This window comes from Cyphomyrmex costatus, unplaced genomic scaffold (assembly GCF_001594065.2).
Source record: "Cyphomyrmex costatus isolate MS0001 unplaced genomic scaffold, Ccosl1.0 scaffold181, whole genome shotgun sequence".
Classification (NCBI taxonomy): Eukaryota; Metazoa; Arthropoda; class Insecta; order Hymenoptera; family Formicidae; genus Cyphomyrmex; species Cyphomyrmex costatus.
In genome coordinates this window covers 215193-287281 of record NW_017275836.1, presented here as the reverse complement: position 1 = coordinate 287281, position 72089 = coordinate 215193, and the positions used below count along the sequence as shown (strand labels likewise).

The window sequence follows — 72089 nt, the reverse complement described above, 5'->3', positions numbered from 1 at the left end:
TAGATATTTCAGCAAAATCATTCTTTCCGTGTAACAATCATGATTGTATAATAATATATAAAATAGCTGTCTCATGAAAATTTCGTAAAACTTTATTAGCGCACGGAATCTGATGGCTGATAATTGAACAACTATCATATAAAATTTCCTATCTAACAAAAGTTGCTTCATCCTATCCCATGTATTTTGCAAAAAAAAATCCAATAAGCTCGACAAGTTAACGGACTTTCATACACGATTACCTTTCTCGGGTTACCTTCGCGCATGTCATACCTTAAGAAAGCACATATCGAGAACATGCAACATGGACGAGAATGAGCGCATCTGTTGCCGGAACAGTAATTGCGACCGCGAGCTGGAAGTACAACGCACGTGTAAGGCGGACTACACGTGAACTAGCACGCTTCTTCTCTCTCATTCCCGTATTATACAACGTACGCAAGAGGCTCGGAGTGGTGGCACGCCTAGGCCAGAGGTGCACAACATATGATATAAAAGGTTCAGAATATTTCCCAAATCGGAATTATATATGTATACATGCCGTAATAAATCATTAAGTTTCATTTTGATAGAATTCTGAACAAGATCATATCGCCAAACTCGCTTCCCTTCTCTCGTTGTAAATAAATCGCTGAGCGATAATTTGATTCCATTAATTACATGAGCTTTCGTTCCTATCGAATTGCATTAACCATCACACGTTTATTCTTCCTTTTCATCAATCAATCAATTTATATTGTGATGTTGTTATACAAATACGTGCATAGAAAGAACAATTTTTCTGAAGGATCTAAAATTTCAGCTATAATTATTTACAAATTTAATAATAATTTTTTCAAACATCAAATAATTATATAGGAATCTCAGTATATGATCAGCTACGCTACAAAAAAAATTTAACATTCTATAGCAACTAATTTGAGCCACCATACTTAATTGTTTTGATGGTTCAATAAATTATTTTCCGATCTGTATTTAGCTAAATTTTTTAATACTTCAAACCACCTTTTCGGTAAATACAATACAATGGATATAAAAATAGCAAAATCGAACAGTCTAATAAAGTTGAGCAAGCGTATTACCTCCGTTGCCTGTTCTTTAGCAGACTCAGATCTACTAGGACCTCAAGGGGCACCGTTACGACTACATGGGTTAATATCCGAGTTGTGCACCCCTGGACCTAGGCAAACGGTACGAGAAAGACCCTCGCCCTCGAACGGCGAGCCACGCAGTAATTACGTAGGGGAGACGCGCGCTCCATTGTTCTACGTTAGTTCTGTAGCACGTAATGGGTACTTATACGTTGGTAGCTTCCGCGACGCGCGAAGGCTTTACGTCGTCGCGGGAATTCACGTCGAGTATTGCTCTGGTCGATATTATTGTGTGGCAATTCTGCTGCTACCAATATATTTCAGCAGCAATATTTCTCTTTTATACATCTTCCGCGATACGGCAATATCGATTACCTTCTGCGTGCCCGGAAGAGCAGAAGATAAGATACGGTAATTTAGTGATATTTCAAATCGACTTCTTATCCACGGAATCGAATATAACCATCAGGACCGAGAACAACAGAAATCGCAGTCTCGGAATGGCAGCTAATTTAATTAGACGAAGCCTCCCTATTCATGTCGACTCATCGCGTAATGGAGATGAGCACAGTTGTTTGAATAAGGAACTTTATTCCTGAAATACGTTATCGCCTACGTACAAAAATCCTATAATATGGTACATTATATATACGAAAAGAACAATTTTTCCGATATTTAAAAATCTAGTTAGATACAGATCTAAAAATATTTTTGTAGATTGTTAAAATATTATAATTATGTAGAAACTCAGAACAATGAGAAATAAAAAAAAGTTTTGATATTTAAGCAACCAGCTTGGGCCTTATATAATTATTCTAATGATCTAATAAAAATATTTTTAGATCTGTATCTACGTATAGAAAGATTTTGCTAAAAATATCTAAAAATTTAGCTATGCAGAGAAAAATGTTGGAATGAATAACTATTACTTTGTCGATATGTAAATTAAAAAGCTTTCTTATTTTTTAATCAAAAAATTGCATTACTCTAATTAAAAATTAAAACACAATTTTTTAACTAAAAATAAAAAAATTGTAATTTATATATGTACCATATATTACATACATATTGTAAGTTATTTATTTCTCTCATAAGTAAATATTACTCTTTGCCCCACTCGGATTTTAATTAAACTTGGCACCAATATGTTTATTATCATCAAAGATGGAATATGTAAAATTTTGTTGAGAATCTCATGGATTAAGAAGATACAGAGGTTAAAAAGATACAAAAGTTTTTTCATAAAAAATAATGAAAATAATACAAACGCACAAAATGTGACTGTGTCATAATTTATTATTTAAAAAAGTAACAATTGAATTAAGTATAATTATGAAGATTGACTATGTGATGGTCAAAACAAAATACATAGGTATATGCAATAAGCGCAGCGGAAAAAAACAAATATTTAATTTGAATGTAAAACAAATATTCTAGTGGTTTTATATAATGATCTAAATAAAAAAATTGAAAGAAAAAAAAAAGATTGTGAACTGCACCACTTGTAATGTACATTAAATTAAAAAATATTATCCATTAAAGTTATTCAATCCTATTGATATCATGTGAGATTTGATATAGATATAATAATGTATATGTTAAAAGAATAGTCAAAATTCTAAGAAAAAATGGTTTATTATAAATTATTTATTAAAGTGCACATGAAGTGAATTCAATAAAAAAATTTTTAATGTAATTCTAGTAAAATCGGGTCTGAAGAGGTTAAAATCCGAATGGGACAAAAAGCAATATTTCCTTGACAGTATAAATACAAATCTAAAAATAATTTTATTGAACCATCAAAATAATTATATAAAAAAAACTAGTGAGAATATCAAAATTTGGTGCAACATTGCTTAGCATGCTTGAAATTCCTAATCATTTTGATGGTCCAACAAAATTCTTTCAGATTTGTATCTAGCTGAATTTTTAGATACATCAAAAAAATCGTTCTTTCCATGTAGTTAAATTTTTAAATACTTTAGCAAAACTATTTTTTAATAATGGTTTTGAGGCTTTCACGGTTATCTTCAAAGATACCAGAGGGTTTGCGGGTTATCGCTGTATTTCTAATCTTGCCGTTCACGAAATGTTGGTATTAGCAATGGATAGAAACACGACGATAACTCACAAACCTTCTGGTATCTTTGAAAACTATTTCATTGTTACAGACTTTTGTATGCGATATGAATTCAAAAATAGATTTTTAGATCCCGAACTTTTTCTCGTGCAGACTTTATAATTTAGCATCGTCAAATAACTAAGACAATCGTCTGGTAAAACCGGTATAACGTACGTGCGTTCAGCTTTCGTCTCGACGACTCGCAAAATCTCGTTATATGAATTACTCGATGACTTGGACGCGTTAATGCTCGCGCACGAACAACGAACGCTGATTCGCGACGAGGCTCATCGATCAATGTCAGGCCGAGTCCTTCGAGCGGAATATACACGCGCGTGTGATTTATATTATACGCGTATAGCCGCACGTATATCGCTCTCAGCACTAAAAATCGCTTGATAAGCGCCGCTAATTCATTGCACGAGATCAATCTCGAGCTTTGCCTATAATGTCAATGGATGTTCAGATGCAGTGAGCTGTATAGTGGCAGCATCCGAGTATACTCGGATATAATCGATATATATACGGTGTAACATCAGCAGAATTGTAATTTGATAGTCGGAGAACTTGGTGTGTTCGTGATACACGAGAAACGACGTGACTATATGTTTCAATCATCGGCCACGGAATTTCGTGTATGAACAGAGTTTCGTCAAGTTGTTGCAAGACAGCATACTCTACGATGCTTGTTGTACAGCTAAGTCTGTTGGCAAGATGCCTGTTAACGAAGCAACAGCATGTACGCCTTGTTTTACATTGTTTTGTCTCTTTTGCAGATTTACAAATTGTTCCCCTTTCAAAAATCTAATTTAATACTGAAAGATGATAATTAAGTACTTATTTTTAGTATTAAAAGCTGAGTATTAAAATACTGTGAACAATACACGAAAAAAACAATTTTGTTAAGGTATCTAAAAATTTAACTAGATGCAAATCTGAAAATAATTTTTTTTAAGCATAAAAATAATTATGTAGGAAATTCAAACATGATGCTGCAAAAAAATTTGGATATTTTAGCAACCAGCTTCAGCGTCCTACATAATTATTTTGATAGTCTAATGAAATGTTCAGATATCTGTATTTAGTTAATTTTTTAGATACTTCAGCGAAATCGTTCTTTCTGTATAATGCTTTTAACATCCTGTCTATAAAATATAATATTCTTCACTCTTATTTTTACTCAAATTTCAATTTTTATTAAATAAAAGTTTTAAATTTAAAAACTATTTCGTAATGTAATACAAATATTAAAAAGTAACACTGAATTTTCTTGAAGCTTAGAACAGTAAAAAAAAAACTTGGATTGAATAAAAAATCCAGATTGCAGACTGAAGAAATAAAAATATGATTGCAGAGACGCACCAGGGTTAATACTCAAAATAAATAGTTAATTACTATCTTCCAGTATTAAATTTCTGTAAGAGTTTTTCTATGCTCTTCAATATTATCTGTGTAAATACTGTAACGTTAATTTAAATCGTGATCAAATTTTAGAACAACCAACATTTGTAATCCACTTGAAATGCAGAATCGCGTAAACTGCAAACACGTCGTCATGTGTGATGGTTCCCAAAACATAATATAATAGAAATATAGTGCGTTTGTGATTTCCAGGATTCCAGAACACGTCGTGAAATCCAACGTGAAAACGTCATCCACAAAATATATCATCAATCGAGACACGGTTCAAGCGCGAAATTCTGTTGGCGAAGAAAGAGAAACGAGAACGTTGAACAGAACGAGGGGTGAGAACATACAACGCCCGCATGCGAAAGCCGCCGCCCTGCATGAAGGCGGAACTTACGTGCATATGTACCTAAGCTCGTAGATACGTGAGCGCGTGATGCAAACGTTTCGCAGCTGGAAATGTTTCCAACGATTCTCTCTAGCTCCAGGAATTTATACGCCCTACGGAATCCCGCAGGAAAGCCTGCGAATTATCCAGGCCTCCTCGTTCTACGCCGATCTATTTAATTCGCAAAGCCATAATTGCTGATGAAGTGAGATTAACGCTCGCGAGACCTTCATCCTTGACATGATAGCGAAAAGATACACGCAGTACTATACATCATGAATCACCGATTCACGCAACATACCTACTTACAGTGTAGCGGAAAGATCGACAACGGATACACACGCAAAATGACTTAAAAGAAATACACTTTTCGCGTTTATTAAAAGAGAAAATAATTGTTTAATCTTTAAGAGCATAAATGAAGTAAGCTACAGCACCTCATAATTCTCTTTAAAATCTTAATTTGCAATAAACAAGTTATTGTTCAGATGCTTAAAAATTTTAAGGTTCATTATATACTTTTATTATATATTTCTCTATCTCGTAAGGTAATTTCAAACTTAACAATAATATTTAGTAAAAAAAATAGAACTATAAAATTAAAATTTTTATTAGATGTTCTGAGTATCTCGCTTACTGATTTACAATATTTTTAAGTTCTATCTATTTTTTCATTTTCAGTTTCAATTTTCAGACTTAATGATAATGTAAAAAATGTTTTTCCAGCTATAGTTAATCACTACACTTTTAAACTGTTACTGTCACAAAACCACCAATTTAGTAATAGGAAAATACAATTTTTTATTATATCATTAGATTAAGTAAGATTAAGTCTAAACCACAAACATGTACATATCGCGATCCTATAAGCATTCGTATACAAATGTCATTAACTTGATCTCTTTAAAACATTCACAACTTTTTCTTATTTGCACAAGCAAATGTCGTATTCCTCTCTCCTTAAAAGTGGTCTCCATTTTGAAGGCGAAGAACGGAAAGTTTCTTGAAAGTTCTCAATATCGCGCCTTCTGTCTTTATTAAACTCCCTGGAAACCCTGTTTAATTCTTAATGAAGCTACGACTATGATTTTCCACTGAGAATACGAACAAGAGGAACAGCAGCCGTTGTAAGCCGAAAAGTTTTAATCGTCAACATTAACGCGTCTTGCAAAAGGCGCTCCGGCAAAATATGACATTCATAAAAGTTTTATAGAAAAATAAAAATAGAAATAAATAAACGTGGAGGCAGTCTCTCGAAATGTCGCTCGCGCTTTCCACACAGTTCGACAATATCAGAGCTCTGGGAAATGTAGAAAAGAGCAGCGGAGATTTGCATTTATCCTCGAAGGGAACGAACATCGAGCGCGTACGCCCGTGTGAGAAAGTTAAAATTGCATTAATGCATTCAATCCACACACAAACTGCGAAAACCGTTTGCAAACTGTGCAAGGTAATTTGCATGATTGTATATCCGCAGGCAATTCTGCTTTCTATAAAAAACTAGCATATACGATATTGCTAAAAAAAAAGAAAACTTGCAAATCTAAAATATTGTATATTTCATAGTCGTCTCTTTGCACATTCTCCGCGGCAATAAGCGTTCTCGATTATGTACTTATAATTGAATTAAATTTAAATTGAAAAATTACCTCGCAAATACGAACAAAATATTATATTTGAAACAACAATATTATATTCCATTAGTCAAAATCGCTTTCATCGCTTTCATCAAATGCATTTCAAATATAACTGGCGATTAATTCGTTTCGACTTATCGATTTTGACTTAGAGCTTTACCTTGAATAATCAAACAAATAACTGTAGTTAACTTCTTTGTTCATTGATTTAAATTTATAAATGTTTCATGCTTTTTCTTGACAGTAAAACTCGTCTTTAACTTTCCGTTAATAATAATCTAGGTTTTTTGTATAAGTAAAATTTCACTTTCCGCGAAAAACAATATAATAGATAACACTGTTAAATTTATAACGTCAAGTTATACTTAATTTAAATTATTTTTAAGTCATTTCTATAGTACAGGTCGCCACTATTCCTATTCAATATATTGTTAATTTAACTGAAATAATATGGAATTGAAGAATTTAATTTAAGAAAATTGAATTTAATATTAAAAAGTTGATTAAAAAATTTAGTTTATTATTTATTAAAAGTATATAGATGATTTACTTTGAAAGAAATAGATTGATTTATACATATGACTGACGCACATGGAAGTTAAAAATAACAAAATGTTACTTAACTCAAGGGAGTTGTTCTTTTGATATCTAACAGTGTAACAGTGTGGAAAGTCCCAATGTACGCGAATGATAATTCTGTAAACTCTACGACAGTAATGAAATACATATCAACCTACGTATGTATTTTCTCTTTATCAAGTTGCAACGATGACGCACGCAAACGTAGTAAATCTCCGCTGAAATAATCACTCATACCATGTAGCGAACGCTCATCGCAGAGTATACTCTTACCGTGTAACGCCATGCGTTTGCAACCGCAGAATTACTCGCGTGTTAACCTCTTCCGTCGCTATCCTTTAATACTGATGATATTTCAAGTCCCGTTAGTTTCCATTTATACTTAAATTCTATGTTATCTTATTTCTTGTAAAATGAGAAAAGCCGGAAACTTCTAAACTAAAGAAACGATAGGAGATATAACTTTTGCTGTTCTATCATTACAATTCTCAGTTAGAACGATCACGAAGAGCGGACTGTTGCAAATTCAACCCGAAACTTCATCGTGTGCATTAACGTATGCGCGTGCATTAACCTACTTAATTAAAATCCAAATTATGGAAAATTCAAACTATTACATGTATGACCGATGTTTCAAGAAGATATAAAATAGTAATATGTGAGAGATGGTAATGTGGGGATTTTCATTAATTGTACTCTGGCCAATGTAGTTATTATTAAACGATAACATGTCGCGACAACAAAAGTATACTTTAATCATTTTCATACAAAGAGGAGTACCGTTATCCTGCAACAATAATTTCTTTATATGTATATGTTAAAGTACATAATCCATATTTTATAGAGTATTGTACACTGAGAAAAAAATTTGTTAAATTTTAGTAAATATTTCTTTAAATAGTTCTAGCAGAATATTTACTAAATAAAAACCCATTTATTTAGATACAAGAACTGTTAGATTAATTCAAATATAATTTTTTTCATTTATCTGAATATTCATTTACTGCGAAAGTAAATATTCTGCTAAGATTTATTAAAATTTAATCAATTTCTTTTTAGTATATAAAACTACATAGAATAATTTTCTGTACAGTGCCTAATTTTCTGAAATAAAAAGAATATCAGAAATTAAGATAAATATAAATATATATATATATACATTAAAAAAAATATATTAAACTTAATAAATATTTATTTAAATAGTACTAAATATTTGCGTGTAATAAATAAATATTTATTGAATAAAAAATGATAGTTGAATCAAATTTAATAAATATACAACTAGTGCTATTAAAAAAATATTTTTAAATTAAAATTTAATACATTTTTTCTCAGTGTATAAATACTATATAAAATGAAAATATTAAAATTGTATATCCTACATGTAAATATGGTTTCCATATAATGTTGTTTTTCATTTACATAACATAATTTGCATATTTATACATATTAAATGCCAGAAATAATAAATTATCCAGAAGGATTTGAAGCAACGAAAAAATATATATTCGCTTTCTATCGCGACGCGTACAACCGTTACAATGAGAAAGTGGATTCAAATACTTTCACTGCAACGTGTCGATCTCATTGCATTGATTCGTTCCTAAATAAACTTGATGTGCAATATAAAAACATTGTAATAAGAAGGATCCGTAAAGTTACATGAAACCAAAAGATTAAAAGATTAGAGAGTTTATCTACATAGATATAAAATTGTGTGTGATAAAAATGCCCGATATATCTAAATCTAGTTCCGAGCTTATCCACGAGGGACGCACTCGCATCCATCAGGATTATATCTGTCAATGTAAATCGTGCAACGTGCAACGAAATCTCGAAACAGAATCGGGTGACTGTGCACTCCAACGAGAGCGAGCAATAGCTTTCGTTTACTCTCTCCCTCGCGTACTCTTTCTCGTTTCGGTTTTGGTCTTATTCTCGGCCTTGATCGTTCCAGCATGGAGCGAGGACCGAGGAGAAAAAGAAAACAGAAGTCAATCGCGTTTACGAGCACAGAAGACGAAACTCGCTTCCTTTTCCCGACCGTTGTATACAGCAATTTATATCGATTGCTTTTAAAAGTAAAAAAGCGTATTACAATAATCCGATAATCCTGTTTAATAAAAACTTAATAAAAACTGTAAATTAAATAATTCAATAAAATTAACTAATTAATTATGATAACTAAAATCAGTTTAAATTTAAAATTTATTTTGTTTCGAAAATATGGCAAATCTCTTCCAACGATAAATTGTAGGTACTATACATACATCAGTATATGTATATCAGTAGATATATGTTTCTAATATCTAACTGAGATAGGATTCTGTGGATTAATCACCCGCAACGCAGCTTACCTTCGCAGGATTTCTTAGATAATCCAAATGCTGGTGGAAGTCGTCTCCATCCTCGCCAATTATTACAGAGCGATTCAGGCTCGCTGCTGAAACTACATAGCGAATCTTCCTCGAAGCGGTCGGAATCGTCGAAAGAAAAGCGATCATTTTCTTCCCATTCGATTAGGTGTCCACCAGCAGGTCCGGCAGCCTCATCTGCAACGATTCCGGGTTCGGCAGCGGCCGCGGCCGCCCCCGCGTTTCTTGAACCCGCACCACCGCCACCGCCGCCGCCGCCGCCACCACCTCCACCGCCGCTGCCACCACTTCCACCGCCGTTACCACTATTGCCAGTTCTACCACCGGCTCGACCGCCGCCACCGCCGCCGCCGCCACCGCTGCCGGAGGACCGAGCCAGGTTGCCCGCCAGTTTTAATTACCGTGCGAATCAGCACACGCGAAAATACGAGCGCGTCCTCGACGGTTACCTGTCACCGTGCCCGCCACGCCGAATCTCGTCTGCACGATCGTGTAACGACGTAGACTTCACCGGTTCCTGAAGACCTGCATCAGAGAAAAGACCACATTTCATATTGCGACTTTTCGCTCTCAATATATAACTTGTACAAGACTTGTTCTTTTTAGCTGAGCATCTTGCATTTCATCTTTTTCACGTTAAAGAAAATGGGAGAACAGATGAAGTGTGCAAGAAATTCATCTAGAAAGAGCAGACTTATAGTCACATATACATTCATAATATTTTCAAGACTATATTGAGAAAAATGTACTGATCAAACCAACAAAAAAGTCCAACAAGAATGGCATTTTAATAATATGTATATGTAATGTACATTAAAAAACAATTTTGATAAAATTAAAACAATTTAACTATTATAATACAAACTTATACCTAAAGTTAAAAATTGAAATATATAGATCTGAAATAATTTTATTATATTAAATCGTTAAAACAATTATGTAGATTCTACATAATTATTTTAACGGTTAAACAAAATTATTTTCAGATTTATATTTAAATTATTAACTTTAATTAAATTTATATAAATATATTATTAGTTCTTTTTTAATTTTAACAAATTCGTTCTTTTTAAGTATTCATACATTATACATATTACAGATTTCCGTATGTGGAATATATGATATAAATACAATAAGAAATACTGCAAAAAGTTTTGACATTCAAGTAACCAACTTGAGCATCACATACAATTATATAATGATAATGTAATAAAATTATTCATTATCTAATAAAGTTATCTTTTACTATCTCTATATAATAAAAAAAAAAAAAAAAAAAAAATTGTATGCTGGAATTCTAAAAACGTAGGAACACATGAAAAAAATGTTACGGTTGCTACAACTGTAAATAATAATAATTTTCGTCAATACACTCGGTTGTGATCAGGGTTTAAAAAAATCCGGGTTTTTTTAAGGTTTTAATGGATTTTTTCGGGTTTTATGCATTTTTATTCTTTATAATAATATTAATGGTTAGCAAAACTCGCTATTCAATATAATATAAATAGATAATTATATTATCAATTAATTTCAACTTAATTTAATCTATTAATTAATGTAATATACATGCACATATATCTGTATAAGAAGCATTCTATTTTTATGCCAAATCAACCTGATCAGACTTGGAGCTCAATCATCTTTTATTCAATTTAGTTTTTGACCAAATATAATTCCATCACGTAATGTTCGTTACGTATACCTATAGCTTTTTTATAAATTGCTCAAAAAAAAATAAAAGTACAATTTTTAATACAATTTATATTTATTACAATTAATATTTGTAAATTAAAAAAAAATAGCATTCATGAAAAATCAAATTTTGTAATTTGTATGAAAAATTTGTAAAATTATAATTTAATAAATAAAGGAAAAGTAATACATAGTTTTTAATAATTTCGTGTAAGTGTTTCTCTCTCAAGGCAAAAATTTCTTATTTTATTTATAATTTATTTATAATATTAAATTATTTTTATTCATATTAATTTATATTAAACAATATATACTATATATTATTAAATTTTAATTAGACTTTATGGGTTTTAAAATGGGTTTTTTTAAGTGAATTTTATTGGATTGGACCCTTGTCAAACCCTGGTTGTGATAACCGTAAGATAAACAGACATACTTTAATAGCCATAACTGTTAATGCATTAATGGACGACTTTTGGTCGTGGCAATCATCGACATTTTTTCAGATACAGATCTGAAAATAATTTTGTTCAACCATAAAAATAATTATGTAGGATGCTCAAATTGGTTGATGGAATGTCAAAACTTTTTGCAGCATTCCTCATCACGCTTGAATTCCAACACGTAATTGAATGGTCCAATAAAATTATTTTATATCTGCATCCATAGTTAAAAAAATTTTTTAATATTTCAACAAAATCGTTCTTTTTATATGTATAATATGCAATGGTATTTTCACACATTGTCATATGCAATATATTCGAAGAATACAGCCATTGTTCCATAATACATGGTCAGCTTGTGTTTCGCAAAGCAATTCCATCTGGATGAGACAGAAAATGCAAAAGACCTCGGCAAAGACTGTTCGTTATGCTCAATAAGAGGCTGTGCACTCAGAATAACATGATAAATACATAGAAATCAACAAGTTTTTCGGGAGAAACCTTCGGCCATGATCGCGCGCGCGTAGGAGAAACACGCGCGGCCGGAGCTTCGTCACCTCGCGGGTTGCCCCGAGGAGTAAAACAGGAACAGCTGATTCGCGTTACCTCACAGAGAGACGCGGTATTGATTTTTCAAGCCGCGACACGCGGCGGGGCGCCTCGTTTCGTCGCGTGGAATCGAACACACGCTCGTCTCGCCGAGAATCGGCGCGAATCGTAAAGGACGCGCGCCGATCGTGCGCGACTACCGTCCGCTCGTATTATTATCGCTCGGCTCGGTTCGGTGCACGTATCATCGCGTGCGCGTGAGTCAAGCGACGTGTCGTTGGACTAGGTTAAGGCGATTGACGCCTGTATATATGCGATCTGGGGATGTGGGAGACGCGAGAGGAATCTCGCGCGTAGACACAACGACGATGTAGCCATGAACCGCGGGGGACCTTGGCCAGGGTCAACAGACCCCAGCGTCAAGAACGTACAACGACCCCGATCCCATACACGACCGTAACCCCCCCTTCCTCCCCCCCCGCCGCCCCACCGTCGCTCTTTCTCTTCCTTTCTTACACTTCACAAACTCACCGAAATTCTCGCGGCATTCCCGCACACGAATACGCGTGCGTTCCGTAGAGGAACAGATGTATGTGATTCGAATACCAATTCGCGCGCGTGTATCATATATACAAAAACACATACATAAACACGCGCGCGCGCGCACACGCAAATGCCGCGGTCGCGCGCCATCACGGGGCACCGACGAAATTTCTTCTCGCTTACCTCCGACCCCGTAAAAAATCTGCGTCCGGAGATCCGGGATGGCTCTCCTCGCCCGTCTTCCCTGGCGTCAATCCCCCTTTCGGTGTCTCGCGTTCCGTTCGCTGGTACAGGATAGGAAACGTCGCGACGCTAACGGGGCACCGTGGAGCGGAGCATCGTGCGTAAGCAGCGTGACTGTGACGCGAGTAGCGGCGGTAGTATACAAACGCGCGTGCACACGCGCACACGCACGGAGGCGCCCTCGGCACGGAGCAGGACAGCTGAGCCGTCAAGGTGCCCCATCGATGTTTCTCTCGTCCCGCGGCTTAAGGGACGTCGCCGGAAAGTGCGCGCGCGCTGAGCGCGCGCGCGCGCACACACACACACACACGCCCGCCGCACGCACGCACGCACGCACGTACGCGCGAGTACCCCTTCCGCGCGCGCGCGCGCACACACACACACGCACGCACCCCGCACGCGCCCGCGCGCAAAGCAACAATCCGTACCCGTGATTTTCAAGACTCCGCACGTCGCGTCACGCACAGGCAACCACCACTGAACGTCCCCGAAATCGACGCGGACTGTTATCCCAGGAACCGTCAACGAACCGAATCCGAGAAAACTAAGGACTGGCCTACCCCCATGGATGACAACAACAAATATGGCGTACAATAGACCACCTCCTGCGCGCTCCCTGCTGCGACTGCCAATGAGGCGTCAGATGGCGCAGCGCGCGCCGTTTTTCACCCCACTCTTTCGCTATGGTCGGGTTGCCCTCGGGCTTCACTCGGCCCTCTCCGTTTTCGTGTCGGCGGAACCGGCGCGAATTACGTCTGCAGGTAGATTATGGTTGCCGTTTTGTCTCCGTTCACTTTATGGAGGCAGAAGCCATTAATTAATAAGAAGAAGATAGATTATGGTTCGATTAGGCCTGTTTTATAGCTTAACTTTTTGTATGGTTTACGTCTTTCTTTCTTTCTCTTTTCACATTGGAAAGGGCGAGAGAAAAAAGACGGACTGTACGAGAAATTTAGAAGAAAAGAACAGAAAAAAATTGTTAGATTGCTTGTGTCAATTTAACTAAAGTGATATTACTACCGGTAGTTGATTAGAGTTGCGTTGTAAGTCTGAAAAAATTTCGGAACGCGATTAAGGATTAAGGGACTACATCATCGATGTATAGAATGGACCGCTGATGGTAGTGGTGGGGGTAGAAAGACGGATAAAGTGAGAGGCAGAAATAACATGATCGTTCTTTCTCTGTTTACTGATAACTACTGATTACTATTGGTCGCTATTAATCCAACAACCAATCAGGCTTTAGTAAACAGAGAAAGAACGATCATGTCATGTTACTCTGCCTCTCACTTTGTCCGTTTTTCTACCCCCACGATTGCCATCAGCGGTCCATTCTATATGTCGATGGACTACATATGTGGTAAATAAAATTCACACATTATATTAGCAATCTGCTCTTGACCGTCATTTGGCCGATTATATATCATATTTACTCGTTTATAAATACAATATTTTGTTGTCCTAGAAGGTTTGCGGGTTGTCGCTGCGTCTTTTTTCATTATTGATGCCAACGTTTCATGAACTATGCCATTCACTTCATCAGGGCGAGGGGTGAACATACGGTGATACACTATCAATATCGCTGGACCGATAAGCATCTTATGTTAATCAATATGGCAACTTTAAGCGGGAAGCACAGCTTTTGCATAACGCATAAAGCATGTGCATAAGGAATTTCATTGGTCCATTTTCTTATGCATGAGTCAATGGACCAATCAAATTCTTTATGTATATGGTTTATGCATTATGCAAAAGTCTGTGCTCCCCGCTTTATGCTGGATGCTTATTGGTCCAACAGTTTTATGTTATGCTCTTGCTCTATTAAGCGGGGAGCACAGACTTTTGCATAACGCATAAACCATATACATAAAGAATTTGATTGGTCCATTGACTCATGCATAAGAAAATGGACCAATGAAATTCCTTATGCACATGCTTTATGCGTCATGCAAAAGTCTGTGCTCCCCGCTTTATGCATTTCATGTGCGATAGCTAGAGCCCAGACACAAGCTTTTGCATAATGCATAACGCATAGTGCATAAAAGAATCAGCCAATTAAAGTTCTTCTTTTCTGTGAAGTGGGAGGAAAAGAAGGACTCTGATTGGTTAATTCTCTTATGCGTCATGCAAAAGTGTGTGCTGCGGCCTTTAAACAACTATCGTATTCCCCTTCTACATTTTTGTTGTACCCTGTGCCTTATAAACGTGTACATTCGCGCCATTTCGACACATTCCAATTCTCAGTTGTTTCATTATTGCGTATAACTACATGTTAAAATATTAAACAATTATCAAATATTTGACACATGAACACATAAGAAATGTCGGAACCATCTAATACGCACGTAGATCCAGAAGATACTATTAGTATTCTAGTAGCCACAGATATTCATCTTGGCTTTGATTACTGTAAAAAGAGAGGTTTGTTTTTGTAACAGTATTTTTCAATAAGATTGTGATAAATATAAAAATAGACATGAGATGACATATGTATAAAATTGAAGATCAGTATAACTTTAAAGTTATCGTTTCTGTTTGTAGGAGGACAATCTGATGAGAGCTTTGTTACGTTCGAAGAAATATTGAAATATGGCAAAGATAACGAGGTTGATTTTATTTTGTTGGGTGGTGATCTATTTCACGAAACTAAGCCTTCACAGACCACGTTGCTTAAGTGTGTAGAGTTACTACGAAAATATTGTTTGGGCCCAAGGTAAGTAATATTTAAATAGATGGGTTAAATAAAATTTATAATATATTTTTAAATTATATAGTATATCTTTAACGTGATAGTGCACTTTAGTGTTAATGTATTTTTAGAGAATGCAAGATAGAGTTTCTGAGTGATTCGGAACAGGTGTTCCAACACTGTGCACAGAAACATGTGAATTATGAAGATCCAAATTTGAATGTCTCAATGCCAGTATTTACTATCCATGGAAATCATGATGATCCAAGTATATAATTTTTTTTCTTTTGAGTCTTTTATCATAAATTCTAACTTATTTGTTATCTATTATAGGTTTTGGTACTGTTGGTTCAATGGATATATTGTCAGCTACTGGACTTGTGAATTACTTTGGAAAATGGACAGATCTGAAACGCATAGTTGTATCTCCTTTAATTTTGAAAAAACGTAATACCCATATTGCACTGTATGGTCTGAGTTATATCAATGATCAAAGATTGTGGAGATTATATAGAGATGATAAGGTATAATCTATATTAAAGCATATTTTTTCATCTTATCATGGAGAATAATATAACTTTTGGAAACAGGTAGATTTGTTACGTCCAACTGATGTAGAGACTTTTAATATATTTGTTTTACATCAAAATCGTATCAAAAACCGTGATGCTTATATATCTGAAGATAAACTGCATAAATTTCTCAATTTAGTTATTTGGGGACATGAACATGAATGTCGCATTAAGCCTGAATTTAATCAACAAGGCGAATATTATATTTGTCAACCAGGTAAAACTATATATTCTTTTATGATATATATAGACACATACATAAGTGGAGGTTATTTTAGAATTCATTTTTCTAAAATTATGTATTAAACTAATTTTAGGAAGCTCCATTGTTACTTCTTTATGCGAAAGTGAATCAAAACCTAAACATGTGGGCCTTCTTAAAATAAATAAAAGTAATTTTAAAATAAAATCTTTAAAATTACAAAGTGTTCGTCCATTTATTTTTGATAACATGGTTCTTTATGATCATGATATCAAAGTAAGAGATTGCATCTCATTAGCAGATTCTATCAGTCAATATGTAGATCAATATATTGAAAATAAGCTTATTCCTAAAGTTACCGAACAACTCACAGGTATATCAATCAAAATAATTTAGTATTATTCTTTCTGATAAATGTCAATATTTTATTTAATATATAAAATCAAACTCATTCTAGGATATCCTGGTCAACCACTACAACCTTTAATTCGATTAAGAATATTTTATGACGATGAGAATGAACAATTCGATACATTAAGGTTTGAAAATATTGTATTATTCTAACATTACATAACTTGAAATTACTACATATATATGTCATGTTTTACTCTTATTTCTAAAAAAAAAATGCTTTTAGTTTGGCACAAAAATATTGTGATGAAGTTGCTAATCCTATGGACATGATTATATTTCGTAAAAGAAAGAGCGGAGACAAAGGAAAACATATTCAAGATGAAATTGATGATCCAGATGATATTGCAGAATTATTCGAAGGAGATGTAAAAAAAAACATAGTTTTATATCGAATTGATTTTGTTTTATATCATTTTAGCATTGCCTAGTTTTTTTTTATAGAAAGGGGAAAATTGGACTAGCACAGTACAAGGAGGAATTAAAAAGTATTTTGATATGGAAGAAAATAAAGATAAATTAACAGTATTAACAGTAACAGCAATGAATGAAGCCTTAAATCGATATGTTGAGAAATGCGACTTGGATGCCTTTAGAAGCGTCATAAGGTAGTAATTAGTGATAATTTCTCTTCTCTGAATTAATACTCAAGAGCAACTCACATTTTTGTTAAAAGTATTATTTTATGGATTTACTTGTTAGAAATCAAATGAAAAAAACCATCGAATATTTAAAAACGCAAAATGTTGAAACCCCAGAAGATATTCGTGAAGAAATTAAAAATTTCCGCGACAAGAGGCTTTCAGAAGAACTGGAGGAACAGAATAATGTAATAATACTTATGTATACATACACATGCACAATATGTATAGTGTATCATATTTTTACTGATACATACAAGTATACCGATGTATACTTTTTTCTTTTTCAGGTTTTAGAAGTATTAAACAGATCACCGCAAACGAGTTTTAGAGACCTTAAGCAATCATGCTTACAGATAGGCAATACCGACAAATCAAATAGTGATGACAGTGATGAAGATTTAAATGTAACTTTGAGTAAGACTAGAGGAAGGGGAAGAGGAAGAGGTTCAAGAGGCGGTAGAGGATCCAGAGGCCCCAGAGGAAGTCGTGGTAGAGGAACATCTAATGAAATTAATGTTTCTATTGTAAAAATGCTGGTATGAGTTAATAGTTTAAAAATACTTATTATTAAAATATATTAATTTAAATATTTAATGAGTACATCTATTTTTAAACAGAATACCAGAAGTGCACAGTCGAAGAAAGTGGATGCAATTATTATAAGTGATTCTGATTAGTTGTCGAGTACTGCGTGAGAAGATGTGTACATGCTTTAAAAAATATGTTTTTTATTTAATTTATATATTTAATAAGTATACTCATTGTTAAACAGAATTCCGAAAGTACACAGTTAACGGAAGCAACAGTTATTATGAGTGATTACGATTAACAAAAGAAATAAATCCAGTTGAGATGATAAACATTTGTTTTCTATTTATATTGAAAGAATTTTGTAAAGCGATCTTTGAAAAAATCATTTATATTATTTAAGAGTAATCTTTTTTTTTTCACTATGATAAGTTTAATACAAGTGTGAAAATGATCAGTTCATTCGCTATCACTACCGCCACTTCCAGATACTGATTTTCTAGATACCGGGGATGTAGAACTGTGAAAAAAATAACACGCGTAATGTAACATATATAAAAAAACTTTTATATATTATAATTGTGGTATTGTGTATAAAAAAATAAACTCTCTCGTACCGTGCCGATCAGTTCGGACTCCGGCTATGAGAACCGCTTTTTGATCTAGAGTGCGATCGCAACCTGCTACCACTCCTTGATCTTGATTTGGACCTTGAAATAGATTTTGATTTAGATCGCGATCGACCTTTGCTTCTTGATTTGTGTTTTTCCGAGCCTGAACGCGAGCCACTTTTGGATCGGGACCTTGACGGTGATACGCCTTTTCTTGATCCGCTTGGTGACCTCGACCTAGAACCACTCTTTCTCGAACTCGATCTTTCTCGAATTCGATCTTGATCTTCGCGAGCCGCTCTTGAGCGAACCAGACGATCTGCTTTTGGTTGACCCTGATCTTGACCTGGATACCAATCGGATTGTTGATCTCGAAGCAGATCGAGATTGAGAGCGCGATCGTGATGGATATCGCCAACGAGAAACTGAACGCGAACTGCTTGAACGGCTACCGGATTTCGATCTTGAACATATCTCGAACGTGAGGCGCGAAAGCCTTCGGAATCAGAGACGATTTGTTTGCTGCCATGCAGTTGATTCTCATTACCGCTTTCGACACTATAACAATAAAATTATAATTTAACATTAATTAATTAACATTTTATTGAGTGTAATAAACTAAGAAATTAGTGTATTTATTAAGATGTTTTAGTATTTATAATATAATTTAAAAATAGTAAATGTGATATAAATCCGCAAGAAAAATCAAATCAACTGCGATTTATTGAATTCTAACATTAGAGATAATCGTATAATATTAAGATAGCATCTCTCTCTCTCTCTCCCCCCTCCCTCCCTCTCTCTCCCTCTCTCGCTCTCTCTCGTACTTACCCACTAGTAATTTTAAGGCCATCCATATCACTGTCTGACTCGCTCGTTGAAATAGTTTCCTTCGATTTAACCACCTTATCCTTAAGGGCCTCAACCGTGCCCGTACGCATTTTCTCTTTCTTAGTCCTTACGTTCTTATTGCAACGTTTCTGTTTTGGCTGATCACTATCAGATCTTGCAAGATATATATCTTCAAAATTGTTTCTTTCATTTTATAAGAGTATTAAAAGCTTGATAATTAAAACAAGTGATTTTATATGCTACGAAAAGAGAAAATAAAATTTAATTTTCTTACCGCTATTATCACTTCCAACATCCTTCCTGCGTCTTTCTTTACCTTTACTCTCCCTCTCTTCAGTTTCACTGCTAGGTTTCCTCTTACGCTTTCTTTCTTTCGGTATTTCTTCTCTGCCTTCATCTCTATCAGATCCTCCACTATCACTAACATACTGGTCGTCAGTTCGTTGCCTTTTACCCTTTTTACAAGGTTTTTCTGACGGCATTTCACCGAATACCAATGCGTTCTTAGTTTTCTCAACATATTCTTGTTGCTTCTGCAACATCTCTTCTTTCTGGCGACGCATCTCTTCCAGTTTATATTGCTCTTCCGTCTGACGCATTTTGAAGGCTTGTCTATAAATTTAGATGATTTAGCGATAAACGTATAAAAAAATATTCCCGATGAGAGTGACGTACCTTTCTTCTTCTTGCTTCCGTTTTAACACTTCCTCATCCAACCTTCTAGCTCTAGCGACACGATACTGTGCTTGTGATAACAAATCTTGACTTCTCTTGGCTTCAGTTTTCGCCATCCAACTAGGATGTTCCATCCTGTCGCCAGGCGCTGACAAATACTGAAAATATTTGAGTGAAATACGTAATTCATGAACTGCCTGCTGTACGGTCGTCAAAGTTGATTTTTCATCTTTAAGAATTTGCGTGGCCAATCGTTGAAGTACAAGAGCAATATTATACAATAAGACGGTATCCTGCGGAGCTACTCTGCGTGCCTAAGAATATATTGACAAATTATATATCAAAATAAAAAAATTTCAATCAAAATAAACTAAAATAAAACTATCAAAGTAAAATATTAAAATAAAATTAAAAAATTCACATGTATGGTATGTCTAATTACTTTTAATAACGTCAGTTTTGCTTCTTTTAACTTGCCAGCTTTAAAATAAGCTCGTCCAAGATATTGTAAAACTTCAACGTGATGGTATTCATAGAATTTGCACAAACAATTTTCGTACTACAATGTAAAATATTAAATTATTTAAGTTGAAATTAATTACTTCTAACTGTATCAACTGTGTATAATATATTAATATATATATCGACCATTTGAATAGCGCTGACGAATTGTTTCTGCTCCACATAGATATGCGCAATATTTAACCAAACATCACAGAATTCTGCCGTTGCTTCGCGCACTTGAGCAAATATATCTCTAGCTTCATTTACACAACCTTTATGCGCGAGTACTGCACCGATACCATTTGCAGCCCAAATGTTCTTCGGGTCATTTCTCAAAACCTAACAAATCATATTAATCATAACCACAAGTATGTCTAGATAATATTTACTTTAGATACATTGAATTAGATAATATAGTTACCTGCTCATACATAGCTAATGCTCGATCATGATGCTTCTCCCTTTTTTTGTCTTTTTCACTCTGATGTAATGTTTGCAGCCAAATATTTCCCATCGTTATTAAAGAGTACGCATCGGTGCTCGTGGTCGGATTTTTCAAAATTCTCTCGAATTTCTTCTGGCTAGGATCCCATTCCATCTTGGCCAGATGCAAATTACCCAGCAATGACCATGCGTCCGGATGTTCGTTATCCATACTCAAAGCATCCTTGAACCAATCGGACGCTTCGTATATCTGTCCCATATCTCTCGCCATGCAGCCGAGTCTCAAATAACAGTCCACATAATTTGGACGTACCAATAAAATGCTTTTGTACAATTCCTCTGCTCGATCGAAAACACGTAACGCTTCGTTAAGTCGAGCTAAGTTATACGTCGTAGTCACTATCGAATAGCAATATTTAGAATCACGTAAAGCATCTGCTTTTGAACGCGCCAGAGATTCCTCTAGATTTTTCGTGGCTTCCTCCAAGTTACCGAGTCTGAGAAGTAAAAAATAAATTAGTATACTATTGTATACAAAATATATGTAATATAAAAATATACACGTACCTGTAATGTAACGCTCCCACATTGTTCAAAATCTCGGGCGGTATGTCTGCTTGAACTTTTTCCTTCAAGATCTTGGTCGCGGTACCATAAGCATTCAAGGCTGCATTTAAATCACTTTGCTCCAATATCTGCGCTAATTCGATCCAAGCTTCGACATCATCAGGAAACTGTTCCGTTACTTTTCGCAAATGATTTTTTGCAATATCGCGTTTCGATTGAGAACTCGAATTAGCGTAGAGAGAACCGAGAATCTTCATCGTTTCATAATTTCCTGGTTGTGCTTTCAAAACCTTCTCGAAGCATTGGGCTGCCTTTTGTCAGGGGAATAAATTATTACTTTACATACATTAATACGAATAATTATTTTAAGTAACATATATTGCACAATCTTACATTTTCTACATCACCACGATAAACATACATTTGTCCTAAGCCAAAATGTGGCAGTACAAATACAGGCGGAGCAAACTGTGTCGCCTGATAATAATATCGAAACGCTTGATCGTAATCACTCTGAAATATTTTTACTTAACAAAAAAGCAGTATTGACATAATAGCATTAATGGCTACTGTATGCTTACTCGGACGTGAAATACTCTGGCTAACTGATAGCAACTTTCTGCTCGCATGGCTTCGTTTTCCGTGTTATGAAATGCATGCGACGCTAAATCTCGAACTTTATTGTAATTTTTTTTGAAAAAAAAATGGTTCGCTAAATGGTTTAGGACCATCGGATTTGTCGAATCGATTGTATATGCCTTTGATAACATTTGCACGCCGGTTCTTATGCTGTCAGGTTGTTGCTGATTTAATTTCAAGACTGAAAGGCCAACTAGCGCGTCGACGCATTGTCCATCCAATTGCAAAACTCTCTCAAATGCAAGTCGCGCTTTCTCATGATTATTCAACTTCATAAAACAATGCCCCATTCCTAATCTAACAGCGGCTGGACAGTTTGGATTAGTTCTAAGGGCTTTCTTATAAAATGCAAGTGCACCTTTGTAATCTTTTTTGTTAAAAGCAATGCAAGCTTTGCCGAGCAGAGACGGTATGTTATTTGGCAACTGATTCAGTACAAAATTAAATTGTGCATCAGCTTGCTCCATTTTATCACCTTCGAGCAGGCAGAAATAAGCTCGACCAAGCAAATGATTCTGCAATAAAAAAAACGAATATAAAAATTAATACTATGGTTATTATTATAACATATTACTATGGTTATTATTGTTCAAACGTATATGACAATACATACTTGATCATACATGATGATCTTGTCAGCTATTGTATACAATAATGTGGCTTTTGTAAAGAGATCTCTTTTTTTATCTTTATTTTTTTCTTTGTTGGCTTCTTGGACATAATAGGCAGCCAACATATCAATGGCCCGCATCTGATCTTTTTCATAGTCGCAATAATCAATATTTGCATGAATACGAGAAGATTCAAGTATTTTAATGAAGTCGTCAATTTTTTGTTGCTTGTAATACTCGAGCTGAAAGAAGAAATAAACTTAGATAGATACTAACATATATCCTTTTTCTATTAAAATTATCTATTCTGTACATACAGCCAAATTGACCCAGATATTAAGTTGAGCATGTTGCTGTCGCAGAATCCCTATAACTTCATTTCCATCTGGATCTAAATAAACTTCTATGACCTATGAGATTAAAAAGAACCATTACAATCTTAGCAAAAGGTACATATGAATATACCTTTTATTTCTATTATTTTCTGATTTAATAGTCATATTGATAATATAAAGATTAATATTACATGTTATCTACATATTATCATATATTAAAATATAAACTAATCTCTCGATGTTGAAACAATAGAGGATAATAACAAGGGCAAATCTGAGAGTAAACGAAACTTACAATTTAAATTTTCCTGTATATTAAAAAATTCTGAATATAATTAAATTTTTTAATATACAGGGAAATTTAAATTGTAAGTTTTGTTGACTCTCAGATTTGCCCTTGTTATTATCCTCTATTATCATATAACTGTATTTGAAATATAACATATTGACATACAAATAATAAGAAAAAATAAGAAAGTTATATGTAAATATTTTATACTTCTACCATTTTCAGATGTTAATGTTCATATTGTTTATATTATATGAAGACTATTTTAACATTTTACCTATTATCATATAATGATACTTAATATCAAAGTATACATGAGATGAGCAAATATTAAATCATAACATGAGAATAAAGATATAAGTAGGTAATTTAAATATTTTTTAATTATGTTTTGCATAAGATCATAATCTACTTATCAGACAATTATCACAGGAAATAATTATTTAAAAAAATATAGGATTACATTTATACTTTAAATATACAGCTATACAATTATTATATTAACTATTACAGGTGGAAAAGATAATTAATAATATTTTAAAGGATGCAAGTGAATATACTGCACTATTTCTAGATGGAAAATTGTAGCTATATACTCATACAAATGTACTGTTATAATATGATATAACTTACAAACAGGATTATTAACGTTACTTGAGAATATAATTAATATTAGATTATATTTTAGCTGGAAAATTATAAACTTAAAATTCACATTTGTACAATTATTACAAGTAGAAAGAATTAAAAACCCTTATTATTAACAATATATGCAGACAGAATTAAATTTATATTTTAAAATCGTAGATTTGTGATCCTACAGATTATGACATTCAATTATTACAAAGAAAAATTTAACGATACATGCGAACATTCGCCTAATGGCGAATAAGAGAGTTTAAAGTAAACAAAAAAGGAATAATTCATAAACGTCGAGCTGTTGAATCAACATATTGCTATCCGAATATATGCACGTACGTGACATGTAATATTTATTCGACCAGGAGAAGCGTATCCGTTTTTTTAAGATTAGGTTTGTATTAACGATGCTGAGCATTGCAAAAGTGTCTATTATCCAATTCCATTGGACTTATTGTTAGGATCTAGTTATGGATATTGTCAATTAACAATATAATTAGTAAAAAAAAAAATTGCATATTCACCTCATCTGTATCGCGGAGTATCTCTATCTCTATAGATCCCGCTATTTGCCGCCATTGTAACATGTTTTCACAGTGCACGTTGCACGCACTCAGTATAATCAGGGACAGTCGAACTAAACTGAACACCATACAACACCATGGTCACCATGAACTGATGAACAAGACGCTCTTCAACCTGCTTCAACCTTCAATGTATATCAACTTACTTGCTCAAAGCTGAAACTTGAATAACTCAAGCAGCCAATCCGCACTTGCTACGTCACACCGCGCAGACACACTTGCGCCGATTGTAACGACGACTCTATCGCTGTAAATGCTGTTAATATTTATGTTAATAATTATTAATTTGTTTTAATTCGTGATAGTACCGTGGTATAGTTTATATGTAAGCGATTAAAGATCCAAGCTAGATTGTTATAATAGTAGGCTTCGTATTTGTATTAATTATGTTTTTACATTAAAGGTCTTTATTTTATCTTATTGAATGTCGCCTAAAAATATGTATACTAAGATAAATTTTTGCATTTGAAATCCATTTAAACTATACGTATTTATCTATTTTACATTTAAAATGAATTTGAAAAATCTATTTTACATTTTGCATTTTAAGTATACTTTTTAAAAGTATTTTATATTTATAGTATTTTAAATGGAATTCAAAAGGCATTTATTGCCTAGTCCTGAATATTTCGATGCATATATATGTCGTCCTCTTGAAATAATGACAAAAAATGTGTTTAACCCTTTTTCCTGGTTCAGGAAGTGTACGAAATTAAAATATTTGATCATCAGATCTGCATCAGAAAAATGCTTTCCTTTTAAAATGCTTTTTTAGTCTTCCTATGACTATTTTATCGAGATTATGATCATTTTCGTACTTGGATAGATCTACATTTTTGCTCATTTTCGTTTTACACTACTAAACCCAATAGAACGAACACGCACCTCAAACAACGCATTTTTCGAGCGAATCGTTTCTTTTTCAAAAAAGTGAATACAACCTTTTTTGTGCAGAATTTCGTCCTCTAATTTTATACTCTACATTTTTTTCCCGAAATTGGATATTTTCCGAGTTATTCACGTGAAAATTTTAATTTCTCAACATTTTGGTCATTTTTTTAACTTTGCAACCACATTACTCTTGCAAACTTTTTTCCTTTTTTTTAATACTCAATAAAACGTTTCTCCTAGAAAACGCGCATAAAACCATTTTTTACTACTTTATATCCCTAAACACTGTACTATTGGTAAAGCGTGTAACGTCAAATAGCAAAGCGTTTTTCAACCGAAGTTGTTAGTGCAAAGCTTTAGTCGGGTCGAAAACGCTATTAATAAAATCTTTCCCGTAAGATTCGATATTCGATAAAAGTAATTTAGTACTATTTCTTATGAAACGAATTTTTACTGGATAGGTTTGATCAGAGAAAGAAACCGATTTGATTTTCATTTGACGACACAGCTAAATTCCCTAAAGGTGCTTTTTCATGCGCAGCACGCTGTAACAGCAATTCGTTACTATTGGTTAAGAATTTTATGTAAGCTAGATGACGCACTTCCGGCGCAAAATACATTTTGCCGCAGTTCGTTGAAGTTGAACCGAACAGAACAGCAAGCAGCAAACGGCAAAATCGAGGCAATATTATTTATTGCAATAAATATTAGGAAAATAAACGAAGAATGGCTTCGGATAAGGTACGAATGTTTGTAAATTAGATCATTTTATACTTTACACCTTACTTTTTCAAATTTGTGATAAAGTATAAAATGATCTAATTTACGAACATTTATCCGTACCTTATCCGAAGCCATTTTTCGCTTATTTTCCTAATATTTATTGCAATAAATAATATTTTCATAATGAAACGACGGACATATTGTACGCTTTCTCGATTTTGCCGCTTGCTGTTTGCTGTTCGTTCGGTTCAACTTCAACGAACTGCGGCAAAATGTATTTTGCGCCGGAAGTGCGTCGTCTAGCTTACATAAAATTCTTAACCAATAGTAACGAATTGCTGCTGCAGCGTGCTGCGCATGAAAAAGCATAATATGCGCAGAACAATTGTATTTTGGTTACAGCGGTTAACAGAAGCTGCGCCACCGGAGCGTCCTTCTTTTTATGGTTAAAATCTAGAAGAGAAAGGTTATAGTCGTAACAATACGCAGGTATTTTGGCCACGAATATCATTTTATCTATCAAAAATATTAAGTTAGATACATTAATTGAATATTTATAAGTAGGTTCCAATTGCGAAATCGCTTTGTACTTAGCAGAATATGTGGATGTAGTTGGATGAATTTTCACATTGTCTTAACCTTAAAGTTTGTCTCGATATACGGATATTGTAATAAGTATAATAGCAAATAAATCGAGTTACATAGAATAACAAACGAAGATACCACTGTGTTTTTAGAAATGCCACCGAAAAGAGGTAAAGTACAAAAGGAAGAAGTGCAGGTCTCTCTTGGGCCTCAACTTCGTGAAGGAGAAGTCGTATTCGGAGTAGCTCACATCTTCGCCAGCTTCAATGACACATTTGTACATGTTACCGATTTGTCGGGCAGGTTTGTGCTAGATTTGTTAGATTATAATCAAGAGGATTAATTATGTAACTAAGGTGGAAACGTGAAAAATAAAAATGTTTAGTATTTTTATGTGTGTATATATATATATATATATATAAAACATTTATTTTTTACATTTTATGTTTTAAAATTAGTGATGTGATATCCACAGTGAGTTCTATAGCATGTTAGAAAGCTTATCACATCAAAACAGCTGATAAAAAATATCTATAAATTATTTCTCAGGAGTCTCTAAAGGCTGTATTATATTGTGTTACATTCTATTGTCTCTATTTTCTTAACACAAATAGTAGATATGAGGCTGAAAGAACAATCTCTATATATCAATTACTTATCTTGATTCTTTATTGAGCAAAATCCTTCCTTCTTATATAAAATTTGTAGTACATTCTAGAGTTCCCTAATTATACTACATGACTCTAAATAATAATTCAACATTGAAATAAAATTGTCTGCATTTTTAGGGAAACAATTGCTAGAGTTACTGGTGGCATGAAGGTAAAAGCAGATCGTGATGAAGCCTCACCCTACGCAGCTATGCTTGCAGCTCAGGTTGTTTAACTTTATTATTATATTTGAATTAGTTTGAGAAAATGTATTATTATTATCCACATCCAGGCAGCACCTAGATAGATTATTATAATCTTAGGAGTGTTCATATGTTTGTGGAAAAGCAAGTTCTTTTTAACAATTGAGAACATGTACTTGCATCATGTACTTTTTCTCTGTAAAGAAAGAAGATATTCAAGCATGTCCTTTATCTACATTATAACTTTAATATATTAAAATATCAATGTAATTTAAATTATAATTTTTTGCTTTGCAGGATGTTGCAGAAAAATGTAAATCGTTGGGCATTACAGCACTGCACATCAAATTGAGAGCTACGGGAGGCAATAAAACAAAGACTCCTGGCCCAGGTGCACAATCTGCTCTGCGCGCTTTAGCTCGATCGAGCATGAAAATTGGTCGCATTGAAGATGTTACTCCTATTCCATCAGATTCTACTCGTAGGAAGGGAGGTCGTCGTGGACGTAGGCTGTAAACTGTTCTTATGGCCTTCTGTATGGGGTTTATTATCTTACAATAAATGTATTTAAAAAACAAGAAACATTGCATTTCTGTAAAGCATCTTTTTTCTTTTTTTTTTAATATATAGATGAAATCTTAAAAACTACAGTTTATGTTCCTTTTTTTGCTACAATATCCCTAAAACAAGCAGTTTTTATGATACATCAAATATATAAACATATATCTATATACTATAATAATAAGCATTCTTAACATAATACTTATAATTTTCCTTTTTTTAATTACAATATAAAAATTCAATAAATGATTATAAGATCATTCTTACATTTTGTATTTATACATGGTATATACTCTCTCTATCATACTATGAATATATTATGAATATCAAGCTTAAAATAATACATTTAGGTATAAATTAATGCTCGCTATTATATGTTTAAACAAAAACATGTTTACATGAATAATTAGTATATCCGTTTATTAGAAACGTTTTTCTACATATATATGTAATAAGTAGGGCTGGCTATTATACATTTAAACAAATACATGTTTACACGTATAATTAGCATATCCGTTTATTATAAATGTTTGGAAAACGGAGGATCCAAATGTTAAAGAGTTTTATTAGCTATTCTCTTTCTACCATTTGCAAAGATTGAGTGGAAAATAGAAAAATTAATTATTAAATTATGTTTTATTTTTGAGTTAATTCAATATGAGATGAATATGTTACAAGGTTACATAAATAAGTTCGTAAACAAACCGTGGAAGCATATTTTTTTAGTAGAATTAACATTACGATATGTTAAATTTTAACCCACATTTTATTCAATCACCTTAGAATTTACGTTTTAAAATATTTTATTTTTATGTTATTTGTTCACTGTAGTAAAACTGAACTAACTGAACAATTTAAGTGAACGGGTTGAACTATAAGAAAATGAAACAAAAAATTTTAATTTAATAAAAAAAATGTTAAAATATTCGAAAAGATGTTTTTCATAGATGGATATGCTAAATATACATGTAAACGTATTTTCGTTCAAACATATAATAAAACATGTATATTCAGAAAAACGTTTCTAATAAATGGATAAGCTAATTAAACGTGTAAACTTTTACCTACAAGTAAACGATTTTCTGAAAGCGAATATACGGATAAACGTTTTACGTTTATATGTATCTTCGAAAAACGGAATAAAATTAGAGCCCTAGTATAAATATTTAGGTATTTTTAATATTTAATTTATAATCGACTACTGAATTATAAAGCATTTATGTATAGAGTATTCTCTTTTGCAATTATTGTAATGAAAATTTGAGAAAGACTATGTTTCGCCAACTATTTGACCAACAGTAAGATATAATTTAACCTTTACATCTACCTTTTGTGGAGATTTATGTTCTAGCGCTGCAATAGTATTTACATATCCATGCTGCATGACAAATCCAACTATAACTGGATCTTCATTATCTTTATTTGTATCATGTGGAGTTACATGCAAACGTATAACTGCCTTGTTTCCTTTTCGCCATACTACAAGTCTAAAAAAATTATATAATAAAATTCATATTATCTTTTTATATTAACTTTACATAATTTTTATATTCCACGTACTTTGGATCATCTTGAAAATTATGATTATCATTTGTATCATCATATTCAGCAGCATCATCTCTTGGTGGAAGAATCAACGAACTATGAGGCAACATCAAATCTGCATTTGATATAACTTTTATTGCTTTAGGATCTTCTGTTACAGGTACTTGTCGTACAGTAGATGACAATAAATTTGAAGATTCACTCGACTGCAATTATAACCATTTAATGATAAATTATTAAAATATATTACAGTTTATGATAAAATTTCAATTTAATATTACTTGTGTATCCTCTTTAACGTCTTTTTCTTCGATGAATGAAGTAGATAACGAGGTATCTAAGGGCAATATGGTTATCTGCGTTTGATGCTGTGTTGGATTACAGAATTTTAGAAGCAATTCACTTGATTTCCCTGGTCGAAGAGGTTCACAAGTAACGATCTTGACTTCTGGGATATGATAACTAAAAAAAATACAACTCTGATTATCATATGTCCAAGAGTATGATAAAAGTTAAAATTATTTTATATATTATTTTATGTATTAGTGTATCATGACTAATGTTAGTAATTAATCCCTTATAATGCAATACTTAATGTAATACGTACAATGCAGCTAGTAAAATCTTGAATTTTGTTGATTGAGGACAAAGATCCGATTTGCTAACATTATGTTCACATACTCTGCAACGTTGCGATCTTTTAACTAAAAACTGTCTGTGCTGAGGACGCAATTCGTTAATTTTCTCAGCTTGTACTTCCGGATGCTGTAATCTTTGTTCCAACGTAGTAACTGTAAAATTATGTATGTTTAAAATAAAATCTATAAAATACTGCCACTCATATTACTGAAAATTTTCTTACTTTTAGTTATATCTACAGATTCTGCAAATATATCGCTTGGTAATTCATCAACTTCCTCACTTGCAACGGATGGTACTGGCTGAGCGGATAATTGAGATTGCATTGGTGGTTTCATAGGACGCCCAATACGCTTGCGAACTAGGGCTGATGTAAAACTGTACATTGTCTGCTATTGGCAAACAAATATAGTTAGGAAAACATGTTTAAATTAATAAATAATTAGTTCTTATTAAACTTACAGCTGGCATAAAGGAGCGTTTTGGATGAATTTTTTTCCGTTCACATTGCTGTTTCTCTATAGAGGCTAATACCTTGTGATAATCAATAAGAGCGTTAATGCGTGTTACATGTGGATTTTCCTGTTCGGGCCATCCTCCAGTTGCTACAGACAAAAATTGAAAATATAGTAAAATTTATACAAAGATTCTGCAATCATTGCAATAAATAAAGAGTTAATAAGCCAAGATAGATAATTGTGCTTATTTATCTAATTATAAATAAATATACAAGAATGTAATTAAATCAGTATAATTAAAAAAATAACTACAGCTATCCAGGCTCATTAATCTTTTCTTTATTTATTATAACAATTCAAAATATAAGTTAGGAAAATGTTCTCTACTCAGCTTTTATTTATAAAATTATTTATTAATGAAATTTCTTACCTACAGATTGATCAGGTATTCCTGCATCTCGAGAACTCCATCGGCACAATGAACAGAATAGATAATATACTTTTTTAGGAGTGGCTTTAACATCCTTGTTTTCTTCTCCCTCAGGTGCTGCTGCTCTCACAGGTGCTAATCCTGCTCTTGTAGATAACGTTTGAAAACAGCAAGGACAGTCAAAGCAATTGGAACATCTATCAATAAAAATTATTCCATATATTAAATGAATTCAATCCTATCTTTAATATGTGAAGCTTGATGTATATGAACATACTTGTTCTTTTTAAGTCGTACTTCCGATGAGGGCAAATTTTCCATACAATTGGGACAATAATGGGAGTCAACCTAAATATAAGAGACATTTTTTTTTATAAATAAGAGCTTTATATATGTTATAATACATTTCAAATACATTCAGGTATAAAATAAATTTTCTTCTTTTTAATTTACTTATAAAAAATTTTAAAAAATCGCACCTCCTGACAGACACAGTAGCCGCATCTTATCATCAAACAATGTCGGCAGAAATATATCTTTGATATAGGTTTTAAGGAGCCACAGTTGCACAAGTAACGCACGTAATCCGGTTGATTTAAGTAAGTCATACTGAATGGAAAGGATTGAAAATTTACGAGATGAACTGGTATCACTAAGCGTTCTCAACCATTCTCAACACGATAACCTGAAAATGAAGTAATCATCTTCTACTTAAAAGTCGTTGCCAACTTGCAGTATGTTGAGTTGGTGTCCGTGGAAATCTGATAGTAATAACGCGCAAACATTTAAATTTGTGAAAAAGAAAGGCAGCAATAACGAAATGTTTTAATATCACATAAATATAACTGCAATTCATATTTTATTAAATAAATATTGATTATGTTCTAAAATTAACTGTCAAATACTGACGAGTCTAGTAGTAGGGATGAAACCGGGACGAAACGCCCGCGATAAGCGAAATCTCTCACGTTGGCCCTCGCTGAAATAAGAGGTCACACTAGCTGTTGTTACTAGTGCCATCATGTGCACAAAGCGTGCACATTGAACTATGTAGTCACAAATTTCAGTGGGTAACAGCAATTTTTCATTCAATTTTGTTATACAATTGTATAAAAATAATTACTTAAAATTAAAAAATAATTTAAGTTTAAAAAAGATAATACAATGAAAAATGTAAAGTATTTTAACAATGTTTCCACTAATTTGATAATTAATGAATTAATTGATATAAAAAACATGTTGTTTATTATACAAAAAATTATGTACTTTACATTCTTTACAATATACAATTCCAATATACAATTTCAATATTTTATTAAAAATAATTATACATTTTCTTTATATCAATTGATTCATTGATTATTAAAAAAAATTAATGTATTTTAATAAAATAATTCAGAAAACTAATGGCGAATTCGATTGGGATGCACCAGTGCAGAGTGATTGCACCAGTTCATCTTTTTTCCTTTTCCCTTCTCCTGAAGAGAAAAGGAAAACAAATGAACTCAGGTGTACTCAGTGCGCACTAGTGCGCACTAGTGCATCCAATCGAATTCGCCATAATTTTTCGAGATCTGTATGTGATCAATATTTTTGTTATAGGTAAAATTATTAGAGGAATCATATAAAAAGAATCTTATAATTTCCTATTTAAAAAATGGCGATAATCTTCTTAATATAACTTTCACAAATAGAATTTTTTTAAAAATTAATTTTATCAATATATTTGCACTTTCTCAAGCCATTCAAATTTTATATGAAATATTTTTCCATATCTCCATATTGTTCGAAATATTTGTCTGAGCGCGATAATTATAATGGGACATTCTATATACATATATATAATTATATGTACGATTTCTAAAATACTTCATTATTTCAAACTTTCAAAAAATTTGTGATTTAAAATGATTAGAAAAGACTTTTAACATTCTTTACAATTATTACACGTAACGTATTAAAAAATTTTTATTCCATATATAAATTAAGGTAGATTATCTAAATTATTTTGATAGTTCTGCAAGTTACTAAATATTCTAATTTAATTAAAAAAACCTACTACAAAAGCAGATTCAATAAATTAACCGTGTTTTTAATTTACAATCTTTTTTGATGTGACAGAATTAATATCTGTTGATCACAAAAATCTGATTAATATTAATGTTCATAATTCTCTGAAAATTGTAGATTCTAACAAGATATTTACTTTTAATAGAATATATAAATAAAATACATAAATCTTTTCAACATTACATGTATCATAGCTGTGTATGCCTATAACTGCATTAAAATTAAAATGATCTTTAACTGTAACTCTCAACTAAAATTGTTTTAAATTATGGTATAATAATAAAATATTTTCGAAATCAAAAATTATTTTGAGGATAAATTATAAGATATAATTATTCTTGAATTTTCTTCTTGAATTATGTTATTCCTGAGCACGTAAGATGCGGAAATTTGTCTTTGCAAATTATACTTACCTACATCGATTTGCTTGTCGCAATGCTCACAGAGCATGCAAAGATATTGCTACCTAATATTTTTTCTAATTTCAAGATTATGTACGACTCTTGTTACGCGTCAATCTTTTTACAGGATTACTATTCCCATCTCGCTTTTCTATCTATTTTTGTCTTAATACGCCGGAAACATGGATGTACATGGATGAAAGTAGAAGGATTCGTGAGCGTGTGTCATGAAGTACCATCACGCGATGGTATGCTGGATACGCATAAACTCAGCCAAGCGTATAGAGCAGTTGATTAATTACCACGAATGCTTTTATGAAGGCGCAGAGAATAGAAAATCTTATAAGCAAGAAACATCAATGACAAGCACGAAATATTTCGTTATTATTTTTCCAAGCGCTCCGATCGATAGAATCGCAGGAATCTAGTTTGCGGCAAGGACTTCCTGTGCGTTATGCAGCTGCCGTCGACACGGTAATTGCAGCCGCAAAGAATTTCTCTGCACGGCCGCAGATCGTTCTCGCAGAAAGAGAGAAGGGTGGACTATCACGTGAGTAAGAGTGAAAGTTTGGCGAGGTATGCCCCGCAAATTATCAGCGTGATCCGTCTCCTTCATATAATAAAGGATGATCAGTTTCCAACTAACATCTAAGATTAATCTAAGGAGAGGCTACACTTTGCTGTTTTGCTAATCAACTGTGTTCATCGTGGCGAAAACAATTATTTAAATTTTCGCAAAAGCTTCTTAGATTCTGTTATGTGTTAGCAACAGCTCTCAACCTCGTCTGTTATTTCGATATTAGAAGATACCTTTTAGTATTAGAATCACTATAGTGATCATGTGGGATATGAATTAGAATTGCTTAGGTAATCCCATACTGCGCAACCTCATCGTACCTACTAATGACGCTTGACCGCAAGGTTAATAACTGGAGAACACGTAAATCTATCTTCGTTTCCCTAAGATCGGCCTAACTGTACGTGGAACAGTAATCAAGAAGGGGGTTCAAGAAGCTAATGTTTTATTCATGAATCTTACAGTCTTGGACTATAAAGCATAGTCTACAATACGGTCGCAAATTCATTTTATAATAAAGCAAGAGCAGTAGTAACATACTCATTTTCCGATCGTATAGGACACAATCGTATAAGCATAGTCACTCTACTCCAAATCTAGCGACTATGACCACAACACGCTGCGACGGAGAAAAGATCGAACGTTCTATCTATATAACTAATTGTATATAACTGATTGGTTATTATGTTACAGCCTAGCAATTTGAGACTGAATAAAGTATGTAGATAGGCATCATAATAAAACTCAACTTATAAAAAGAACGTTTTGCTGAAATATCTGAAAATTTAGCTAGATACAAATCTGAAAATAATTTTATTAAATTATCAAAATAATTATAGAACGTCCAAGATGGTTGTCAAAATATCTAAATTTTTGACAGTATTGTTCATTATGCTTAAGTTTTCTAAATAATTATTTTGGTCTAACGAAATTATCTTTAGATCTGTATTTAGCTAAATTTTCAGATATTTCAGCAAAATTATTTTTTCCGTATCAACACTGCGATTTTAAGACTGTGACTTAATTGCAATCGCGTTGTAAACTATACTTAACAGACCGGAGAAGCTTTACTAATTTTAAATAATTCTAGGTTTTGCTAAAACGCCACCTCTTCGAACTTTGTTAATTTAACCTTTGGCCGTTTCTGCTCACAAATTTGCAATTCGACCTACGCTTCAAGGATAATCTTATGAACGAACATCTGCTCGAGACTAACAGTATACATAACCGTATTGAGATTATGCAAGAGGCTGGTCGATAGGTGGATGGTAATGGCAGATGCTTTACGCCAGTAAACGTAATATTAGTCGACGTAGCGGCGGTTGATGGTGTATAGCGAGGTCTAACGGTGGAACCACCATAACGCCCCGTAATAGTGATTCGCATCTTCTCGGTATCCTTGAAACTTAGTGTCATGTGGAGCACCGGTGCACCAAGGTATTCAATAATTGATGATGCATTTTGAATGAAGATGATATCTCATTGAATGATAAGATAAAGATCTCAAATGCAAGGCGTCTTTTGTTTTGGAAACGCATTTCCTTTGAACTGCAAATTCTCTGGTCATTCTCAAATTAATTTCTCTTTAAAAAAAAGAATTTTAATAAATACCATTAAAATCAATTAAACATAGGATTTTTTCTCTTATTCGATTTATTCTTATCGATTTAAACTTCATTTATAATTGTTTAGTTTTGTAAGCCTCAAACTAAGATTCTGTTAAAAAAGGTTTCCTTGAAATTAGCTGAAGAATTTTATTCTTTTCCATTTCCCTTAAAAAGTGTTTAGCTCTTAAAAGAGTCTTTTATTTTTTTACTTTTTATTTATGATATATAACTATTTTGGATATTTCAATAAAAAAACATTTTTAAAAAAACAATTAAAAAAATAGAATTTGAAGATCTATATAGATCAAAGCAATAAGTGCTCTTGTAAGAAATATGTCCACTTATATAAAGTGTAAGTGTTAAGAACATGTATTAAACTGCTGATGCATACAATTGTATGTACAAATAGCATAGTTAAATTACCTTTTAACTGGTAGAATATTATCGAGAAATCGACAGTAACTTTCTCAATGTTTTACGGAGAATCTCGGTGGCTTGTACGATTTAAATAAAATTATTTCCTGCGATTTACCAACCACGCACGTCTAGACGGCTTGTAATTCGGTTTTCGAACAATCGTGGAGATTTCATTTCCGACATTCGGTCTGTATGTTTAACGAGTGTTCCTTCCCCATATCGTGAAGAAATTATTCCTCACCGATTCCTTAATCACGCGTAATTGCCAGATTGCTATGAATTGTTCCGCGTTTGACGAGGACACGGTGCGCGACTTTATTATCCCTCCGCAACGGTATGCGGCGCAATAAAAGCTTCTTCTCTTTTCCCGGTGAGAAAACGGGAAAAGGAAAATAACCTGCGTGCCGCATGAAATCGATCGGTTATTAATGACTTTAATGACGCGCGTGATTCTTTATATAGGAAATGTCACGGTAAGCTTGTACATGAGCCACGGCCATACAATCACGTAGAACTCACGGCGAAGAAATCATTCTGTTCCCTTCAAAATTGCGTGTAACGAATCACGAATTACTTTGTTTATGTTTCCACAGTAGCAAGAAAATGTCTTTGTCCATTAAATTGTTCATCACTCACAATTTCTGGTTCTTTGTAATTTACAGTGGTAATTTAATTATTTGCAATTTCTATTTGCAATACACATAGATTTCTAAGGTAAATATGGTTTTTATTAGAGGAGAAATCGTATTGATATTTAGCTAAAAGAAAAATACAATGTTTTTAAATCAACAAAGGCAAGATTAAACCTGTTTCCATAAAAATATCGACAGTTTCTTTTCCTATATTGCGTTTATATGAAATTTGCATAAATAAAAAGTAGGAAAGAAAGAAAAAGACAGAGAGAAGAAGTAATTCTAGAAGGAACTATTCTCTCCGCTCATTTTTCTTCTCATCGTCCTTCAAACTACTTTTCTAAAGTTGATCACGCCACTGCATGCTGATAAAGAAACCGGGCATCACGCATCGTTTAATTATTCTGTTCCTCGAGTCGCATGAGTGGTTATTTATAGGAAAGATTATTTATGCAGAGATGCACAGGGAAAAGAGATAGATAAGCATTATAGATAGATGGCAGATTCCGAAATTTGTCGAAAGGGAGGAGCATTATTGGCGTGTCGCAACTAAATTTTTTTTAGATCAAAGATGCAAAGTTAGAATATTATTATTTAAATTATATATTATATTAAAAAAGTATTATTTAAATGTATAATTGATAAAATATATTTTAATTTAAATTATATTAACATAAAAATGAATAATATGATATATGTTTTTTTTATAAGAGTTTCTTACATTAAAAAATATGTTTGGAGTATCAAAACTGCGAAATTAAGCATTTCAGAAATAGAAAAATATATAACATTTTGCCATAAATATTTTTAAACAAAAAGACTTTAAAGGAGGAACCGCATGGCACCCATGAATCCGCCAGTGTATGGAATAGCGAATAATAAAGTTTGACGCACAACTGAAAGGCAACGGGAACAGTGAACAACAGATTTCAACCTATCAAAAACCATGTATACCAGAATGTTTTTGTTAGATTGAAATTTGTTATTCCTTTTCCCCTTATTGCTTATATGCTTTTTAATTGTGTCTTAGGCTTAATTTCTCCAGAAGAATCTCGATGGTATGGAATTTGAAAATCACTTGTTAAGTCAGTCGGCCAGCGCCGACACGAATACTTCGGGAGACGGGGCCTTCTCGACCCGGAGAGAGAAGAAGGGAGAGAGAGAGAGAGATGAGTATATACACGTCCTCCGCGATCGCGGCATCCCTCACCGTGCTGGCGAATGTAGGTCCTCGAGTCGGCACCTATAATGCGAATCTCCTACCTCGCTGCCGCTTGGCTGCCTCATGCGGCCACTCTTCGGGAACAGTACTTCTCCCTCTCCTTTTAACCCCACCAACCTTCGGAGTTCATTGAGAGCACGATAACAGGTGTCCCGCATACCGCGCAATAAGCGCAGTTATAAGGACAAGTGTCTTAGTGTCATGCTTTTTTCCAATTGGAGAATTCGTTACAGTCATGAATGTTGATTTGAGAATAGGCTAATATATTGATTTGTGAGAACGGCCACCGCGGCAAATCGCAACTCCGCGAAAATGTTCGAGATGTTGAACACCATTGACAATACTAATGCTCAAACTCTCTACTCTTGAAATGCGACTTGAATAGAATTTGCTAAGAATCTACGTGTCTCGCATTTTTGTACAATTTTGTTCATTTGACAGCTGTCAAGAAATCGCTGTTGAACCGTTTGGTTCGTTCAATGTTATCCTGTACTTCTCGTCTGTCAATCTAAGGCAACAGTGTTTTCCATAACAGTACGCGCTACATCTGCCCAATGCAGTTACGACAGTTAACGGGTATACCGGATATACCGGGTATATCGATCGATAGTACGAACCGTAGAAGGTGAAGCAGGCAAAGAAAACAAAGAAGAAAGATGTGCCGGATCTATCTTGACCTATCACTCTTAGCCTTTCTTTGCAACTTAAAAATCGTGTACATGTTAACAATCTATTTGTTTCATCGCTTTTATCTTCGCTATTCCTACATATTGTCAGCACGGCGTAATATAGGTTATAAAGATAATAGATTCAACAGGTCCGCGAAAGTTCGCTGTGGATGACATACAGGCCGGACCCGGGCTGGCTGAAGAGTCGGTCGCGAGGAGGTTCTTTTGGTGCCGCGTGTCCTGGAGCGTCTGGCCGACCAACCGAAAGCGCCAGGAGACGAAGAAGAAGAGAAGAAGAAGAAGAAGGAGCGGGAAAAGGAATCGAGAGGGTAGGGAGAGAACGGCGAAGAGGGGTCCTACCCGCTTCGCCTCTGGCCTCTCTCTCTCTTGATACACCTTTCTCCGGTTCCCCAACACCCGGCGGCGGGCCTTGATTCCCCTTCAGTCCTCACCGGGACACAGACAAAGTTACGCACCCGGAGAAAGGTCAATCGGTCGGCCGCTCCGTCACACACGGAGCTCTCGTAATTCTTCTTTGCTCGGTGTTAACGAGGTGTAATTTTTATTTTATCGTACGACCGATATCGTTTCGAATTATCAGTCGGTCGGGGTCATTCTTCTTTACTTCCTCTTTACCCTCATTTATTTCCTTCCATTCATTTCTCGCACCACGTTTTTCCCCAATACTGTCGGAGGTCGTAGAAGTTGGTCGCGAGGTGTTTGCTGGAACAGTCGCCCCGAGATCGCTTTGGTGCTCATGTAACGGACAAATCAGTACTGACAGCGCGGGATTGGTTTACGTGAGATAGTGCGAGTCTTCCTCGTGACTTTGGGCTAATTCAAAGTGCTGTCGCTCCGAGGGATCCCGAACAGATGGGCGACGACATGTGGAGGCTTTGGTTTACAAAATTACTTCTGCTAATAGCGTTTCTGCTGATAATCACGGCCCAGACGCGATCCGAGGGTGAGTTTGACGTTAGAATTTAAAATCCTAGAGGACCGATTGAAGTAAAACGTGTATTTGAATAATAAAAAGCATAATAAAATGCGACAAGTGCGAGAAGCGAAGTAGAATGGAATTTTGATTAACATGTAAAGCTAAACTGAAGTGGAGCAACTATTTTGCAAATGTAATGAATAATCGCGTTATCTAAACGTGTACAATTCTTGTACTACACGTAATGTCGCGTTTATTTTACAGAATTTGCTTAATTTTCATTTTATCAGTCCCAATTAATTCATTACAGCGGTTGACGCGTTTGACTAACGATCAACGCCCGCCAGATGAGTAAATCTACTTTACTCGTCGTAATACGGAAACAGCGCATGCACGTGATAATTTCTTTTGTAACACCTGTTCTTCCGCGTTCACCGCGAGATAATGCGGCGTTTTCCATTAACAGGACATCTACCCGTACACACGACTTGTGTAACGCTAGGCTCGGCAGAAACGAGCCGACGCGTGACTAGTTCTTTTTTTTTTCTTGCAATTAAAAACGTGCGCGAACGAAAAATTAAGAAGCTGAGATCTTCAATGTCGATGTTGTGAATGAAGCGCATGAAATTAAGTCCGGCGTATTTTTATCTGTTAAAATGACAGCACGGAAAAGACGGTTTTGCTAAGATATTAAAAATTTAGCCGGACACAGATCTAAAAATAATTCTATCAGACTATTATACCTTTAGATTGCTATACGTAATTATTTTGATGATCCTACAAATTTATTTTTATATCATATCTAGCTAAATTTTTAGGTAATTTGTAGCAAAATCGTTTCTTTCATGTATTATAAATAAAAGTTCATAAAAATTATCAACAGAATTTTCGTAATAAATTTGTATAAAATCCCTATTTGAAAAATCTATCTTTATGTGAAAATAAAAATTTGAAAATTTAAACGGTTTTTATATCGGAGATGTTATCAATTTTAATTAAATAAAAGTTCATAAAAATCAACAGAATTTTCGTAATAAATTTGTATAAAATGTCTATTTAAAAAGTCTCTCTTTATGTGAAAATAAAAATTAAAAAATTTAAACGGTTTTTATATCGGAGATGTTATCAATTTTAATTAACGTAAAATCACCGGCAATTGTGCAAATTTACGGAAACCCATTGAAGGCATCACTTACGCTTTATGTGTTATAAACCGCATAACGGTTTGCGCGGCTTATGGTGCTCAGTAGCGTGTACTTTATACAAGCATCCGCTCGCTCGATATTGCGATCTAGTATCGGTGATCCAGACAAACCTTCGTTTCTCTGGTTGTGCCCCCGAAAAGCGCCGTTATTGCAATGGTATTTCGAGAGAAGCCTGATTTTCCGGTTATCACTGATCGGCATATTTAAGTTAGCATTTCCTTTTGATCTTATCTTGTAACATCATTAAGTTGTTATTAAACAATTCTTCTCATTAACAACATATCATCGTGCGTTTGTATAATTATAAATACGGATGCGAGAGATGTACATCAAATATATTTACTTATTTTATATTTATTTATCACTACGTGACTCGCGTATAATATTGGTTATATTTATAAATTGCGGTAAAATTTAATAAAGCAGTAAACAAGTCTGACCTTTTAAATTCCGTTATAATTGTACGTAATTGATCGGACAAACTTTCAATTAAACATATATTGGAGTGAAATTTTGGCTTTATCAAGTATTTCTATCGATGTAGTACAGACGTGTGTTGTGTTCACAAGTTTTTGTCCACCTGGTTGGCCGGCGCGACGCGAAAGAGCCGGGGACCATCGAGATCGAGATCGAACGAACAGGGCGCGTTATCCTAAGCATTTTTATCGGTGGCGGTTGGCCTTGCGGACATTAGTTCTGTAAGCAACTCTCACATTCACTGCTGCGAAATAGGAGAGATCGAAGGACCAAAGATTTCCTCCAACGAGCCTCTCGATTCTGATAAATCACGAGTCATTTGCGGTGCTCTTGAATATAAAATACGATTCTGCGTAATAAATACACATAAAAACTTTATGAATTAAACAGAGAAAGATAAATAGATAGACAGATAAGTAGATTGAGAGAGAGAAAAAGAGAGGGAGAGAAAGAAATATATAGATAGAGAGAGAAAGATATAGAGATAAATAGACAGATCATTGATTGATTGAGATTGATTGATTGATACAGGCGTTTATTAATATTCTAAAATAAATCTTTTAAAAACATAAAAATGACGAGAACAATAAAAAGGAAAAACTGTAACAAAATAACAAATAATTTAAAAAATACAAAAATTAAAACAGTAAAGGTAAAAAACATTATTAAAAAAAGTGATAAAGATAAAAGAAAAGGAGAAAAGGACAGAGAGAGAGAGGGGGGAATTATAAAATTTCTTGTTGAAACTATAAAGAGGGGCAAATTATATCTTGTCTTTAATGATAAATTCTAGCATGGGCGCAACATCTTGAATTTTAAAAACACTGTCAAGATTTTCATAATCGGTTTGTGGTCAGTTTATTGTTCACAATATTCAAAATATTAGAATTTTTTTCAAGGAATCTGCGTAAGTGTTTTCGCGCATCAAGTAATTTCCTCAGGATAGACTTTTTTTTTAATGACAAGAATTTCTGTTAAGAAAACACGACGTGGGTCCTGGAAAACAGATAGCAATGAGATTTATGGCGCAATTCGGGTGGTGAACGGAACGACCGTTCGTTTGCGAATGATTTTCCACCGGCTAAATCATTCTTGAAGCGTTCAATGAAACGCACGACGAAATTTACGACTAGGCGCAAATCGCCAGTTATCGTCGAATAGCGAATAAATAGATATTCTATTTGTTACTTCCGGTACTTTACTTTTGCAATCTGAGAAATTCTGTCTTTACTGTAATTCTATTTCTACGTAATATTCGATAATAAATAATATAGTGATAATGCAACAACAAACTTTTTCTTAATGATATACATCGATTTCGCGTCGATCATTTAATTTACATGAAATGCAAATTGCCAAGCAAGATTGGGTAACGACGACTGTTGACGCAATTTTCTTCATGCGTTAAGAAAAATTGAACACGTAGTTTGTCTTGCAATTGAAGATATGTTAAGGATGGTACAGATATCGTCAAAGCAAAGCCGCCTACATACAGCATCAAGTTTCACGCGAAGGGAAAGTGTGCAAACTGCAAAATAACAATGAACGTATCTCATTGGAAAGCTCAGTCACGAGTGTCAGTACCGGCAGTTCTAAATTTCGCTGCCTTTTTTGTTAGCCTTGGGAGAATGTTCAGATATTGAGAACACGGTCATAAGAAAGAAGGTATCACGGTAAAAGGAGAGACTCTAATTTTGTTGTTCGAACGTATATCTTAATTACAAATCTTATTTTATCTTTATAGAATCATCCATTAAGATCAAACAATATTAAATCGGCCAAAAAAAATAATTAATGCTCAATACAAATAATCGAAGCTATCATATTTAGACAAAGCGGATTTTGGTGCATAGTATTATTTTTGTGTCAATTATACAATTTGTAGTTCAAACAAATTACATTGCGAAAACTATCCGATTGGATTAATTGGAATTCTGATTGAAAATGGACGAGAGAGAATCAGAATTTTCTGATTAAATCTACTAAATTATAATATAGCAATAACCGGGTTGTTTATTGATATAATCAGGATCTTTTGGATTGAAACCAGATCAAAATCGAATGGGGTTGTGCGTGATCAAGTTAAATTTTTTTTTACGAAAGATAGGAAAGAAGGCGAATAAAAACATAGATAATCGTTCCAGCGGAGTCGCGAGTAAGCAGGATGTTAGTGTGGAATGTTGTCGCTCTATTCTCCTAACATTCATTACTATACGCTATCGTATGCTGGACTTTCTCCGTTCGATAGAAAAAAACGGGCGGCGTCCGTATCGTGATGTTGACGCGTACAGAAACCTTCCAGCATACGGAATTGTTTTGCGCAATCACGACGACGCCGTGTAAGGGATGAATTCCTTCGACGCAGTTCCTATTTTATTTACGAGCATGCATGCTGTAATAACGTTCGACAGGTGTACATATACAAGGTGTCTCTCTCTCTCTCTCATTACATGCCACTCTTAAATCGCGGGTTCTTTAAAGATTTAAATTGATTCTCTTTAAAAATGTCAAGGCAAGTCATCGCTTGTTGCAGCTTTCCAATTTCAACATTCTCTACATTTCCAGCTTCCCAATATTACATATCTTTATACAACTAAGTGTAAGTAAACGAAAGGAATTTTTGTCGTCTGTCGGGAAGCTAATTCTCAGAACGCAATCAAGTGTTCAATCATTTATAATTCGTAAACTAAGGATGTCTCTCATTTTTATAAAGCAAAAAAAAAATTGATTGAAAAAATAGAGAAAATGTATTTAATAAGGAACACCCTGCGAGAGGACGCTCTTACATATGTTCAACATTGCAACGGCAGACGTTCTTGCGCATGTCCGCTGATACCGGTTCAGTTAGTCACGAAGTTATGGCCGTTCTATTCTATAAGAAATAGAGCAAAATGCTTTTCTCTAAAAAAAATAACCATTTTTAATCGTTCATTCGTCTCGTCTGAAAGATCTATTTCCAATTGTTACTCCAACAAAAGTCAATGATAAGGAGCAACTTGTAATATTTTACAATTTACTTAGACTGTTATTTAGACTATTATAAGTATATCACTGATATACTCGTTAAAATGACAGTGAAACAAACTGTATTTTCTTCAAGGATAAAATAAATTCGAAAGGGATGTTGGGTCACGGTCACCGTTTGCATGAAATATCCTCAAGACATGGCGATCAGCTTGCACCGCGTCGATGACGTTAATCGGTAGTTACTTGTACCATTTATTAATGCAAATTATTCTATGTCGTAGCTATTTTTGTCGCGGTCGTGTTCGATGCAGAAAAGGAAAATCGATATAGCGCGAGCGCTTTGTGCGCACGATGCTAGAAATAATCGCTTGATTCTCGTTTTTACAATTCCAAATCGCGCGAACCAGCAGCGGTAACAAGAGGCGCGGAAGTACTTGTAACTGCACGCACCGAGTTGCAAGCACCGCCAGCTCAACGTAACGATCGTGCATTCATTTTTTGTGGCTCGTGCACGTGCGCTGTCTTATCAGGAAGTACGAATCTCGACGCGGCAGGAAGTCGCAATGGATACTTGCGGTTCTTCAACCGCCTCGCGTATTACGTTCGAAGAAGAAGAAAGAGGTGCCGAGAGGTGGGACTTCGATCCACGAAAGTGGACACGTGGGCATCATTTGTCCGAGAGCTCCAGGCGATGAAAGTTTACATTCCCTCGCGAGAATCGAGGGGGCCTAATTTCACGAACTCATCCGTTCATACTTAAGCTGTGAGAAAAACGTCGTATTCATTTTTCCCTCGAGAAGACTCCATTTTCACTTCGATGAGATTCGATGAAACTCTTCCTTTTTAATGGTGAAAACATCTTACCTCGCTCGATTTAATTAGTTAAATGGATAAGTGAGATGCGTGTGTGTGTGTGTGTGTGGTGTATGTAGCCATACACACACATTTGCACTCCACAAGCATAGTTTTCTTAAAAACTTTGGAAATTGTTCAAATGCCCAGAAATTTAAGATTTATTACTTTTACATTCCTTTATTTCACTAAAGTATAACTAATGTAAATGCAATTGTAATATAAATATTATATACTTATATTTTTTAAATTAAACCGTTATGAAACATGAATGTAAAAATAATAAATCTTAAAACTTCAGTAGGTAGAATGCGCAGGACACATAAAAATTTTTTACTGTTTATAGTTATGGTACATATTATATTTTTTACTAATAACACTGTTTACTAATTATATTTTTTATTAGTGATAATTTTTATCAGTTATATCTTTATTAGTAATAATTTTTTATTAGTTATATACTTTTTACTAGTAAAAGAGTAAAATTAGAAAAATAAACTTTCTGTGTTCTAACTATCTTACTAATTGACTTACATATCTTTAGATCACCCGTACAGCACAGAATCTTGCATCAACATCGTTGCAACGTTTGTAATCTTACTGTAATATTGTTTTAACATTGCAACGTTGCTGTATGCAATGATCTGTGCTGCATGAGTATATCCACTAACTTAAAGGTTAATACGTGACATACATGCCAATTTATTAAGCACATTAGAAGAATTCCTTCCTATCTATCTGAGGTAATATAATAATTATATATATTATATGACCATAATGTGCGAATACCCAGAAAGGACAGTTTTTGTTAAACACACGTGCCATTTAAGCGTGTGGACTGCGTCGCGGAATAATGTTTGCGTCCAAGAATAGAATGTCCTATTGCTACGGAATGCCTTAATGATAGATGAAATGCGATTGGTCTTAACGGATCGTGAATACGTGACTTGCGCTCGAGTTAAAACTTAAGGTATCGGCGTAGGTGAATCGATATAAGAAGGCATCGTTCGATCAGCCTATCTATACATTGGCTTCGTTTGCTCCGATCGACGACCCAGATTTTTGCATAATCTTATGTAACCGTGTTAACAAAGGAGCTTCCTAACGGACTGCATAGGTTACGTGACATTACTAGCGATTTTATTTCCTCAATGAGGCGTGCACCAATTGAGCGTCCAACTATAACTCTCGCTGTAGCTAATTAATCATATAACGTGATATTATTTTACAATCCATCTCATTTATTTTAATTATATTACATTTTCAAGATTTCCGGATATAATGAATTAGCCCAATAAATTGACGGGAAACTAGTTTTTGCAATACGGTATGCCAAAAACCTTTTTACGTGTTTCGCCTGAAGATACATGACCTCGAAAACGAATGAGTCGCTCACTTTGAAGAATGAATTTTTGTTCACCGCAATATTTAAAACATTACGACTCCTTGCCCCATCTTACAATCTTTGCATAATGATCAGATTAATCAATTATTTTTCGTTTTCTACAATTGCAGGCATATTACGAATTCGTAATGCTAAACAGTTGGACGTAATTTTACTGCTTGTTAAATATTCTTCCATATGTGGACGTCGAAATTAATATCTTTACGGCAATAAGCGGAAAGGCTTTTCTCAATTCAAGCGTGACATAACACATTACGGATCGCACGTGCAAACATCACATGCAGCGCGAAACGAAAAACGTAAATGAAGCACGACGGGAAAGAGATTTTCCGTTAGTCGAGGGGGCAGCAGGTTTGCCAAGTGTGTTTAAATCGACGGCGATTTCTATATTTATGCCCCCAGCCAGGCAAGATCTTTCGGTCTCGAGAAAAAAGTTCTCGTTGTACAATGTGCATGCGTGAATTCAAAATGAGTCTCACTATGTTATTGGCCAAATCACTGCGGGCTCAAGCCAGTTTTCTGAAATTCCAACTTCGTCCTCAACAAAATACGATATACTTTTACCATCCATGAGATTCTCGAGAGCCAATAATTTTTTTTCACATTTTATAGTTCACCGTCTATAACTCGTTACCCGACGAACAAAAAAAAAAGATGCAAATGTTGTCGATAAACTTGACGTCGAACAACTTTGAGATTTCAAAAACGGCTGCAAAGACTTCTTCGATAAAAACAGTCAAACTTCCTTTCTAAGTTGACGCTAATAATGTAAAGAAAAATTTACTAAAAAATAATTTAGATGTAATTAAGATTCGGATTAAATATTTATTTGAAAATTCAACCACTTGTACTATCAAATACACGCTTGACGACGTGCGACTCGAAATCTATCGTTTATGATATTTTGAGTTATCATTTAAAAACCGTTTCAGAAGGAAGGCAGAAAGTATTAAAATACCACATTCATTTCCATTGACATTAACATTTCCATAACGTAAAAAGAACAGTTTTGCTGAAGTGTTTAAAATTTTCTAGATACAGATCTGAAAATAATTAAATTATGTATGACGCTCAAACTTGTAGCTATAATAAACTAAAATTGTTTATACAATATTGTATATCATCTTTCACTTTCCAATATAATTATTCTGATGATTTAAAACAAAATTATTTTCAGATCTGTATCCAGTAAAATTGTAGATCTTTCAAGCTAGAATTAAAAATTTTTTGCAATTATATTCATTATACTTGAAATTTCTACGTAATTATTTTAATGGTCCAACAAAATTATTTTTGGATTTGTATCAAACTAAACGTTTAGATACTTCAGCAAAACTGTTCTTTCTTACGTTATTACGAGGTGGTGACAATTCCGCTGACAAGTTCAAACATTTTCCAACGAAAATTATGGTGTACTCTACGAGGTCCACTCGATCGCGGCCCAGTGTCTGTTATTACCCGCATCGATGCGTATCCGCGTATGCGTAATACCGTTGCTCGTGTTGGCATTGTGGCAATTGCTTCTCGAATAAGTGCTTCTCATGCGTCGCGGCAATCGAAGCAACAACTCGGTGTCCTTCACTGTCGCGGGACAACGTCGCCGTTTACCGTTGCAACGCGATTTTCGCTTTACCGCACGCTGTCGCCTCCTCGATCGCCTTCTTCCATTAACATACGTGTCCGATCTCGTGCGTTGATTGCTTGCGTTTCTTTTTTTTTTCTCTTTTCCTTCTTTTTTTCTTGGGTGCCGTAATCACCGTCCGAAGCCAGCGGCGATCATCTTCGCCGACGATCGTCGGCAATCGCATCATCATCATCGTCGTAGAATTATATTCTGATGCGATGTCGGATATGAAAACTTTTCCTTCTTCCTGGACGACGCGGCCGGCAAGGACGACATCAATTATTTTACGACGAGGGAAACTCATCTCGTATGCCAAGACGCTTATCCGTGAAAATTCTAATGATACATGACAAATTTGCAGTTAATCTTTCTGCTATATGTGCGCCCGTCGATTAAAACGCGTGATCATTAACATCGGTTGTTGTAAAAACTCATGTAGCCAATGGCATATTTACATAATGAGAAAGTAAGGCGGTAATAAATACCTTCGCTACTTTGAGTGGCTCGTAAAGCAAATTTGTAATTGTAATTCAACGTCCTTCCATTCCGCGATCACCAGCCGGAGAGACGCGGATGAAAATATGATTTCACTGTTTTGCATCAGTCGGACGCCTCTTACGGAACATTCCTCCGGGTTATTTTAACGGTAACGGATCCCCTTGTGTGCGTTCTGTGTTTTCGAAAATCCCCGTCGTCGTAATTTATTCTTCCGCGTGTAACGATATAACAGCTAAGTGTATCAACCATCGCAACGAATATAATTAAAGGCGCAAGAGAAAGAGAGAACGAGAGAATAAGACCGGGGTCTCTCCGGCGGCTGAAAGGTAAAAGCGAGCAATCTGCGGCGGAATGCGGAATAGCAAAACAAAGTCGAAACCTCCACGAGATATACCGAGACTCATGCTAGAGATCGGTAACACGCGCAATTGCGAGAGCACACTCGCATCCGGTTGCGGGCGTACCGGCGCCTCCGGGATTAGTTACAAATTATTTGCCGTATCCTGCCGAGTTTATTAAGCTTCTTGTAGCCCCCGGTCAAAATTAATGCGTGAATTGCGCAATGAAATACGCCATCGGACAAACATCGAGATTCTAATAAAGAACACAAATAAAGGAAAAGTTAACGGAAACCATTTTGTTTTCAATTAGATGCTTTACGATAGAGAGAGAGAGAGAGGAGAGAGGGGGAAGAAAATTCTTATGCATGTTTATATAACTTCAGTATGTTTTGAACTTAAATCTACTTGGAGCGTTTGTTCACCGTTTTATAAACAAACTATAATATATCGTGATTAGCGTCCCGGCACGTGCCACCGCGAGCGAATAACTGTAATATTATTACACCCGTTCACGTGCAGACGGCTAATTAAAACATACGTGTATGTACACACGTCCGAGTGCACAGCACGGAAGACCACCAATTAATGCCGGTCTTTCTCGACCTGCGTTTTGATGACATAACTGTTCGCCCATCGCAGCACGCTGAAGGTAATCATCACGAAGAACGAATTAGGACGTTAAACGATGCGGATAATTGCAAACTTTTTGAGAAAAATTCATTTGAGTTTCATCTCAACGCTCTTCTTTGTTACCGCTTGTCGCATTATCCCATGGAAAGAACGGTTTTGCTGAAGTATCTAAAAAGGATCTCGCACTAATTATGAGGAAAATTGGGGCCTGGTGAAATGAGTTAATTTTCTCGTACAGCTTTATAATATGGTGAATAAAAGATGTCATAGACACAGAACTCAATAACAGCTAGGTTTTAAGATTTATATCAGAAAGGCTCTGCGTACAAATTTTATACAAAAAAGAATGATTTTGCTGAAATATTTTAGCTAAATACAGATTTGAAAATAATTTGTTAAACCATGTAAATAATTGTGTATGTAGAAAATTCAAGCATTATGAGCAATGCTGCAAAAAATTTTAACATTTAGCTTCTGATATCTAGCTTGAGCATTCTGTATAATTATTTCGGTAATTCAACAAAATTATTTCTTATATCCGGCTAAATTTTTAGATACTTCAGCAAAATTGTTCTTTCCCTGCATATTTATACACCAAAAACTATTCATTACTAAATCTTATGTCTATTATAACATCTTTTTCATTATATTATAAGCTACATTATATGTGAAAATTATCTCATTTCTGCGGAACCTAATTTTTCATATAATTAATACGGGGTCTACTAATTATATGGTAAATTGTCTCGGTAAAATGAGTTAGTTTTGAAATATGGTGCAGCTTATAACGTAATGAACGAAAGATGTCATAGACACAAGACGTAATAATGGTTTTTGAATTATAGCGTACAAAAGGTGTGAAACTTGTGTATCTTTAATACATCATAGCTCAAAAACTATTAGTATGCCTTATGTTTATGATACTTTTGTTCACTACATTATAAGCTGCATCATATTTGAAAACTTATTTCATCCCGGGATTTAATTTTCCATATAATTAGTGTGGAATTTTTTCGCTGGATATAGATTTAAAAATAAGTTTGTTGGACTATATATCCAAATAATTATCCAGGACGTTTAAAATTTTTTGCAGCATTGCTCATCATATTTCTTATACAATTATTTTGATGGTTCAAGAAAATTATTTTCAGATGTGTATCTACCTGAATTTTTATTTACTAATTTCAATTATTTTAATTTGTAATTACATAAAAAAGTTTATTACTATTTTTAAATACTTTAATAAAATGGTTCTTTTAGTGCACCACATACACTTTCAATATAATCCTGATGTATTTATTAATTTACTCGATATGTAGATAAGCATTCAATTATCCTCTACGCGTGCATTGTTTCACTTTATGATTGAATTCGTACTATTTCAGAAAGAAGCAATTTGAATGATAAAGGATCAATATCGATACTAAAACTCCTATTCTATGTCAATAATAAAGCTAAATTATAATTTATATCGTATTGTTCCACACACTCTCACATACACCTGCCGTAGGCGACTAATAATTATCACGCTCCTCGAACAGGTCGTTACATTCGCAGGGGCGATTCACGGAATAGCCCCGAGCGAGCGACAGCCAGGTAGACAGTTCCATAAATGCAACCTTGCGTAACGTTCGGCTAACGGCCCGATGCTTCTCGATACTTTAGCCGCGAATAGCTTGAACGCTGCACACGCTCTGGAGAATCGGTCGCTCCATTGTGGCGGAATGAAAATACCGGCCGGACGTCGGCAATAGCAAAATGTAATGCGTGCACGTGGGGCGTGTCCCGGTATGTTACTTGGCATCTCACCTGCCCACACACGCGTGCATTCTGCTTTTGCCTTCCTGCTTGGGAGCGCATCGCGCGACACAACGTGTGGCGAACGATGCAATCTTCGCCATTGTCCATTATGTGCCGGCCGTGTCTCTCTCCAAGCGGGTAGGCGGTACCGGACGCTTTTTACTAACGACGGAATTATCAGCGTCGTGCACATCGCGAGTGTTCGTCCAAATAAATTTTTCTTCCGTATACGATCGGCGAAGAGATTATGACATTCATGGTGATTATCGAATCGCATCAATTAAGCTTAATTTGTTGAATTATTTCTTTTTTAATCTCTTTCTCCGGTCACACCACTTCTCCTATTTTCAACCGGAGTCTTCGGCTTTCTGGCACCATCTCCAAAAAAATGTCCGGCTAATCGCTCAAAATTATGATAACCTAATTTTTAAATGTACACGTTGATTTTCTATCGATTTTTAGAAAAAAAATCTTCGATAGGAGGATTAAATTTGATAATTTCTTTTTTTATATTTATATTTTTTTAATTATGCCAATCAATCTTTGACAAAACTTATAATCTCTGGCCAAATCCGTGATTACTCTTTTTCAAAGAAGAGAGAGAGAGAGAAAGCACTACAAAAAAGTTTTAATTTTAACATTACTTATAAATCTCCGATAAGATGAATTTTATGGCAGAAGAACCGTTAATCCAATAGTACATTAGTTGAAAGAGGGCAACCGTGCTTTTCATTATTTATTTCACAAAGTTCTTATGAAAATGAAATCGAGATAAAATTTGTAGAAAATTGTTCTTTCTGTTGTTGAAAGTGTGAGGTTTTTAAAACACCATAACACAAAATTCGTACAAAATATAAAAATGTTTACTATTTCAAATTTGATATGAATTATACCTGGATATATCCATGCATTGATAGAAGGGCTAAACTTGAATGGGGTGAACGAATAGAGAGAAAAGGGATCTATACTCGATCGCGCTTGATCGTTTTGTTGGTCGATGGTGCAACCGCTACCAAGTCGTGGATGCAAGTCGCGGACGACGCGACCTCGCAGAGCCACGGACCGCGTCGCTTCCGTCGTTTGTCCGCTTCTCTCTCAGGAATTTTTGTGGCGACGGTAAAGTACGGAGGTCGGTACTGTTTCTCGAAATCGTTTTACGGCAACGATCGTCGCGAAACGCATTGGTGTGAAGGCCGCGTGCTTTATACAAGTAGAATCATACTTCACGCGCCTGTATTCTTAAAGCGTCATTGCGAATCGCGGATTTATCAGCGCCAACGCGTAACGCCACGTCGGTCTCACGTAATCACGGAAGATAAACCAAGATTCCGCCGAAGGCTTTCGACAGAGATTTTCTCGCATTACGACTCGTATAATCATGATTAGCGGCGACACCGCCGCCAGCGTTTAAGCGAGTGCCTTATATAATTACAGTTAATTACCGTTATTCCATGTGTTTTTGCTTTACTTCATTAAGCACTCCATTAAAAGAGAAAGAGCTATATTTTGCGAAATTATAGCGTGGTGAGTGTCGCGGGTATCATCAAATCTCTATTTTTTTATGTAAAATTGAGATTTCTAGCACTTGTGATTATCACGCTCGAAAACTAGCAAATCGATTTCTAATCATTTCAATGTTGCATGACTTATACTCTTGTAATTTTGTATTTTGGAAAAATCGAAAAATAATTCAACTATATCGCAAGCTGGTTAGAGCGGTTTGACTGTAACCTTTTCTACCTGTGACAGTTAGATTTGTAGAATTTTATCATAATTGCTACCTTCAAATGCACGTACGAGTATAAATTTATATGAATAATTTCTCCAAGCGGGTTTCTGACTTTTTCGACTTAATTTGCAGTAAAATGACACTCTCATTTGTGAATGAATGTAGTATTTATCGTTGCTTCGAAGCAAGAAGAAACGTGAAAAGACTAATATTTGAATTTTGTAATATTTATATCATCATGATGTAAAAAGACAGACATAACATTACGCGTAATGAAAATACAATATTGGAAACAACTGCAATCAAATTTAAGTTGAAATGCATTTTCCTAATACATGAAAAGAATGATTTTACTGAAAAGTCTAAAATTTTACTGGATTGTAGATCTGAAAATAATTTTGTTAGATTATTAAAATAATTATGTTAGAAAATTAAGTGCAATGCTGCAAAACTTTTCGATATTCTAACAGTCAGTTTAAATTTTCAACAGAAATATTTTAATAGTCCAATAAAATTGTTTTCTGTATTCAGCAAAATTTTTAATCTTTTACCAAAATTATTTTTTCCGTTTAAATATAACGTTGTGAATAACGGTAGTTTACTGGAATAGCCAATAAAATTTAGGCTCAAATTCGTTCTTTTACTGCGCATCTATAACGGAAATGTTAGACGGTTTTATTACATTATGATTAATATAATTATGATTAAGAAATATTTGACAACCGCCAAAATGACAAATTAATTTACACGAGGACGCGCGTGTTCAGATTCCCATTCGGATGCTCCCGAGTGTCACGTCGTCCTCATTTAACGTTCAGTAAATAACAAGGATCAAGTGATATCTGGATCGTACTCGGGTGGAAATGAAACAAGTCTGAGAAGCTAAACAAAAAATACATTATATAGAAAATAAATAAGTTTACAAAAAATAAAATGTTCTTTAAGTCAATTTTATACATTATTCTACTCGATCGTGTCATTACACGTTAAATATCATTTATATTCCGCACGTCGATTGTACTGTACGTAACGTTTACCGTACGTGAAAACATGCGTCCGTTATAGTAACATACTAAACCGATCCAGAATCTGGTCCTTGTGCCAGACATCGATTCGACACTGCCAATTCACGCGGTAAATTCACGTTAATGATTCACGGCCTCAAAAGTAGGACAATGCAGCGCTTTTCACACTCTGTCTGACCAGTCCGTCCGAGAATATAAGAACCGATATTATGACTCATATTTCTTAAATTAAAAAGTCGTTATTATCCAAATACGATTTTAATTTAATTGGGATTAATTTAAATTTGAATGATCCAGAATACGAGAAAGAAGTGGACAATTAATGAGATCTGTTGTTTAAATTTATTTTAGACCATCTATAATTTACGTCATTTTTAAAGAAAGGATTATTTGTGATTTTATAATATATCTATGTATATTGCGTGATTTAATTCATATACGTAGGTATTATAATGTGTATATAAATAAATTTTAATATACGTATTAAATAATTTATAATATAATTTATATATTTTGAATTTTCAATTATTTGTTTCACATAAAATCGTAAGTAGAACTTCGTTCTAAAATTTGATGCAAATTGTAGTTCTGTTTAAAACTGGATTCCAATGAAACAATCCATGTATATATGCAGTCATAAAAGACATCACAAAGACGTAAAGCCGTAAAGACGTCTTTTGCAACATACACGTCTAAAAAATATCTAAAAGATACTATAAAGGTGTTATCTAAACATTGCGTGTTGTCTCGAAAAGTACAAGTTCAAAATCTGTATGTCTAAGTTATCGATGTCGTATTGATTATTGCATTCGTTTTTCCCGCGGAAAATCGTTCCTTTTTCACCGTTTTTGACCGTTTCCCATGATGCTACTATTCCGTGCAAACGTTACCGTTACAGACGTACACGTATAGGTATGTATGACAATCGTGGTGTAGCGCAAGTTGACATTCCATCTCGTGCCGTTATGTAAACGTCCATACAGGAGTCAAAATCTCTCCTTAGCTGGCACTGGTCTCTCCCAATTACGCAAGTCACCGGAGTCGCGCGCCGGTGACTTTTAGAGCGGCTACGAAATCCGATCGCGGATTTAACCGCGAACTCGGAAATTGATACATTTCGAACGGATATTATCTACTTTTGTGTGTGTGTGTGTGTGTGTTTCGCCTGCTACTGTGTAAAATTATTTGACCGTAACATTTTGAAAAGTGAAGCTTTTACCCGCGCATTTATTGAAAAAATATTTACTGATTATGAATAATGTGTAAGAAGTTATGTACATGAGTATTTTCTGTTATTTATATCTTAAGGAGTATCACATGTGTTTTTTAATATACAATATAAAAATTACAGATTGTTATATCATATTTGAAAGTAATATAAAAAGTTTGGCGATGATTTAAAATCTGGATCAAACATTAGGTATTTTAAAAATAAGTAGACGTGTTTTTAAAAAATAACTAAGATAAAGTAAGATAATTTTCAACTGAATTGTAAAATTAAATTGTTATTTAACAATCTGATTTCTCTTTTATATATATATATATATATCCTTAACTTCTGATACTTTACATAATTTTTCGTAATTTATGTGTTACGATTCTATTAGAAGCAGGGAGAGAAATACTGCCGACGATTAGTGACGACATTGAATACGTCTCTCTGATGTGATTGTTACAATATAACTTGCATAATCTATTATGTAGCGAAATTAGTGCAATCGTTGCGTTGTGGAAAGCTACACTGATCAACGTCGAGCCGTGTTATTTAATATCCACGGGTTGCGAAGGAGGGTAATTAATTGTAATGAAAATGGAAGACACATTGTTTGCTCCGAACTCATTTCTAACAATCTTCTCTATCTTAGAAAGACCCCAAGGAAACAGAGATGTAAAATTAACCGAGATACGGAGAGTATACAGTCTGAGATTAGCGCAAGTAGTCGGCTGTGTGTGTGGGAAAGATACATATTCCGCACACACCAAGACACATGCTCGACAGGTTTGTGCCTCTACCGGCACGGTTCACGGCAGTAAAAACGGGGCCAAAATGTTAACCACTTTCTAGAACGTCGACGTATTATCGAGTCATACAGCATGTCGTATCGTTTCCCACACAGCGTAATGGTATAGGAAACTCCATCGTACTCCACATACTTCTACGCTCAACATCTGATCGTGATTTGCTTTTCACGGTGGGATTAATGAATTGCCACTTTGCAACGTACTAAAATTTCTCTCTTATAACAGCCGTTGATCTATATCGACTGCCTAGAAGCTTGATATTAACATCCATCAACGTGATGCGAAATCTACGTGCGTATAACATAATTTTATCACCGAAACGATCGCTTCATTCACGCGCGATGACGCAAATTAAGGATCGATTGCGTCGAAATGGGCAATCGGGATATTGCCGGGCGTTAGAAATCGGCTGTTTAGAGCATCTGCGCGATAATGGAACCAGCAGTTACTCGTGAGTATCCACCTCGTATCCCACATTCAGCTAACAGTACCTAGCCGGCGATACACGCTGGCACCTGTATGTGCGTGCACGCGTGCCCACTTACGCGCGCTCGTATAAAAGAGGAAAAATAAACCCGGCCACCTAAGGCACCTTCGCGACATGCTTCGCTGGGAATTCCAGGGGACGAGAAGCGAGTAAAAATCAGCGAGTTCCAATTCGATAAACAAGATCGTGAAATACGTTACATCTATTAACGACGTCTAGTTCCGGTCATCTGGTGCGTGTTACTCACTCTCACGATTATAAATCAAAACTGGCAAAAGATCTATTTCATTCTTAATAATCTATTATATATAATTTATATAATTTCTTAATTTAATAAATTAGATAAATTATTACATAACTTATTAAGAAGACACTATCAAAAGTCATGTTTATGGCTAATTGACAAACCAATCAATTGCGCAATAACGATTGCGTTATGCTGGCATATTAAATATATAATTAAATCTCTAAGAACAATATTGCCATGATTTCACGAATCAATTTATTAAATTTAATGAACGCCATAAACTTATGTAATTTAACTTTTCTATTAGTAATAGTGATTTTCGAGAAACAGTAAATTTTTTGTTCCAGATTCTACAAATAAAATAAGAAATGTGAAAAAATTTTAATATACTTGTCTAAGATTTAACGAATTCTTACCATTATAGAAGTTTGATTATATTTTATTTATTTCTTACAGATTTAAATTTATCTTCTAATCTATTTTCACAATTAAAATATTGATGGTGTCTTTATTAAAAATTCCAATTACTGCTGAGAGCTAAAGACATTTTGACTAGAAAATCTATTCTCTTATATAAGAATTTCTACAAAAAAGATAAACCTATTTATTATTCAGAAAAGAAATGCCTGTCGTTCTTTCACATGATTGCGGTAAGTTGAATATCTTTCGAGACGAAAAAACCCTTATTTCCCAGGCAAACTGAACACTGGTTTGGTGCACGTAAATGCGTGCGTCACGGCGAGTGAGCATAAAATTGCAATGCATTAGCGTGGAGGTTTGCTCATGTAGTTAAAAACGATAACCGAAGTATCGAATGATGAATGTATTAGTTATTAAGTTACTTACTAGGAAGTCTAATCGGAAATCGGTGAAAGCACCGACAAATATGCCGCCTCTCCTTTTTGGGTGTGTTTTACGTGATGATTAACGTACTTGACAAACCTGTCTGGGCGGGAGTAGGTGTTGCCTTGAGATAGACACATTATATACGTGCGTGGATAAATCAGCAACAAACCGATTAACAGTTAGTTACATTACAAAAATTATATGGCAAAATCGTTTGCAAATTAAATATCAGACACTATGAGCTTTTGTCCTTCGTCATTGGTAAAAGTTGCGTTATTGCGCCAAAGCCTGCGAGTCCTCTCATTTGATAAGTGAAAATTCTAAGCCCTTTCAGAAATTCAATACTAGCTGATTTAATACTGAAAGGTAGTGATTAATTATTTATTTTGAATGCTAAAAGTGCTGAACGATAGTATAATAGAATTGCATTTATCTGCATTAAGAAAAAAGTATTTAAAACTTTATTTACGAGATGTATTTTATTACTTGAACCATTCAGTTATTGATATATATATAATTGTGTCATCTCCCGACATGTTCGAATAAAAACATGCAGAATTCTACTTTTAAAATAAGTTCGTTAATTAGTTCTCAAAGTAAAAGTAGTTAATTACTTATACCTTCCATATTAAATTTTTATAAGGAAAATCACACTAAGAAACAGGGGCATTCAAAGAATACTACAATTGTAGGATAATGAGGAACTGAATATTCGAAAATGCATGCGGGGTAAAAACTGTAACAGATAGGTGTTTCTTTTATTCAGGAAAAAATTATTTCGCAAATTACTCCGCAAAGAAGACAGTCGACAGTCATGCTTGAGACTAATTGATCAACCTGTTTCTATCAATTGCGGAATAACGATTGCGTTACGTGGTGTATATAATCAAATCTAAGAACCAATATTGCTATGGTTCCGTGAATCAATTTGCGCAGGCATGCAAGGTTGCCTCGATCGAGTTGTTGAACGACTGGAAATTAGATCGAAAATAGAAGAAGCATCCGCGGACGGTTCCCAAGAGCGGGTCGACGATTTCGCAAAGCGGGCACAAGCGGTGGAAGTGGAGGAAAGGCAGATAGCATCTAGACCCGTTGCATAAGGATGAAAGTACCTTGTAGCGACTGACTGAGTAAATAATAACGGTTACGTGGCGCAGAGAGACGCTCTTCTTCGCTGGAAAGACCGTAACGAGTGAGCTATCCCGACTGGTACCGTGGGACTCGCCGCGAAACCGGCACAATTGATCATTATACAATGTGTACTGATTATTGCCACTCACGTAGAACAATTATTTCAGCAACGTGTGTTACCATGTTGCGCGCGCGAGAAACGCGGTGAATTGTTAGTACAACGAGCTCACAGCCATTGATGCTTCGCTCAATTCGCAGATACACAGAGAATTCTCAGTGAATCTGTAAGATCTGTGTAAGAGTATGATTTCGGAAACATTAATAAGATAGTCAATAAATTTTAATAAGGTTTAATAAATCTATTAGTTAAATACAAAATCTATACGGAAAAAATGATTTTAGAAATTTAGTTAAATATAGACTTAAAATTAATTTTATTGAACTATAAAAGAAAATTGTATAGGATATTCAAGCTGGTTATTAGAATGTCAACATTTTATAACGTTACTCATCATATTTGAATGTCCTGCATATTTAATGGTCCAATAAAATTATATTCTGTATCAAACTAAATTTTTAGATACATTTATATATAAAGATAAAAAATACCATTCCATTACGAATATTTTTATAAATAAGGCGTAGCAATTAATTTCTCACACGCTAACACCAGAGAAATAAGTTATCAAATTACGAAACACGCTGCTTTCTCTCGAAGACCAGTGTGTTCTCGTAACATTCTGAAAAATCTGGTTATCAATCTACTCGATCAGTTTGATTAACCATCGATCGAACAGCTTCCGCGATGAAGGAAAAGGAAAAAGAGTGACTCTGCGCGAAGAACGTGGTGACTCTCGTCTTTTTTCTCCGGCCTATCAGTACAGAAATCCGCGAAGCGCAACGATCGCAAGCGGCACGAAATACGATGAATCCGATAAGATCGCAGAGATGCTCCCGCGTGTGCTCCACGAGCCGTGTAAATACAGTTTTACACGCAAACGAGATCGCATGCTACGCGTGTACCTCGCAGCTTCTCCCTTTTATTTTCATCACGCGCTTCCTTTCATTTTTCTCTTCCTCGATACATCATCCACCTCTTCAGTACCGTGAGATCCTCCTTTTTGGATAAAAGCTGACTTTCTTGTAATGCATTGTTATTGAATAACCCGTTTTAATTAAGGGCGCGTCTCTCTTCTGTCCTTCTCTCTTTCTGTTTCTGTTTCAAATGAAGTATACCACACCTTAATTGCAAAACCGCATTGTTTTAAATTCTATCCGGTGAGCGTATGGTGCGTGCGAATGTTTATATCGCGTATTACCGCAACAAAGTTATCTAACCCAACCAATTTTTTCACCTGACGTGATAAGCATAATTTCGGTGCTTCGAAAGTGCACGATGTCGATGATACAATTTTCGATACTTTTGCACGTGAATTGTTTCGCAAGCAATATTGCCGCTACATCGCGTTCCGTTGCTTGCGGAGAGATTCTAGTCTCGTAATCTTCACTCAGCCGTGCGCGATAAGCATAATTCCGTTTACCATTTTCGTAACAAATTATTCCTGCTCTAGTTTATGCATGGAAATAAAATATTTTTTACAAGTTCCTCGCTCTACTTTTTTATGCATCCTTATTTATTTGATATATATATATATATATATATACATATATTTCATAATCATACACATTTTAAAATTTGCATCAATGACACCGTTTATTATGCTGATTATAATTATTTCAAATTAATATTGATTCAATTGGACAAATTAAATTTTTTGAAGCAAATATTTATTGTTAATATTTGCGTCGTAAATATACATCTTATTATTTAAATATCTTTCATGGCTGAAAGAGCTCGAGCCTAATAAGGAAAAGCTACTTGTGCCCGAGAAACGTTTAGTCTGATTGGGGAGCGATCGACAATCACAGCAATATTATTTTATTTTATATGTCACGTAGCGCTACTTGATTACCACCAAGTTGGCGAGAGCGCTTTGTTTGTAATGCATAGTCAATAGTACTAATCTGAAATTCAGTATTCCAGTTATATTATACTATTACTTCGAGTAACGTAACGCTCTCGAATATTACCTTTTCGAAGAACAGCAATTTTATTTACAAGTTAAAGCGAATACATTTAGAACGTGCGAATTAATATCCATAATAACACAATGATATAACACTCGCTCGAACCTTTCTCTTCCTCACCTTTCTTTAGATCTATCATTTTATGTTGTAAAAAAAAAAATAAAGATTAGATTAATTTAGAGAGAGAGATATAATCTGACGTTTTCCCCTTCTGAATAGAATTGTTCATACCTTTATGCGTACGTTACACGCGAGCTCTTATGCCTGATCTACAATGTATTTTTCTTTTGCTTCCTGTTTTTTGCTTTTTTTGCCGTTTTGTGACCGTTTTATCGACAATCGTGTTTTTTGCCACGTGTTTTTAATCTTTTTCAAAGTTTGTCAATTTGTCTCGGATGACAGAAAATGGAGAAACGGCTCGAGAAACGGGATAAGAGGCAAAAACATAAGATGTAAAAAATGGCAAAAGGCAAGAAACAGGAAGCAAAAGAGCATGTTGTAGATTAGGCTTTAATCATGCGAAGCGACACATAATTCGGGATGAAAGATCGCGTATAGAAAGTGTCTGGGAAAACTGTGAGGATCCATCGCTACGAGATGACGCAATTTCCGTGGCTTTCCCCCGAGCATTATCCTTCTCTAAAAGCACCGGTGTATTAGGTTTGGCAATTGTGAACGTCGAGTTGAATGCTCGTTCGATCGCTCTTTGCAACTAAAAGGTTTATGATAAAAAATAAACGATGATCGGTATTCATAGTCGGTTCTTACAATATTTCAAGCTAGTCTTATAAGTAATGTCTTAAAATGTTTATATTGCTTTGTGATTGATTTATGACATCTTAAGGCTGTACTTAAGACGGTCTTAGATCCGGCTATGAATACCAACTGATGACAAAAGTTGCGAGAAACTTGGCGATTCCCGTTACGCCGCTCGAGGCGTCTAAATTAGAAACCGGGAGTAATGTGCGCGGCGCACGATACAATGGTAGGATCGTAATGATTCATAATTGACAACGATTGTAGTGCAGTTACGCGAGGTATTCGACTGGTGCCGGCGCGCGAGAGATAGGTTTACGTGTTCTCGCAAGTATGCATTTCGAAAGTGCAAGTGCACGATCCGGGGATGCGTCTCACGTTGTTACGCCCTGCCACTGACATTTTCCATTGCCTATCTCTCGGATGCGAAATGTGAACGTGATAGCCTCTGATTCACGGCACATAAATGCGAGTCGGTCGAGTGGCATGATTTTGCACTCGATCGACGATCCGCCAAGAGACGTTATTGAATGGCATGATTAAGTGACATTTTGATTGAATTAATTCCTTCTTTAAAGACTCATCTTCGCTCATACCATCTCTTTAGAATCTTCTTAACTTGAATTTATTTATTACAAATTTAAATGTTGCAATTTTTTAATATAATTATAAATTTTAAAATTCCTTTTAAAACAAATATAAAAAAAATTTTTTATTAGATCTCAAAAATCCATAAAGATTTTCCTTTAATGTCAAAATAAATGATTCTGTTATCAGTTAACGACGTATACGTGATGTTGTTAAACACAAAAGAGCTAAAAACAAATAATATGATATAGCTTTTTGGGTCATAAAAGACTCGGAGTTTACAAATCGACGCATTGATATTTCGCCAACATCGTGCCGCTCACCGCTGAATCGCCAATGGGAATTTCTTTACTTGGATGTTCGTCACGAATTCCAAGCGAGTGTTATTGCAAACTCGATTTCGTAGGCGAGGCAGGCTTGAGAACGCAGAATCCTTTGGCTTCTGCACCGTGATCCATCCAATCGATCTCACTACTACCGGACCGTAACCGTTTGTCCGGGAGCGAGTTAAATATAAAATACGTTGCCTGATCTCTGGAATTTGTAATTTTCCACATCGTATGTCTACGCCCTTTTTCACAAGAGAGTACCAACATTGTACATAATTCCAATAAACTGTATATGATCATTTGTGAGGCGCATGTCGTCGGGTGCTCTCGTATTCCTGGGACTCGCGGCGCGCGGTTTGACTTATAATTAGTTGCATTGAATTACGTGGAAAACAAAAATGAGAATAGGTACATGCATGCGAAGTGGATAAAGAGATTATAATTTGTCATTGGGAAGCTCATGTTTCGTGCAAAGTAAAAGTCAGTACTTTTCTACATTAGTCTAATTAATAGTTGTCGCATATACTTTCTTCTTTTATTTCCTGAGATTTGTACTCATGTTTCCTATAAAGATTTTTATTCTATCGCACTATTCAACAATCAGCAAGAGGTTTTAATAATCAATACGGATTGTATAGTGCGATTAAACAGATATATTTACTAATAATTCATAATTTGCAAAATTAATAGTCAGATTTTAATTATCACTCTCTCCCTCTCTCTTTCTTTTTCCTTGTACCTGCCAATGCTCTTTTCACTACGTCGGCATCACAATGTAGAACTCGCTCTCCATCAGGAAATCTGATAGTGAAATCCATCACTTGCATTATATTAGATTAGTGCATACTAAAAGCTGTTATAAGTAAAATTTGAGATGTTAATATAAAAACATATAAATATTTTGAACGTTTAAGTACTTAATAATAATGATGTTGTATTATTTAACCGAATATATATTATTTCATTGTCAAAGTTGACCATATTATGCTATTGCATTTAGATACTTTACATAAAACAGCCTTTTATGTGTAGTAATTCAATATAGTTGAGTGATCGAATTTACAATGAGTCTTCGAATGCATTACGCAAACTCTTCTGTTATTTACAGAATATATAGATAGGTTGATTGCAAATTTGATTTTTTTACTTCGCTATTCAATTATGCTATTTTTTTTGGTTTTCTTTTTTAGTTTCATATAAAATTTGTACAATCTGTAATATTATTTTTGTTATTTGTATCTATTGTCTTTTTCTTTATTTTTTCCTTCTTTTTATTTGTATGTTCTTAATTTGTCCTAGAAAATGAATAGAAAAGAGCTTTATCTATCTATTTCTTTTTTTTTTCTCTTATATACGATATTATAACAATAAAACATTAAAACAACTTTTGTTCGTCATGGAGAATATTCGTGCTTTTATGCTATGTTTTATCGACAGAGACATTGTCTCTCTGTTTGATAATTATCGCGTGTCTTTTGCCTTGATCAGCATGTCGATGAAACATCCACCGTTTACACAACGCTGAGATGAGCGGCATCAACTGTAACTTTTTCTGTCGTATCGACAAGAATCTTACACCCGGACGTACGCAAATGTACGCACCATCAATGCCACATCGAGACAAAGTTCAACCTGCGAGAAAGTTCCGGGATGAGATCGTGAAAGCAACGAGTCGAAACTTTTGCTGGCTGACACAACATATCTCTACACGATTGGGATTTCTCGCTATTAAGAATCATGTTTGCCTTAAATAACGAGCTACTCGAAGAACACGCGCCGACGGAATTGTTCGTGAGAGCGACGCACGAGCGTGTAGGAGCTTCTAAAGTCTTTATACTGACGTCCGATATAAATCAGTTTCAATGTATGTAAATAATTCTGCTAATATTGATTCGTAATGCGTGATCTGTAAAATGAACGGTATTCAGAAGTGGTCGCAAGATAAAACCGTCTCGATCGCTCACGTCTGACATTTTATTCCGTTAATGATTGCGGTTTGTACTTCAGCACGTGCATCGGCGTGAGGATCGATCTCCTCTGCCGTGAGAAATGACGACCTTTGATAGTGTATACAAGAGAGAGAAAACGTGGAGCGTGAATACATCCCGTACCACTTTACAGTTTGCCTCCCATACAAAAATTCATGAACCTGGAATACCGTATAAATTATACCTGTAATAATGCATTTCTGTGAAAATGCACAAGAATATGATACCTTTTTAAAATAATTTGTATGTTGATATATTAATCACATTAAGCAAACAATGAATATTAGTTTCATGACTAATTTCGAATACTATAATGATATACTTAATTTATACACTAAAAAAATGTAATGTTCTCAACAAAACTGTTTAGTTAAAGCAATTTTTAACAGTCAGCATTACTCTGAGCATTTTGTTTATATAACACGTTCAGTACTTTTATATAACAACATATAACAATATTTACATAATAATGTTCAGCTTTTTCTAATTTAAATATTTGTTTAAATCAACTTAAATTAAAGTATAAACAAATATTTTTATTATTTACAAAGTTGAAAAGTGTACTGAGCAAAAGCAATTAAATTTTTTTATTATTGTATAAAAAATAGTAAAAAAATCCATCGACTCCTTTATTAATTATAACACACTAATAACGGTACTCAAAATTCTCAAAAATTTATACGCACTTTATAATAAGTAATGTATGTAGGTATGTATGCCACGAATTTCTTTTATAACTGAGAATGGTTACAAAGGTGATGCGGTTGTTTGCAAAAAACTTTGCAGCTGAGATCGTTGCGTCGAAAGGACATGCACCACGATCAGAGGATATCGGGAGTCGTGGAATTTAAATGATTCTCAATAGAAAGCGTTTTCACTTCAGATAGTACTTGGTTCACGATATTCGAGTAATATGCATAACAACGGCATGTTATGATAATGAAATCGAGTATGGCGTGTTCACGCGGCCATCGGTATATCTAATAACGAAAGAGTTGAAGTTCATTCTGATAATTGCCAATAATTGCTATTGTCTTCGGATGCCTTAAAATTATGGAGAAAATGGCTTCTCTAAACAAGACACGAGAGACGTTCGCGCAATCTCTACTAAAACGAATCGTTATTTCAAATGGAAAACGTTATAGGTACTTCTTAGATTCAAATGTCAAAATGCAGTTTCAACTTCCTCCTTACATGCGTTGCTCGTGCGAGCATGCCGCGCCACACGTGAAAGTGCCAATTTACTTGGACAAGAGCAACGATGTAACGGAAAATCATCGTGGGCGAGCATCCATTTCCGGGATCCGGAATTATGGACTCTTCACTTTTCCGCCTTGCATTGAAATCACTCTCGAATTGTATACACTAGCAACGCACGCGCGGAAGTTTCGATGAATCTAAAGCGTCGAAGTTCCTGCAACATCATTCTTATTCGATACTAACCCGCAGCAGCATAATACTCGTCATGAACCTCGCTATCTGAATTTCCATATGGTGTAATGTCAATTGGATATTACTAATGATTGTAACTGTTCACGGAAAGAACGTTTTACTGAAGTATCTAAAAATTTAGTTAGATACAGATCTGAAAATAATATCGTTGGATCATCAAAGTAGTTATACATATCATATATTATAGAAATTTCAAACATGATGAGCAACGTTGTAAAAATTATTAATATTTTAATAATCAATTTAAGATGAATCCTACATTTAATTTCTTTATTTAATAGTTCAGCGAAAATTATTCTCAGATTTGTATCCAACTAAATTTTTAGATACTTCAACAAGACCATCCTACTGTGCACACATCATGATTACAGGAAAGAGACGTTCAAGAAAATTCCGGTTGTTATATTTCGTTTACATTCCTTTCATTCCTCTAACATCCGTTGTGGAAAAGTAAAGTGCATCTCCGGCTGAGATTGTAATCAGCTCGATCAGCGAGAAATTTCCATCGACGGAAATCGCGAGATGGTCAGACGTCCCCTCAAGATCCTGCTATTAGAAGCCGGGGAACTATGGGCTTGGTCCATGGACGACCCACTGACACAGATACCGCGCCTTTCTACGTTCTGACCGATCGCCGCGTTACACCGATGTATTTACTCGCGCGAATAACGAACTTGCCTGTCGGCCCGTTTCAATGGCACAGGTTCCAGCCTCGAGAAAAGTACACTTATCTTTCGCCTCTTGTGTGCGCGACGCGACGTACTTACACGGCAGGGGACAAGAGGGGACAGAGGGGGACACCGTCTCGTTTTTCAAGGGGCTGGATCACGCTCGAGAAAATACATCTTGATTATGTTGCTATCGCCTGCGCCTGCGGAGAAGGCAAGAGTTTCTTCTTGGGAACGTGCGAATGAAAGTCACACCGACTGCTCCATTCCTTTCCCATAGACATAATATAATACGGGGGGATCGTGGAAAAGTCTTCGATAGATTCATCTTAGCCATGCTTTTCAAAACGTGAAAAGGGTGTATTAATACGAATGTAGTGAGATTACACAATGCTGCTTTTCCGTGGGGTTTAGTGAGCGCGGATAAGAATGCGAATAAAAAATATAATATCATAATAAGACTCATTCCCGCAGAATTTATCTGATAAACTTTGCTTATAAATTCTCTCTCTCTCTCTTTGCGCAATGATTAGTGTTGATTTTTTTTACAAATGCTAAAATATTGACAAATTTTTAAGAGATTACAAATGATTTTTCACAAGCTAGAAAACTAATCAGATAGCGTAATAGCATTCCATTACTATTAAATTGGTTAGTTCACTCAGAAATTATTTGCGAAAATTACAGGTTAAGTTAAACTTCTCCTAACAGCATTTAACAACACAAGCGCAAATGTTTACGCAATTTAAAAGCAAAGTCGATCAAAGAAAATTGTGCATAATAAATATCTCATAAAATATTCTCATTTCAGAAATTGTCCGATAATTATAGTTATCACTATTAAGTTTTCCTCTGAATGCGAGAGATACAAGAAAATAGAAATTTCCTTTCCCTTCTTTTTTTTTTCCACGGTGATTTAATTTCTTCCAATTTTTTTTCTCTACCACCTTTTTGATATATGGTATCTAACTGGGATGTTAATGAGCTCTCATCACTGTGGATTTTTCGAACGAAATTGGATGTGAAACTTTTAAGAGGCCCAGCGAACTTGATTATTGTTCTTTCACAAGTCTAACCCGCTCGATTCGCTGACCCAATTCGCAGGCCCATCGGCCGTTCCTCCGCGCCAGCAATTCACCTGCACCAGGATCGGATCCGGGAATGAGAGAGGGAGCGGAGGAGAACGAGAGACGCGCTGCGTATGCAAACGATCTCTTCCTCTCCCATCGGCGAAAGGCACCGCGATTCATCTGGCCTTGGCGCTCTGCGTCGGAAACAACATCTAGCATCTTAAGATATCACTGTCTTCTTTGCGTGTCTTCTCGAATTTATCGAATTCTTGTAGTTCGGCCCTGTATAAGACTTACGCGCGTTCATCGAGCGCATCCAACGACGAGGCCCGGATGTGGGCCGAATGTTCCACCAAATTCTCGATAGCCTCGGGCTCATAACGGATCGGCATACTAACTCCATCTTGCTCTTCGGCTTCCTTCTTATGTGGTAATTGCTTTATGCAAATATTTACACCTTGCCCACTCATATCGTAGTTCCCATGCTAATCGAACATGTTTTTTTTTTTTCCGGTGCACACATAAACATGTGTCATTCGGACAGTGTCATTCAATACGATACTCTCTCCTATGGAAGAATTACTTTTCCGTTACTTTTACAGTTACTTTTTATAATAACAATCTTACAATGATGTTGCAATTTTTATAATTATAATTATGACTAATTATACATTGAGATTTAGCTAAGGTTATAGAAAAGTCATTCTGAAAAATAAATTGTTATAATTATGCGTTACTTGTTGAAAAAAGTAACAAGTAACGAGTGGCGCCGTAAAGTTACTCGGTTACTTAAGTTATATCAAAAAGTTGCAAATTATTTTTTTCAATAATAACGAATGACTTTTTCAACCCGTTATTGACCGTTCCAACTTTGGTGTTACATCATAAAAAATTCGCAACGTCATTAAGAAATCATTATTATAACAAGGTAACTTTAAACAAAATAATGGCAGTTACAGTAACTAGTTACTTCCATTCTCTGCTCTCTCCTTAGATTCTAACATATAATATTTTCGTAAAAAAAATGTTAGATCGCGGTCAGAGATCAATTCAATCGCGACAAGATCCGCATCCAATATGGTAATCCGTGGCACGTGGACGGGACCCCGCTTTCTGCTGCAGCTTTCTCCACGTCCAGACGCGATACAACGCGGAATCGAAAGCAAAATCGTTCGATTGAGATGGGGACGATTTCTCGAACGGTGGGACCACAGATAATAATTAACACTCGTACAAATTGGCGGTAGGCTAATACCGTCCGTGACGGTATATAGAAACTCAGTATATAATGTACGTATACATTTACACGAGGAAGAATTATATTTATTATATATTGAACAATTTAGTTAAAATTCCGTTAGAATACGATTTCACTTGGAAAGTATAAAATAAAAAATTGTATTCTATTATCTATATTCATCTTACGATGTATATATTATATAGTAACTATAATGTCGAGTCTAGAAACACAAAACATATGATATTATCCTTCGATTGCAACGATGTTCTACTTCATTATACGCGTTTCCGTCGATTAAAATGTCATATCATGTTTAAGTAAGTATAAGCAAAAGTATTGAGAATGTTAAGTTTTGCGATCAGTATCACGCGAGTACTCGACACTTATGCACACGAGGCGCAACCGCCGCTTCGCGTTTCCGTTCTACGTTCCAATTCTACTCTCGCAACTCCGCTACTCTCGATAGACTTTGCGAGTTTCCGTCCATCCGTTTTTTGCAATCGTCTGTTTTAACGAATAGACCTAAACACGCTATCCCTTTCCTAATTTCTACTGACAAGTAAACCTACCTTTCCGACACTCGCCGAATTTTATGAAACTTTCTACATTTGTAGAACAGACAAAAATAATAGACACGTATTTTTTTATATCGCTAATGGTGCAGGTTGGAGGGTGGAAATTATCCTTATAGAGATAAGCACGAGCACCTAATTTCTTGTATTTTAGCTTACTCTATCAGAGCTAATGTTAAATTTTAGAGGTGATGACAGGATACCATGTTTCCTGAAAGCAAATCCAGTGTAAAAAATGTAAAATTCAAAATGGCAGACTCAATATGGCAATCTGCTGAAAAAGAAACAATCTTATCTCGCTCTTTGCCGAACCCAGGAATAATCGAGAAGAGTGGCGAGAGTCTATAAAACCAAAAAAATATTTTAAAAAATAATAAAATACAAAAAAAAGACGAAATAGGGATAGACTCTCGCCACCTCTAAAATTTAGCATTAGCTTTGATAGAGTAAGCCAAAATGCAAGAAATTAGGTGCTCGTGCTTGTCACTATAAAAGTAATTTCCACCCTCCAATCTGCACCATTGTCAATATAAAAAAAAAAAAAATACGTGTGTATTATTTTTATCTGTTCTAAAAATGTACAAAGTTTCATTAAATTCGGCGAGTGTCGGAAAGGTATAGGTTTACTTGTGAGAAACACCACGATTTCAAAAAATAATAACAGTCACCAAAAGATCCAAATTATCGAATAAAAAGATCATCGTAGATCAATCGCGGGGTGATCTCAATATGCGAAACTTTCAAGATAAACTGGTTCCGCATGCATATCGGAATTTGTCCTCGATACATCTCATTAACTATATATATCCTATTCGAGGTATCCTCCTTCATTATACACAAAACGGAATTTTCTTGCGCTGACACTCTTTCTTTTCACTGCTTCTATTTCTTTCCAGTGCATTATTAATCTTTATCTTCCACATCTAAGAGCAAGATGTGATTGCTTCAGTTACGGTTCTGTTGGTTACGTGCAGTTTAAAACCGAGATTTCTACGAAGTACTGCACTGCAAATCATCCAAGTGTATAAAAAGTGACTTTAATAAATAGGTATAATTTAATTTTTCGTGTACAAATGATGGCGGGTTATATACATATATACATTTAAATGTATAAATCTACTTTTGTATACAGTATAGTGTTATTTTAACACGAAAAACTAATCGCTTCAGGCATACACTCAGTTACTTTTACACACTTGGATTTGCAGCATATTAAATTGCTTTTAGATCCGTTCTACAATGTGTCGGAGTCGAATAATGCTAGTCGTTTATAGTATGTAATATTTTAATGTGACAATTATTTTATTGTACAATTAAGTCGCGGTAATAAATTGAGCATAAATAATAAATGATAACTAATTTTAGTATCTATTATATTTCATTTTATTAATTTATTATTAATTTGGACTCATATAGCTACATAAATTAGATTACTTTTAGGAAGACATCAACAATATTCGTGACACAAATGAAGTATAACAGTTAAGCTCTTAGTCATTAGTCGCAAATTGTAAAAGATGGAAGTTGACTATTGTTATCTTCTGTTACGACATTCAACAGTTTTTTACGACAAGGCGACAATGTAATACAACACCTGTCTCTAACATACGAAATATTGTAGAACAAATCATAATGAAGAAAATCGATTTACGGTTTTTTATTGACGACTTGCCATTTCGGATGAAAGATGCACAATATGTGTACATATTTAAATTTCCACATTCTTTCACGTTTCGTCGCTACCGGTTTCAGTCCCAACGCGCAAAATTAGCGAGAGTAGGCTAGTAGGCGGAAGAAATTGCCGAGTTAAGTAAACGTTCCATTAAACATTGTGTTTACATGCTTGTTGACACCCGACACGCCACTGATTGTTCTGAAAGTCGCCGCGGCGCGAATATATTTGTACTCTGTCTGACTACTCACAGAATTATCTACTTGACGTCTCAATGAAAAAATGAGCCGGAGCTTTCG

The 72089-nt window shown here is 34.7% G+C and overlaps 4 protein-coding genes and 1 pseudogene across 5 annotated transcripts; 2 read left to right on the top strand and 3 right to left on the bottom strand.

Moving 5' to 3' along the window:
- Nucleotides 1–8320: 8320 nt before the first annotated feature.
- LOC108772235 (rRNA 2'-O-methyltransferase fibrillarin-like) lies at nucleotides 8321–10152 on the bottom strand. Its single transcript, XM_018537726.1, has 3 exons — nucleotides 10049–10152; nucleotides 9582–9958; nucleotides 8321–8328 (listed from the first exon to the last, which is right to left on the bottom strand). The coding sequence occupies exons 1-3, from the start codon at nucleotides 10150–10152 to the stop codon at nucleotides 8321–8323; spliced, it is 489 nt and encodes a 162-aa protein (XP_018393228.1).
- A 5137-nt stretch (nucleotides 10153–15289) lies between these two features.
- On the top strand, nucleotides 15290–18383 carry mre11 (double strand break repair nuclease mre11). The gene is made up of 12 exons (XM_018537732.1): nucleotides 15290–15490; nucleotides 15611–15782; nucleotides 15890–16026; nucleotides 16092–16282; nucleotides 16349–16547; nucleotides 16648–16905; nucleotides 16990–17071; nucleotides 17170–17311; nucleotides 17388–17551; nucleotides 17646–17772; nucleotides 17875–18123; nucleotides 18205–18383. Exons 1-12 carry the CDS (start codon nucleotides 15391–15393, stop codon nucleotides 18262–18264), a joined length of 1881 nt encoding a protein of 626 aa, XP_018393234.1. The 5' UTR covers nucleotides 15290–15390; the 3' UTR covers nucleotides 18265–18383.
- Nucleotides 18384–18543: 160 nt separating this feature from the next.
- Nucleotides 18544–24868, bottom strand: LOC108772234 (RNA polymerase-associated protein CTR9 homolog; annotated as a pseudogene).
- Nucleotides 24869–26886: 2018 nt separating this feature from the next.
- Rps14 (ribosomal protein S14) lies at nucleotides 26887–28499 on the top strand. Its single transcript, XM_018537730.1, has 4 exons — nucleotides 26887–26968; nucleotides 27217–27367; nucleotides 27853–27940; nucleotides 28215–28499. Exons 2-4 carry the CDS (start codon nucleotides 27219–27221, stop codon nucleotides 28431–28433), a joined length of 456 nt encoding a protein of 151 aa, XP_018393232.1. The 5' UTR covers nucleotides 26887–26968; nucleotides 27217–27218; the 3' UTR covers nucleotides 28434–28499.
- Nucleotides 28500–29714: 1215 nt separating this feature from the next.
- DCTN4-p62 (dynactin subunit 4) lies at nucleotides 29715–32212 on the bottom strand. 2 transcript variants are annotated; one of them, XM_018537733.1, is made up of 9 exons: nucleotides 32030–32212; nucleotides 31828–31898; nucleotides 31551–31747; nucleotides 31125–31267; nucleotides 30886–31054; nucleotides 30631–30814; nucleotides 30305–30485; nucleotides 30039–30229; nucleotides 29715–29965 (listed from the first exon to the last, which is right to left on the bottom strand). In XM_018537733.1, exons 1-9 carry the CDS (start codon nucleotides 32156–32158, stop codon nucleotides 29749–29751), a joined length of 1482 nt encoding a protein of 493 aa, XP_018393235.1. In that variant the 5' UTR covers nucleotides 32159–32212; the 3' UTR covers nucleotides 29715–29748. The 2 variants fall into 2 exon arrangements, with proteins under 2 accessions (XP_018393235.1, XP_018393236.1); XM_018537734.1 differs by having other exon boundaries at nucleotides 30886–31051.
- Between the last annotated feature and the right edge of the window lie 39877 nt (nucleotides 32213–72089).

Coding starts and splice junctions, on each gene's coding strand:
- LOC108772235 (XM_018537726.1), bottom strand. CDS start 10,152: ATGAAATGTGGTCTTTTCTCTGATGCAGGTCTTCAGGAACCGGTGAAG. Junction 9,959..10,048: donor CGTGGCGGGCACGGTGACAG/GTAACCGTCGAG, acceptor GTCCTCCGGCAG/CGGTGGCGGCGGCGGCGGTG.
- mre11 (XM_018537732.1), top strand. CDS start 15,391: ATGTCGGAACCATCTAATACGCACGTAGATCCAGAAGATACTATTAGT. Junction 15,491..15,610: donor TGATTACTGTAAAAAGAGAG/GTTTGTTTTTGT, acceptor TTCTGTTTGTAG/GAGGACAATCTGATGAGAGC. Junction 16,283..16,348: donor GATTATATAGAGATGATAAG/GTATAATCTATA, acceptor TTTTGGAAACAG/GTAGATTTGTTACGTCCAAC.
- Rps14 (XM_018537730.1), top strand. CDS start 27,219: ATGCCACCGAAAAGAGGTAAAGTACAAAAGGAAGAAGTGCAGGTCTCT. Junction 27,368..27,852: donor GTTACCGATTTGTCGGGCAG/GTTTGTGCTAGA, acceptor CTGCATTTTTAG/GGAAACAATTGCTAGAGTTA. Junction 27,941..28,214: donor CAGCTATGCTTGCAGCTCAG/GTTGTTTAACTT, acceptor TTTGCTTTGCAG/GATGTTGCAGAAAAATGTAA.
- DCTN4-p62 (XM_018537733.1), bottom strand. CDS start 32,158: ATGACTTACTTAAATCAACCGGATTACGTGCGTTACTTGTGCAACTGT. Junction 31,055..31,124: donor AACGCTCCTTTATGCCAGCT/GTAAGTTTAATA, acceptor GTTTGCCAATAG/CAGACAATGTACAGTTTTAC. Junction 30,815..30,885: donor ATCTGTAGATATAACTAAAA/GTAAGAAAATTT, acceptor ATAATTTTACAG/TTACTACGTTGGAACAAAGA.